Here is a 72089-nt window from a genome sequence, read left to right on the forward strand (position 1 = left end):
GGGCTCGTGGAAATATTCACTTTATTCGGAGGACAAAACTGAAGTCCAAAGACTCAGCTTCAGTTCCAGCCAAAAAAGCCCCGGCCTTCCACAGACCCTTGTTTTTATACCCCAGAGTCAGGTACCACCCAATGGTGGGATCAGATACCAACCAATGGTGGAAGCAGAATCAGGTCCTACCCTAGGGTGGGGGCAGAATGCCAGGTCACACCCTAGGGTAGGGCACAATCACCAATCAGTTTAGGGTGAGTAACATAGTAATCCCCCAAAATATTTACATACACAACACCTCTGAGTTCTACAAACATCTTCCATATTGCTATTTTAAATTTCTTATCCGAGAGGTTAATCAGATGGTTGGAATTTTTTAGGTCATCCGAGTTATCATCTTCATTCTCTGTGCATGGTGTTTGCCTGTGAGGTTTCCCCATTGTCATGCTTGTAGTGTGATTTTTTTCTGCGTGCTGTGATGGGGTTCATTGGTTAGAAAGAGTGCGTGGCTGCAAAGCAGAGAAGCCTCCCTGTTCTGCGCCTCTAGATGACAGTTTTTTGGGGTTACACTTCCTAGGCCTCTGAGTAAAGCTTCAAGTATTCAGGGAAGACAGACAAGCAAAGTGAAGAGTTCTCTTCAAGCCCTCAGGGTCATCCAAGGCACAGCAGAAGGGCAGAGCCAGCCAAGAACTCTCTGTAGTAGGCAGGATCGCTGGCAGGAATGCTAATAAAATTCTGCGCCCTTCTGACTCCTGGCAGATACCAATAGGAATTAGTGTGTGTACCTCCCGACCCACCTCTGAAGCAGGCAGGATCACCGGCAGGAATGCTGATGAAATCCAGTCTCAGGCGGCTGGAAACACCATGGCCCAAGATGGCTTCTGCACCCTTCTGACTCCCGGCAGAAACCTGCAGGAATCAGTGTGTGTAAGTCCCGACCCACCTCTGAAGCAGGCACTGTAATAAACATTTCAAGAAATATGAGGTAAAACGAAGTAATCTGTGTACCAATGTTCTATGGAAAAAGGCAGGAGCCCCTATTTAAAAGATAAAAATAAAAAAAGAAGAAAGAAAAATAAATAAAAAGGGGTGGAAGTTTTTTACATAGGCACAATAAAAGTTGAGGAAAATAAGAAAGGAAAAATCTTTGGCCTACAAACAAGGAGACCCGACCCATAAAGTATCCTACCAAGACCAACTACAGGCCCCAGGCATACTAAGTTGTATAACTCCAAGTCTTTCTTCATGGTCCCAGTAAAAGTTCTCCTCAATTACAGTTGTCGAAGTTCGGTTTCTGTAATTAGAGATCTTGGTTTTTGCACAGCTGCTATGTTGAAGTCAGGGTGCTAGAGTGTCTTCTTATTTCATCTTACCATTAGATGGCAATGGGGGTAACCTACCCTGTGATCAAGTTGTTGCTGTTTCCAAGTTGTGAGGGTGTCATATAAATGTACTCTGGAGCAAGTCAATGCCAGGGCAGCATTAGGGCCTCTCTGGGTAGAAGTTCGATTCCTGGTGCTAGTTCCAAAGATGGGATTCAAGGCTCAGAAGCAAATGACCAATGTCTGATTAACTGAAGCCTAAGTCAAGTCACTGTGACAATGTTCAGAGTGAAAGGCCCCCCTGCAGTATAAAATTTATGATTTCCTACCCTTATTAGATAAGCACTTCTTTCTATATGTAAGATTTTCTCATTTTAATGTGCCTATGCAAAAAGGAACAATGCCACATCATACTAGTGGTGCATATGAAGGTAAAAATAACAAGCTAAACACTCTCTATAACCTGGCTCTAACATGAACTCAGAAGAGTAATTTATCTAATAGAATTGCCTACTAAACAAATCTAAAAATGGTTGGGGAGACCTACATCTACATAAGGAAATACACAGTAAGAATTTCCTATTAAGGAAATACATCTAAAGAAATACACTAAAGAAATATACATAACTCTTTTACTTCTTTTTTAATAGTCACGGGAGGGATAAAATCTGGAGCACAGCTTCAGCCTGTGACATGTTCTTGCAAAGTCTAAAAAATGGCTCCCAGCAGTCATGGATCAGGAAATGTGTTCAAGGTTGGGGTCTCTCAAAAACCAAATCCGGTAGTGAGCAACTGTCCACAGCAAAAGAAACTGGAAGAAAAGGGCCCGTTGAGAGCAAATCAGCAGCAGCAGCAGCAGTTGCAACTTCTTTCCAGGCTGAGGCAAGATGTGGTGGGAAGCTGTCTTTTCACTTTGAGAGCTGTTTGGCAAGCTAGTTGGGTGGGGGAAATGTTCCAGTTCCTCAGGAGTTAAGAACTGCGGGTAAAAATGGTTAAACAGGGAGAAATAACAGATCAGGGCTCAGACAGTGAAAGAATAGAAAAGTATTTGTAAAGTGGTAAGCAGTGGGGAGAGTTATATGTAACAGAAGGAAGGACTATATACAAGATATACAGACATTATGTACAGTACAGATGGACATTAGACAGAAAAAGTTATTTTTTGAGTTGATTTAAATTGTTCAGCTTTAGGTTTCTCAATTTTGTAGGCTAGTGACTCCCTGATTTCTATTCTCAAACATTAACTGTTGATTTTAGGTCCTCATCTATAAGGATCAGGCATTTTGGTGGACTTGGAAATTTACCAGGATTTCTCTTTCTAGCTGTAGATGTCTTTCTTAGCTTCCCCATTGTTTTAGCTTTTAGTGATTTGGAATGCTGGAGTATCAGAATGTCAAGAAAGTGATCTATTAAACTACAGAGGCTTGGCTGGGCTCAGAACACTCCGAATGCCAGGATTTCTTGGTGTGTTTGCCTGGTATGTTGGGGGCTCTGGGCAGGACAGCTAGCCATAGGACCCCTGGGCTGACCACTTAGTCCAAGGGAACAAGATTTCCCCCACACCAGGCGGGTCTTCAGGGCCACGCCTGGTTAATCGGGCCCTGGGGGGAGGGGGTGAGAAATTCCTCCCTAGGCATCCAAGAACTACAGAGGCTTGGCTGGGCTCAGAACACTTTACATGCCAGGATTTCGTGGGCTTTTGACTGGTATGTTGGGGGCTCTGGGCAGGACAGCTAGCCATAGGACCCCTGGGCTGACCACTTTGTCCAGGCGAGCATGATTTCCCCCACACCAGGCGGGTCTTCAGGGCCACGCCTGGTTAATCGGGCCCTGGGAGGAGGGGGTGAGAGATTCCTTCCTAGGCATCCAAAAACTACAGAGGCTTGGCTGGGCTCAGAACACTCCGAATGCCAGGATTTCTTGGTGTGTTTGCCTGGTATGTTGGGGGCTCTGGGCAGGACAGCTAGCCATAGGACCCCTGGGCTGACCACTTAGTCCAAGGGAACAAGATTTCCCCCACACCAGGCGGGTCTTCAGGGCCACGCCTGGTTAATCGGGCCCTGGGGGGAGGGGGTGAGAAATTCCTCCCTAGGCATCCAAGAACTACAGAACCGCGCGGGGGCTCATGCCCCCACGCGTACTTCATGTACTTCATGTAATCAGAATATTCCCTATTCTTATGTTATGTTTTCCGTATACAGAATGTTTATTTTGTATTCTCCCCTTTCCCACACCCCTACAAAGCTCTTTTTTACTCCTTAACTCTCTAACCCCCTCTCAAACATCACTAACCTAGTTTACTCTTTTTAACTTCAGTAGTGTACAATCCTAATCACAGTCCAAAGCTGTGCATTGTGTGTGACAACCCCAAACTGTTTCAAGATACATAAAATGGACACGTATTTCTTTAGAATATTTTGTGTTTTTTCTCTGACATCTATAATTCTTACTAAATGTTGTCTTATACAGTGATGATTCTAACCACTTTTTAATATTCTCTTTTTGAGCTGTTTAACAAGGAATTTTGGTGGAAGAGTCCCCCAGTTTAATGCTTATGATTGAACCATGTCTTGGGAATCATTGTAATTGTTCTTATGGCCTCATATGCGCCAATAACACCATGTGGCATTGCTTCTTATTTGCATAGGCACATTAAAATGGGAAAATAGTATAAATACAAATAAGATCCTATCTAATAGAGATTGGAACACACAAATCTTGTAGTGCAAAGGGACCTTACACCCTGAACATTGACATAACGACCTGGCACAGACCTCAGAAGAAAGGGCATATTCCATTCTCCCCTGAACCAGGAAAGCCATCCACGAAACATCCAGGCTGGTCTATAACATCACCTGGAAGCAATCCTCTACCACGGAAGACCTACACTGCTCAGACTTCGACCTGCTCAAAAGAGACTTCCCTTAACACTGAGAAGACTTAACAACAACAACGACCTGCTTACAGGACAGGGCTCCCTGCATTGCCCTTTGATTGTGAGGTGAAAGTAGAGGATGCTCCACATCCTGACTTCAATGTAAGATATGCAGATTCCAGGATCTTTAATACAGAAACATGATACCAACAACAGAGACTGTGTGAAAAATAAAAGTGTGTTGGCACTACAGACAATGTATTGGATTGGACGATCTAGCTTGCCTGAGGCCTAGACTTGGTCTTATGCCAGGAAACTTCAGGGGTCGGGTCTCTTTGTACTTAGGCCAGGGTTATTTCTTTCCATGTCCCTCATATTTTGGTGGGCCTATGCAAACAACAATTGCCACTCTAGCGCCATTTTTACTGTGCTCCTTTGACTCTAATCTTTAAAAAGAACTCACTTAAAATTTGAGGTTAACGTAAGCTAATATGCATGTATATGGAAATGTAAGAAAATACTATGCCTGTAATGTTTAAGGAGTTACGTAAGTTTTATGGCTTTAGATTGCCTTGTGTACTGTTAAGAAATATTATAATGGGTTACAATCTGGGGACTTGAGGAACAAAGTAATTGTACATGGATTCTGTCTTATTTATCTTAATGTTCTTTGGCTGAAATTTCAAAGTTAAGGTATCAGCAAGGGGACTTCTGAGAATTATGTTATGGGTGATTGTCCTTCCACTGTAACTTTACCTTGTCCTCTTTCTTTGCACCCTTGTTCTCATAATTAAAAATAAAAATTAAAAAAAATAAAAAATAAAAAAAAGAAAGTGATCTATTGAACTATTTGTATAAAAGGTGACTAGAGGTATATCTGCTTTAAATTATTTTTCTAAACAAGCAACTGTCCCTCAGTTTAATGCTTATGAATGAACCATGTCATGGGGATTGTTGGACTTGTTCTTATGGCCCCCATATGCGCCGATAATGCCACGTGGCATTGTTCCTGGTTTGCATAGGCACATTAAAATGGGAAAATACTATACATACAAATAAGTTCTTATCTAATAGAGATTGAAACACACAAATCTCATAGTGCAAAAGGACCTTACACCCTGAACATTGATATAATGACCTGGCACAAGCCTCAGATAAATGGGCATCCTCCATTTACCCCTGAACCAGGGAAGGTATCTATGAAACATCCAAAGTTTTTTTTTATAACAACACCTGGAAGCAATCCTCTATCAGGGAAGACCCTACCAAGGCTCTGACATTGACCTGCTCAATAGAGACTTCCTTAACCACTAAGAAGACTTAACAACAACAATGACCTGCTTACAGGACAGGGTTCTCTGCATTGCCCTTTAATTGTGAGGTGAAACTAGAGGACGCTCTGCACCATCCTGGCTGCAATATAGGATATGCAGATTCTAGGATCTTTAATATAAAAGCATGATGCCAACGACAGAGACTATGTGAAAAATAAAAGTGTATTAGCACTACAGACAATGACCTGGATTGGATAAACTAGTTTACCTGGAGCCTAGAGTTGGTCTTATGCCAGGAAACTTCAGGGGTAGGGTCTCCTTGCATTTAGGCCAAGGCTTTTCCTTTCCATGTCCCTCATAATTTGGTGGGCCTACGCAAACAATAATTGACACTCTAACACTGTTTTTACTGTGTTCCTTTGACTCTAATCCTTAAGAAAAGCAACCCATTTAAACTTCTGAGGTTAACTTAAACTAATATGCAGGTGCATGGAAATGTAAAAAAGTACTTTGCCTTCAATGTTTAAGGAGTTACATAAGTTTTATGTCTTTAGATTGCCTTGTGTGCTGTTAAGAAATATTATAATGTGTTACAATCTGGGGACTTGAGGGACAAAGTAATTGTACATGGATTCTGTTTTATTTATCTTAATGTTCTTTGGCTGAAAGTTCAAAGTTGAGATATCAGCAAGGGGACTTCTTCTGAGAATTATGTTATGGGTGATTGTCCTTCCACTGTAACTTTACCTTGTCCTCTTACTTTGCATCTTTGTTCTCATAATTAAAAATAAAAAATTAATAAAAAAAGAAAATATAAAACTATAAACAAAAGTGTGCATATTTATACTTTATATACATATATAAGCCACCTGGGAGGAGTCTTAGGTGATTACTGCTCATCCTCTGATCCTTGGCATTGCTGGAACATCTCCCACAATTGCTGGCATGGCACCATGATCTCTGAACTAGGAGTGACTCTTAAATCCTGAGCTATGCTGGCTTTGTCCTAACAAAAACACATTAAATTACTCAGAGTTGATCTGTCAGCTCCTTTAACCAATCACATTTGGTTGTTTTATTCGATGATCATACCAGATATCTTATTGGTGTTCATAAAAGCAAATATATAAACTGCCCAAGCTGTTAAAAATCAGACAGCACTTAACAAACACACAAACACATAAATTAACACAAGTAAAACTAAGGAAATTGGAATCAGATCTGTGAGGGAAGCTGGGAGAGGTATTCCCGGGGTCTCTCTATATTATTTTTGACAAATTCATGTGATTCCATGATTATATCAATGAAACTTTCAATAAACAAAAATAAAATTTAGTTTACATATCATAATTAAAAATATATACATTGATCATGATTTTGCTTCACTTACATCATCAATCTTCTTTGGGATCTTCCAGCACATTGCCATGCGTAAACTGTAATAATGGGTTCCTACTGCCCCCCCCCACTTACACTATCCTCCCTGGATGCTTCTGGGTGTGGATTCCTTGAGAATTCAGGTGCTTGTATGTCCTGTTGGAATAAACATGTTACATCATGTCCCTTTCATGCATAGCAATGTTTGTAGCATGTGGTATAATTGTAAGGTAAGTAAAATAATGTCATTAAAATGGCATTACCAAAAAACATGAAAGTGAATCAAATCCCATTAATTTTATGTTTTGCTCTGCTTTGGCCTCTGTGTTTTCCATTGTCAAATGAGGTGGATTCTGATTGGTGACAGTTTGGTTTACTGGAGTTAGCAATAATAATTCACCTCTGATACTGCTGATATATGGAGTTTGTTTTCACCATTCGTGGGATTTATCACAAAGTTTTCAGCTCTTCCAGAGTAACCTACACTCCTCCAAAACCCCATCTCACAGTATATGTTGCTGCCACATTTCCTCTGATGGTGTCTAGTTGCAAGGTCTTGCCCTCTGAGCAGTACTGCAAATCCAGCAGTGTGAGCATCACTCTTCATTCCCACAGCTGCCTCTAGCATCCTCTCTTCTTGGAATACCAGGCAAAGTGGACAGAAATGGCACCAATGGGGTACAGGTGACATTTAAATTTAGCATTTTTTGATAAAACTTAATTTACCTTTTTGTCATATACATCTATTTGATATTGCCCAAGACCAAGCTCTTGGCTATAAAAATGGCCAGTTTTATATATTCAGTCAAAAAATACTCCATGAACTGCAGAAGCTGGATACATACAAAGTCCTAGGTTCTACAATTGGAAAATACTCTCAGTATTTTTTGATGGTATGTTGGTGTCTGTAATTCCCATACATGGCTGTGCCTGGGGCTGATTTTCAGCTCAATGCTCAGGAATCACAAGGGGGAGCTCTTCTGGAATCAAATATACTGCTGGGGATTGAACTCTGGCTGGCTGGCTGGCTGACTTTGAGCCTCACTTCATAAATAGTGCTTGTAGGATATAGGCAAGCAAATGTTTAGTTTCAAAAACTTTGGAGCTCAGAATAATAATAATAATAATAACAACAACAACAACAATAAAAAGTAAGTGGCAGTAAGTGACATAATTTTCTTTAGTTCTTGAATATGAGTAAAGACATCTTGTGGGGTTCACACCCAGCTGCCTTCAGGGGTTATTCCTAGCTCTGCACTCAGAAATTACTCCTGGCAGGCACAGGTTATCATATGGAATGCCAAAGATCAAATCCAGTCAACCTCGTGAAGTCAAACACCCTACTCACTGTGCTATAGCTCCAACCCCCAAATAAAGACACTTTTCTTGGAAATCAAACGTTTTTGTAGGGATTAAGTTATATAATAGTTTAAAATAGTTTTTCAATGAAGGTTTAAAGATGGAAGAAAAGAACTTTATATAAAAAGATTTAAATTGCAAAAGATACTGGAGAGCAGCTTGGAAACTAATTATATTGGGAATAAAAAGTAAAAATTACTCCTGAGAACTTGTTTAGTAGAACAGCAAGAAGAAGCGTTTTGGGGGTTTTTTTAATTTTTTTTTTGTCTTTTAATTGCCACGAGGTATTTAAACTGGGCCTCTGATGAGCATGCCAGATTGAAAAAAAAAAAAAACCACCACCATCTTGTTTTTATTAGAAAATTAAAATCAGGGGCCAGAGTAATAACACAGTGGTAGGGTGTTTACCTTGCACACGGCCAACTCAGGACAGACCCATGTTCCATCCCTGGCATATCATATGGTCCCACAACCCTGTCAAGAACAATTTCTGAGCGCAGTCAGGAATAGCTCCTGGTCACCAGGCATGACCCAAAAACTGAATGAATGAATGAATGAATGAATGAATGAATGAATGAATGAATAAAAACAAAAAAATTAAAATAAGCTATCAATCACTTTTAAAATCATAAATGCTTAACTAAATTTAAAATTTTAGGGGGGCAGAAGTATAGCAAAGTAGGGTGCTTGCCTTGCACACAGCCAACCTGGGTTTGATCCTCAACATCCCATGTGCTCCCCAAGCACCACCAGGAATAATTTCTCAGCACAAAATCAGGAGTATCCCTTGAACACCACTGGGTTTTGCCAAAAAAATCAAAGAAAAGAAAATTAAAATCTGGTTCAGAGTGATAGTACAATTCATAGAGCACCTGTCTTGTGTATGACCAAACCCCAGCATCCTATATGGTCCCTCGAGCCTACCAGGAGTGATTTCTTAGAGCCGAGATGAGAGAAACCCCTAAGCACTTTAGGTTTTGACCCCTAAACAACAACAAAATTAAGCTCAAATGTTAAACTGTCCCTACAAAAAGTATGTTGTTCGAGCCAATGGATTCAATTAAATAATAAATAAAGAAGTCAGTCATATAAGACCTTTCCATATTATTTTTTCAGAGCAAACACTGACCCACTTTTTAACTTGAGCAGCGCTCTCTTCACTTCTTTGTTTCTCAGGGTATAGACCACAGGGTTGAGCAGGGGTGTCAGCACAGTGTAGAACACGGCCACCACACTATCCACAGCATCCCGTGACCCTGGCCGCAGGTAAATGAAAACACCAGGCCCAAAGAAACAAAGCACTACAATGCAGTGGGATGTGCATGTCTGGAAGGCCTTGTGGCGGCCTGCTGAAGTGCGGATTTTCAGGATGGACCGGACAATGGACACGTAGGAGAGGAAGACGAGGAAGAAGCATCCCGAGGCCACCATGCCGATGTTGACAAAGATGACCATCTCATTGGCAGAGGTGTCCACACAGGCCAGCTTGAGAATCGGGGGAGCATCGCAGAAGTAGTGCTGGATGTGGTGGGGCCCACAGTAGGGCAGGTGGAAGGTCAGGGTCGTCTGAACAGTGGAGTGCAGGGATCCACTGAGCCAGGTTCCGGTGACCAGCAGCACACATGTTCTCTTGCTCATCAGGGTGGGGTATCTGAGAGGGTAGCTGATTGCCAAGTAGCGGTCATAGGACATGACAGTGTAGAGGAAACACTCGGTGCTACCCAGAAAGTGGAAGACATAGAGCTGGGCCACACAGCCTGGGAAGGAGATAGCCCCACCACCCGGGGACACCAAGGTCAGGAGCATCTTGGGCACTGTGGCAGTGGAAAACCACATGTCGATGAAGGACAGGTTGGTGAGGAAGAAGTACATGGGTGTGTGGAGACGGGAGTCCCCCATGATCACCAACAGGATGAGGAGGTTCCCCAGCACAGTGAACACATACACCACTAGGAAGACTGCAAAGAGGGGTGCATCCAGCACGGGTGCATGGGGCAAGCCAACCAGGATGAAGGTGGTAACAGTGCTCAGGTTTGGCATTCCTGGACACCCTCAGTGCTTCTTCTTATGGAGACAGAAAGAGCAGCCAGCAGTGACCTGGGAAGAATGCAAAAGCAACATCCATCAATTTTAGCACCGGTGTTAGACTCACCACTGATATTATAGAGCATGTCAGGTTATTGGTAGAATGATTGTCTCTCTCTCTCTCTTTCTCTCTCTCTCTCTCTCTCTCTCTCACACACACACACACACACACACACACAAGTGCAGAATAATGAATAAAGTTAGCAAAACTCATTCATTTCTGTGATGTATCACAAATCACCCCCGTTGGGAAAATAAAACAGATTGAAATTACTGTCTTACAGTTACTGTGGGTCAGGTTCACTCAATCTCTGCTCCAGCTCCCACCAAGTGGAAATATAGGCTTCTTCTGGGCTTGTTCTGTCATCAGAGGCTCAGGATTCAGTTTCCTGAGGGTGTAAAGAAACTCTGCTCCTTGCAACTGTAAGGATAGAGGCCTCTCATTCTTGCTGGATGCTGGCCAGGGATATAATTCTCAGACTCCTCCAAAGGTCACCCCAATGGTCTACCAGACCACAAGGCAGCTTATTCTTTTTAAATCAGCGTCATGAAGTCTCTCTCAATTTGCAGTGACAAAGTATAAATGAAGCGAAGTGTCATTGAGTCTGATTTCCCATCCAAGGCCCGATCAAGGGAAAGCTATTCAAAAGGAGATGCCCACTGGAGAAGCCAAGAATTTGGGGGATTATTTCTATTTTATTTCTTTTCAGAGTTCGGTGGAGACACAGATTTAAGAATTTATGTGTTGGCAGCAATCAGCATTCTAAGCATCTACAAGATTCCTAAATCATTCTCTTGAACATCAAATTATTCTCTTAAAAAATAGTGACAGACCCTAACTCAGTGATAAATGACTGACCCATTACAGAATCCACATCCTTATACCAGATTAATCCTGTACAAGGCTCAAAGACTGCAAAGTCCACTGTAAGTAGAGGGACATACATACCAAACAGGGACAGACTTCGTAACATATATCCTTCTGTCCTAAATAACATCATGCCCAAATATTGGCTAGTTAAAGTATCCAAAACCATTCACCAACTTCTATTCATTTACTTATAAATCTATGTCTTCATAGACAACTGTTTGGTTTTTATTTAAAATACACTACCCAAGGCATGTAACACAGAAGTGATGCAAGAGGAAAGGGCCTCTGTCAACTTGTCATCCATGAGGCAGAAAATGCAACTATTGAGTTCATCTAAAATACAGTCAACATCAAGATTTCTACTGGCTGATCATTGAGAGACAGCTAAGAAAATAGCATACCAAAAAAGAGAGAAATTAGGATCTGCTTTAAGGAAAGCACAGACAACATCTATCTTATCTCCAGTAGATTAAGCTAAAGTCTTATTTCTCAAGCAAGAGTGAAAATGGCAGAGACTTAATCCCCACAAGTTACTCATATGGCTATGAGAATTAACAACATGAAACAGGGCCTATTTCTGATATTTCTGCTGTACCAGCAGGCTTCCACCAGGAACCTCACATACATGACAAACTTCGCAACTGAATTGCAAAATAGTCTGACTTATGGCCAGAGTATCCAAAATGACCCTCTTTTACCTATGTGTCCATGTAGTGGTCACTGAGTTTCTGTTTGCTATTTATTTCTAGTCAAGGATACAAAGAGCTGAAGTGTTAGGAATAACATTAGCATGACTATATAGGCAGGAGTGTGACTAGATTTAGCATCTCAGGGGAGGACCATTACTCTTGAGTCTTTAATTGCCTTGAAGAGCAGAAATACAACAGGAAAAAATTAATGGAAGTTTTTTTAATAAGCACACAGATATTTCCCTCTGTGTTTATATGAACTCTCCAGAGAAGATTTCATGTTTTTCCAGACCTAATATTATTGTTGCCTCAGAGGAAAGGAGAACTTAGTTACTGCATTCCCTCACCAACGGTCCAGAGATACTCACATCTGCTTCCTCTCAACCTAAACTCCCCATAATCCAAAGGGATTCCTCATCTTTGCAACACTCTGGTTTCCACCATCTTTTAAAGCAGGACTTATGTTGGTCCAAAATATGTGTATCTATGTTTATCATAGCAGTATTTATAATAGCCAAATTCTAAGAACAATCTAAGTAGCCCAATAGCAGGTATGCAATTAAATAAATTGTGATAGAGAACCTAGAGGGATAGTATAGCAGATAAGGTGTTTGCCTTGCAAGAGGCTGATCCAGATTCAATCTTTAGCACCCTATGTGGTTCCCTGAGTCTTTCAGTGTCATATCCTCTGATCCCTGAGTGCAGAGATAGGAAGCCCTGAGCACAACTGGATGTGGTTGTAAAACACAACAAAATTTGTGGTAGATTAAAAAAAAATTTGTAATCAGGTTGACAAATCTTGATCCCATGCCTATGTTCTATATTTGCAACAGCAAATGGAAAAGTATCTGTTGTTTGTGAGTTGCAATGGCAAAGAGCAATCCCACCTATGGAAAGAGTTATAAAGATACACACCAAATTGCATGAGGAAGCCGCCAAAGATCCAGGAGTCCTCCACACAATATTTATAAAATAGTATCAACACCTCATCTAACACAAATGCAGCTTTGTTCCTTTAGTCAGTTCCCCCCACCCACAAAGCCATTCCAAAATAATACCAGTTAGAGAATCAACATCCTAGTCTGCAATCTCTGCGTGATGACTCTGTTGTCTGTTCCTGAGCTAATTCTACCCTTAACATCTGAGAATCTAAGGCCAAAGAGGGAAAAATCGCCATAAGTACATGGTTTTGAACAATGAGTACAAGATAATGCAGATTTGCCAAAAACAATATAAGAAATACACAACCAAGATGAAATGCTCATTTGAAAGAAACAGTAAGACAGAAGCTACTACTAATTACTTCCTACTGCCTGCATCTAAAATTGCTGTGTGTTTGAGGGCTTCCTTTTTCCCTCCTCTCCTATTTTCCTCTTCCCTTTTATTTCCTCTACTCCTCTATCTCCTCTACATATACATACACATACATACACACACGTGCACACAGCAAGTGAACACATGCACTCCAAATGAATCTCAGGAGTGTTTGGTCTACTTTTTGTAGTAGTATTTTAGGTACATATTAACATTGAATCAGGGAATACCCATCAACAAATTTGTTCTCCCCTCATCCCAGTTCCCTTTCTGCAACCCATATCCCCCACCATCACCTCCCAGGCTGCTAGAGTAGGTGGTCCCCTCTTTGTCTAGCTTACTATTAGTGATCATATATCTGTTTGGTCCTGATACCCTACCTTGTTTCCCTCTCTATTTGAGAGGTGGAGCTTGATAATTCGAGTTATCTGGTTTTGTTTGAAGAAAAGAAAAGCAATAGAATGGAGTAAAAATAAGAAAAAATAAATAAAAATAAAATACAATAAATCAAATAAGCTGGAAATGGCGGAGTCCTTCTAGAGGCTTTCAACCTCAGTTTGAGTGAGGACATGAAAAAGGTAATTAAACACCACATCAATACAGAAAGAAATATCAAATTAAATATCCAGTGAGCACTACAGCAAAAAAGACAAGCACCACATAATAGTCTTGGTTCTGAAATCAAACCATGCCAAAATACAAAAAGAAAGAAAAAGATAAAATAAAATAAAATAAAATAAATAAAATAAAATAAAATAAAATTGGAGACATCAACAATATCTACACCAAAATAGACATCAATAAAAATCAATCAATCAATAATTTTATATGTGGAAAATGATTATTTTGTGCTTTTTTTTCTCCCTGCATAGGCACAGTATCTATTGGGGATATTATAGAGGGAATTCCCTTGGCCTAGGATATACAGGGTTTCTCCACCCCTGAAGTATAATGTCATGGGATTAACTATAGACTCCTTGCATGATCATTTACTCTCCCTTCGGTGCTTTTTTTTTGGTGTATAGAAGACTTCTGCTTCATCATGGCAGTTAAAATTGGACCTCTGTATCTAGAGATCTTGGTGTCTGTACAGCTCAAGGAATGGATCTTATGATGAAGTCTTTCTTTGTGGTTCTAGAAGTTCTGCTTCTTTGGTGTCGTTTTAACACATCTTCTGTAGTTGGTGGTCTTGGTCATTACATTGCTCCTATGATGGAGCCTGAGATAGAGTCTTTTGTCATGCTTCCGGAAGACCCGTTCAGTTGTGATTGTCTCAGTCAGACCTCTGGAACTGGAGATCTTGTTTGTTGAACAGATCGTAGACCAAAAGCTAGGCTAGTGCTTTTTGTTGTTGTTGGTCCAGGGATGTATACTATCCAGTCCTGGTTGTAACAACCAGTCATCTGTATATAGCGATCTTGGCTTTTGCACAGATCAAAGAGTGACATGTCTTCTGATTGCAAAACATCATTTTTAATGAGAGTATTTATTCCAGCAATGAAATACACCTGTACTTCTGAGTCATCTTGGCTTTTCTGAATGGATCATTTTTTCTCATTTTTTTTATTTCCTCACATAAACAACTACTGATAAAAAAGAATGCAGCATCATGAACCTCTTCATTCTATTGTTACTCACATTTGAGAATTTATAAAGGAAAACCTCACTTAAAATACTAAGGGAATTGTTTGACTTAATTATTTTTAGGATTTTAAAAATTATTCAGATTTATTATATATACTCTGCAAAAATCCCACTAAATTTTTATATGACATGATACAGTTTTGAGAATATTTTGAAAAATTTATAGTGGACTTTTGTTATTTTTTAATAATATTTTTATTAAAAAACCATGATTACAAACATGACTGTAGTTGGGTTTCAGTCTTATAAAGAACACTTCCCTTCACCAATGCAACTGGTATTATATATCTTAGTCGCTCTTCAGACAATAAAATCAGACACCATAGAGAGATATGACAATTTTCACAAATTTTTTAATGCAGTTTTTGCTCTGTAATTCCATTTCCATCTAGTTTTACGAAGCAGAATTAAGGAAATTATTCATGTCAGCCAGGGGGTGCAGGCTTCAGAGAGGTTGTTAAACAGATGACCAGGAAAGAAATAATGTTATATTGGTGAGAAAACTGATGTTGGAATATTGAGTGCTAGAAATAACTATTATCAGCAACTCTATAAGCCAAAATGTCTAAAATAAAGAAAATTAATTTTTTAAATGTAAATAATTTGTTAACGAGGATTTCAATATATTTTATTTATAAATTAGAAAAATGAGTCCTGGGCCGGGAAGGTGGCGCTAGAGGTAAGGTGTCTGCCTTGCAAGCGTACGGACTGCGGTTCAATCCCCCAGTGTCCCATATGGTCCCCCCAAGCCAGGGGCGATTTCTGAGCGCATAGCCAAGAGTAATCCCTGAGCATCAAACGGGTGTGGCCCAAAAACCAAAAAAAAAAAAAAAAAAGAAAAGAAAAATGAGTCCTAACACTACTTACAAAATCCCCAATGCATGACTGCATACTTCACATGTGGCTGTCCATGTGTAAAGGGAAAAATGCTGGAAACTTATGCAAGCCAAAACAAATATTGGCCCAGATATATTTAGAAATTTTTATTTTATCAAAACCATTGTGATCTACAAAGTCCTTCATAGTTAAATTTTCGATATACAGTAAACCAGGGCCATTCCCACCACCAGTATTAACCTCTCTCCACCAAAGATCCCAGAATGCATCTGATATTACAATTCCCTGACCCCTGGCCTGCCAGTATAACTTTAAATGGTTGTCATTTAAAGTTAGATTGTTAAAGTTTAGGTCTCTTGATGTTTATTGTTATTAACTTTGACTTGGATATTCAGTTCTTTTCTTTTTTTTAAGTTCTTTTTTTTTTCTTCACCAATAAGCCAGAAACCACTTGGCCCCAGACCCCTATCCTTTCTTTTTTTCCTCTCCTCTTAATTTTATCTTTTTAAAACTTGCAGAAATATGAGGTAAAACAAAGTAATTTGTGTACCAAGGTTCTATGGAAAAAGACAGGAGCACCTATTTAAAAGATAAAAAATAATAAAGAAGAAAAAATTAATAAATAAAAGGAAGTGGCAGAATTTTACATAGGCACAACAAAAATTGGAGAAAATAAAAAGGAAAAACATTTGACCTAAAAATACCAAGACCAACTACAGGCTCCAGTCATTCTAAGTTATGTAACCCCAAATCTTTCTTCATTGGCCCAAAAAAAGTTTTCCTCAATCACAGTTGTCGCAGTCAGGTTTCTATAATTAGAGATCTTGGTTTTTATTGTTTTGTTTTGTTTTTAATTTTTTATTTTTAATTATGAGAACAAAGATGCAAAGAGAGAGGACAAGGTAAAGTTACAGTGGAAGGACAATCACCCATAAACAGAATTATCAGTAGTCCCATTGCTAATATCTTAACTTTGAACTTTAAGCCAAAGAACATTAAGAAAAATAAAACAGAACCCATGTACAATTGCTTTGTCTCTCAAGTCCCCAGATTGTAATACATAATATTTCTTACCAGCACACAAAGCAATCTAAAGACATAACACTTCTGTAACTTCTTAAACATTGAAGGCAAAGTACTTTCTTACATTTCCATGCACATGCATATTAGTTTATGTTAACCTCAAAAGTTTAAGTGGGTTGTTTCTCTTAAGGATTAGCGTCAAAGGAGCACAGTAAAAACGGTGTTAGAGTGGCAATTATTGTTTGCATAGGCCCACCAAAATATGAGGGACATGGAATGGAAAAGCCTTGGCCTAAATACAAGGAGACCCTACCCCTGACGTTTCCTGGCATAAGACCAATTCTAGGCTCCAGGCAAACTAGTTTGTCCAATCCAGGTCATAGTCTGTAGTGCCAATACACTTTTATTTTGCATGCAGTCTCTGTTGTTGGTATTATGTTTCTGTATTAAAGATCCTGGAATCTGCATATCCTATATTGCTGTCAGGATGGTGCAGAGCGTCCTCTCGTTTCACCTCACAATTAAAGGGCAATGCAGAGAACCTTGTCCTGGAAGCAGGTTGTTGTTGTTGTCAAGTCTTCTTAGTGTTAAGAGAAGTCTCTTTTGAGCAGGTCGATATCAGAGCCGTGGTAGGGTCTTCCCTGGTAGAGTATTGCTTCCAGATGATGTTATAAAAAAAACCCTTGGATGTTTTGTAGATACCTTCCCTGGTTCAGGAGTGAATGGAGGATGCCCATTCTTCTGAGGCCTGTGCCAGGTGATTATATCAATGTTCAGGGTGTAAGGCCCCATTGCACTACAAGATTTGTGTGTTCCAAGAGATCTTGTTTTTTGCACAGGTCCTATGTCAAAGTCAGGGTGCCACAGAGTGTCTTCTTGTTTCATCTTATCATTTGGTAGAGATGGAGGGAAACCTACCCTATGAGCAAGTTGTTACTGTTTCCAAGTAGTCAGGGTGTTTTATGAATGCACTCTGGAACAAGTCAATGCCCGGGCAGCATTAGGGCCTTCCCTGGTAGAAATTCAATTCCTGGTGCTGGTGTAAAAAACTATGCTGTTTCCAAAGATGGGATTCAAGGCTCAGGAACAAATGGCCTATGTCCATATGAAGCCAAAGTCAAGTCACTATGACAAATAATTAGAGTGCAAGGTCCCCTGCAGAATAAAATTTATGAGTTCCTATCCATATTAGATAATAACTTCTTTTTATATGTAAGATTTTTCCATTTTAATGTGCCTATGCAAAAAGTAACAATGCCACATCATAGTAGTGATGCATATAGAAGTAAAAGTAATTGTTCCTCATATAGTTCTTCTTTGTGCCATTTAAAAAGATCTGGAAGAGGGGCCAGAGGGATAGCACAGTGGTAGGGTATTTGCCTTGCATGCAGCTGACCCAGTAGACCATTGCATATGTTCCCCTGAGCCAGCAGCAATCCCTGAGCGCTGCCAGATGTGGCACAAAAACCAAAACCAAACAAACAAAAAAGGCTGGAAAAAGTGTAAAGAGGAGAGAGAATAATATGAAAGATTAGTAAAGCTTTGGAAAATAATGGCTAATTTTTAATACTTCAATCATGAATTGTTGGATTACGGGTCCCACCCTAAGGTGTGATCTGGTAATGGGACTATTAGATTATTCCCTACTTGGTATTCCTCTCCCACCATAGGGTGTGGTTCTTGTCACACACACACACACACACACACACACACACACACACACACACACACAAGCAGGGAGGGGTCTGAGGAAGGCAGGCCCTCAATCTTTGGTCTTTCTCCATTAAGACGCTTTCCTTCATAGGAGCAAAAGGCTTGTGTGGTGGGATTCCTACCTTGAGTGCTGAATTTCCTGAACCCGTTCTTGTACCTTTTTACTGTGTGGATTATTTCCTGGGTCAACATTTACCTCCAGACCCGTGTCTCACCCAGATCCTCGTTTTGGAGCCTGGTGCTCCACTTGAAATGAATCCTTTACCCAGTCAAGCGGCAATTGTAAAGCCTTAATTTATAAATACTTCACCGTGTTATTGCTAACGATGAGTTTTAAGTACTGTATACAAAATTGAAAAACACAAAGAAATAAAGCTATTTGGAGTCAATGCTTGCAGTCCACATAGGGCATGATGAAATCTGAGCAAATCTTATATCCTATTAGGCTGTGTTTTGATCTATTTTTTTGAACTAACAGCTCTTCAATGCTGTCCTTGTCTGTTGAGGCTCATTACTAGTGACATCATTGTCCTGTAATTTTAGAATATTGAAATGTCTGACTGGGACCCGAAGTCATATTTTTTCTGAGTTAACTAGTTCAATAGACTCTTAAATGATTCAAAGTCAAACATATCATTTTGAAGAAGCCTAGTGTTTAGAGACACCCATACTTCTATTATATGGAACTGCTATATTAATTATATTATATTATATTATATTATATTATATTATATTATATTAATTATATTATATTATATTATATTATATTATATTATATATTATATTATATTATATTATATTATATTATATTATATTATATTATATATTATATTATATTATTATATTTATTATATGTCTGCTAAAATGAGGCTCTGTGCTGAATCTTTGAATTTGGTAGATGCCATACAGACTTCCTGGGAGAAGGAATCCACTAGAGAAAAAGAAAATGTAAAACTATAAACAAAAGTATATGTATACTTATATATGTATATATATATACATATATAAGACCCTGGAGTTTGCTTAGGCAATTAGTGCCCATCCTATCTGATCCTTGGCATTTTGGGGACATCTCCCACAATTGCTGGCATGACACCATGACCCCTGAACTAGAAGTGGCTCATAAATCCTGAGCTATGCTGGTCTTGTCCTCACAAAAACACATTAACTAGCTCAGAGTTAATCTGTCAGATCCTTTAACCAATCACATTTGGTTGTTTTATTCAATGGACATACCAGATATCTATTGGTATTCATGAAAGCAAATACATAAACTGGCCAAGCCGTTAAAATCAAGCAACGCTTTAAAAACATACAAACACATAAATGAACGCAAGTAAAATTAGGAAAATTGGAATCAGATCTGTGATGGAAGCTGGAGAGGTATTCATGGGGTCTTTTTATATTATTTCTGACAAATTCATGTGTTTCCATGAGTATATCAATGAAACCTTCAATAAACAAAATTAAAATTTAGCTTACATATTATGGTTAAAAATATATACATTGATCATGATTTTGCTTCACTTATATCATCAATCATCTTTGGAATCTTCCAGCACATCGCCATGCCTAAACTGTAATAATGGGTTCCTATGGCCCCCCTCCACTTACACTATTCTCCCTGGATGCTTCTGGGTGTGGATTCCTTGAGAATTCAGATGCTTGTATGTCCTGTTGGAGTAAACATGTTACATCATGTCCCTTTCATGCATAGCAATGTTTGTAGCATGTGGTATAATTGTAAGGTAAATAAAATAATGTCATTAAAATGGCATTACCAAAAAACATGAAAGTGAATCAAATCCCATTGATTCTATGTTTTGCTCTGCTTTGGCCTCTGTGTTTTCCATTGTCAAATGAGGTGGATTCTGATTGGTGACAGTTTGGTTTACTGGAGTGAGCAATAATAATTCACCTCTTGGGGCCAGAGAGATAGCATGGAGGGAAGGTATTTGCCTTGCAAGCAGAAGTATGGTGGTTCGAATCCCTGCATCCCATATGGTCCCCCGAGCCTGCCAGGAGCGATTTCTGAGCATAGAACTAGGAGTAATTCCTGAGCATTGCCAATTGTGACCCAAAAAAATAAAATAAAATAATTCACCTCTTATACAACTGATATATAGAGCCTGTTTTCCCATTCATGGGATTTAACACAGTGTTGTCTAGCTCTTCCAGAGTAACCTACGTTATCCCCAAACCCTATTTCACAGGATACATGGCTGCCACATTTTCCCTGATGAGGACTAGTTGCAAGGTCTTGTCCTGTGTGCAGTAGCTGCAAGTCCAGCAGTCTGAGCGTCACTCTACATTTCTACAGGTGTCTCTAGCATCCCTTCTTCTTGGAAGATCAGGCAGAGTGGACAGAAATGGCATCAGTGGGTGCAGATGACATTTAAATTTAGCACTTGTTTGAGAAAACATAATTTACCTTTTTATCATATTTATCTATTTGACTCATTGCCCAGGCTCTTGCCTACACAAATGGCCAGTTTTATATATTTGGTCAAAAAATACTTCAGAAACTGTAGAGGCTGGTTATATAAAAAGTCCCAGGTTCTAAAATTGGAAAATATTTGGAGTATTTTTTGATGGTATATCTGTGTTTATATTTCAGATGGGCTATACCTGGCTGTGTCTGGGGCTGATTTCCAGCTCAGTGCTCAGGAATCACAACAGGGAGATCTTCTGGAGTCAAATGTGCTGCTGGGGATTAAATACTGGCTGGCTTGTTGTGAACCTCATGCCGTAAATAGTACTTGCAGGACATAGGCAAACCAATGTTTATTTTCAAAAATTTTGGAGCTCAGAATTAAAAAAAAAAGTAAGTGGCAGTAAGTGGCATTTTTCATAAGTTCTTGAATATGAGTAAAGATACTTTTTTGGGAGGAGGGTCATGCCTGGCTATGCGCAGGGGTTATTTCTGGCTCTGCATTCAGAAATTACTCTTGGCAGGCTCAGGGAACCATATGGCATGCCAGGAATCAAACCCGGGTTAGCATGTGAGGTCAAAAACCCTATCCACTGTGCTATATTTCCAGCCCCCAAATGTTCTTGGAAATCAACCATTTTTGGTCAGGAATTGTCTAATATAAAAATTACATCACATGGAATAACTTATGTAATGGATTTAAAATAGTTTTTCAATGGAGACCTAAAAATGAAAGAAAAATTGTATATATAAGATTTGGATTTAAATTGCAAAAGATACTGAAGAGCAGCTTAGAAACTATTTATATTGGGAATGTAAAATATACTCCTAGAACTCATTTAGTAAAGCACTAAGAAGGGTTCTTGTTTTTTTTTTGTTTTGTTTTCTGTTTTTGTCTTTTCATTGCCACGAGGTATTTAAAGTGGGCCTCTGATGAGCATGCCAGATTGAAAAAAATAAAAATCCCTCCATTTTATTTTCATTAGAAAATTAAAATCAGAGGCTTGAATGATAGCACAGTAGTTGGGTTTTTGCTTGCATGCGACTAACCCAGGATGGACTGTGTTTAATCCCTGGCATATGGTCCCCCAAGAAAGCCAGGAGTGGTTTCTGGGCACAGAGCCAGGAGTAACCCCTGAGCACCACAAATGTGACTCAAAAAACAAATAAATGAATAAATAAATGCAAAAAATTATTATCAGTTATCAATAACTTTGTATATCATAGGTGTTTAATGAAATTTAAATTTTTAGGGAGACAGAAGAATAGCAAAGTGGGTAGGGTGCTTGCCTTGCACACAGCCAAACTAGGTTTGATGCTCAGCATCCCATATGGTCCCCAAGCACCACAGGAGTAATTCTTCAGCACAGAGCCAGGAGTAACCCCTAAACACCACTGGTTTTTTGCCAAAAAAATTAAATAAAAAAAAGAAGAAAATTAAAAACAGGGCCAGAGTGGTAGTACAATTTGTAGTGCACTTGCCTTGTATGTGTCCAAACCCAATTTGATTCCCCCATCTTCCTATATGGTTCCTTGAGTCTACCAGGAGTGATTCCTTAGAACAGAGACAAGAGAAACCCCTGAGCAATCTAGGTTTTGACCCAAAACAACAACAAAATTAAGCTCTGTCCCTAAAAACGTCTACTGTTCAAGCCAATTGGGTACAATTAAATAATAAATAAAGAAGTCAGTCATATGAGACCTTTCCATATTATTTTTTCGGAGCAAACACGAACCCACTTTTTAACTTGAGCAGAGCTCTCTTCACTTCCTTGTTCCTCAGGGTGTAGACCACAGGGTTGAGCAGGGGTGTCAGCACAGTGTAGAACACGGCCACCACACTATCCACAGCATCCCTTGAGCCTGGCCGCAGGTAAATGAAAACACAAGGCCCAAAGAAGCAAAGCACCACAATGCAGTGGGACATGCATGTCTGGAAGGCCTTATGGCGGCCTGCTGAAGTGCGGATTTTCAGGATAGACCGGACAATGGACACATAGGAGAGCACAATGAGGAGGAAACAGCCCGAGGCCACCATGCCGATGTTAACAAAGATGACCATCTCATTGGCAGAGGTGTCCACGCAGGCCAATTTGAGAATGGGAGGAGCATCGCAGAAATAGTGCTGGATGTGGCGGGGCCCACAGTAGGGCAGGTGGAAGGTCAGGGCCGTCTGGATGGTGGAATGCAGAGAGCCACTGAGCCAGGTGCCGGTGGCCAGCAGAACACATGTTCTCCCACCCATCAGACTGGAGTACCTGAGAGGGTAGCTGATGGCCAAGTAGCGGTCATAGGACATGACAGTGTAGAGGAAACACTCGGTGCTACCCAGAAAGTGGAAGGCATAGAGCTGGGCCACACAGCCTGGGAAAGAGATGGCCCCACCACCCGGGGACACCAAGGTCAGGAGCATCTTGGGCACTGTGGCAGTGGAAAACCACATGTCAATGAAGGACAGGTTGGTGAGGAAGAAGTACATGGGTGTGTGGAGACGGGAGTCCCCCATGATCACTAACAGGATGAGGAAATTCCCCAGCACAGTGAGCACATATACCACCAGAAAGACTCCAAAGAGGGGTGCGTCTAGTAAGGGTGCATGGGGCAGGCCAACCAAGATGAAGGTGGTAACAGTGCTCAGGTTTGGCATTCCTGGACTTCAATCCCTCTTCTTATGGAGACAGAAAAAGCAGCCAGCAGTGACCTGGGGAAAATGTAAGAGCATCATCCACCAAGTTTAGCACCAGTGTTAGAAACATCACAGATATTATATAGAGTATGTCGGATTATTGGTAGAATGATTCTCTCTTTTTCTCTCATTCTCTCTCTCTCTCTCTCACACACACACACACACACACACACACACACACACACAAAACACACATATATGTGCAGAATAATGGATAAAAGTAAGCAAAACTCGTTCATTTTTGTGATGTACAACAAATTACCCCCTTTGGTTATTCAAAGCAAATTGAAATTATTGTCTTACAGTTTCTGTGGGTAATGTTCATTTAGTCTCTGCTCCAGGTCCCACCAAGTGGAAATCTAGGTTTCTTCTGAGTCCATTCTCTCATTTGAGGCTCAGGGGCCAGTTTGCTGAGGGCATAAGCAAACTCTGCTCCTTGCAACTGTAAGGACAGAGGCCCCTCATTCCTGGTGGCTGCTAACTGGGGGTGTTACTCTCAGCCTCCTCCAAAGGTCACCCCAGGGGTCACCCCACAAGGTAGCTTATTCTTTTTAAGCGAGTGTCATGAAGTCTCTCTTCAATTTGTGGTGACAGTGTATAAAAGAAGCAAAGTGTCATTGAGTCTGATTTTCTATCCAAATCCCACAGAAGGGGGTGCCAACTGGAGTGGGCAATAATTTGGGGAGTTATTCCTATTTTGTTTTCTCTCTGGAGTTCAGTGCAGACGCAGATTCAAGAATGTATGTGTTGGCAGCAATCAGCATTTCAACCATCTACAAGATGCCTAAATAATTCTCTTGAATAATAGTGACAGACCCCCACTTCAGTGAGAAATGACTGACTCACTAAAGAATCAATATCCTGATAGCAGATTAATCCTGCACAAGGCTCAAAGACTGCAAAGTCCAATGTAAGTAGAGGGACATACCAAACAGGAACAGACTTCGTAACACACATCCTTCTGTCCTAAATAACATCATGTTCAAATATTGGCTTGTTAAAGTATCCAAAACCATTCACCAACTTCTATTCATTTACTTATAAATCTAGGTTATGTCTTCATAGACAACTATTTGGTTTTTATTTAAAATACACTACCCGAGGCATGTAACACAGAAGTGATGCAAGAGGAAAGGGCCTCTGTCAACTTGTCATCCATGAGGCAGAAAATGCAACTATTGAGTTCATCTAAAATGCAGTCAACATCAAGATTTCTACTGGCTGATCATTGAGAGACAGCTAAGAAAATAGCATACCAGAAAAAAGAGAAATTAGGATCTGCTTTAAGGAAAGCACAGACAACATCTATCTTATCTCCAGTAGATTAAGCTAAAGTCTTATTTCTGAAGCAAGAGTAAAACTGGCAGAGACTAAATTCCCACAAGTTACCCACATGGCTATGATAATTAACAACATAAAGCAGACCTATTTCTGACATTTCTGCTGTGCCAGCAGGCTCCCACCAGCAGCCTCACATACAGAGCTGATGCAACATGACAAACTTCACAACTGAATTTCAAAATAATCTGACTTATGGCCAGAGTATCCAAAATGACCCTCTTTTACCTATGTGTCCATGTAGTGGCCACTGAGTTCCTGTTTGCTATTTATTTCTAGTCAAGGATACAAAGAGCTGAAGTGTTAGGAATAACATTAACATGACTCTATAGGCAGGAGTGTGACTAGATTTAGCATCTCAGGGGAGGACCATTACTCTTGAGTCTTTAGTTGCCTTGAAGAGCAGAAATACAACAGGAAAAAATTAATGGAAGTTTTTTAATAAGCATGTAAATATTTCCCTCTGTGTTTATATGAACTCTCCAGAGAAGAGTTCATGTTTTTCCGGACCTAATATTATTGTTGCCTCAGAGGAAAGGAGAACTTACTTACTGCATTCCCTCACCAACAGTCCAGAGGTGATAACATCTGCTTCCTCTCAACCTAAACTCCCATAATCCAAAGGGATTCCTCATCTCTGCAACACTCTGGTTTCCACCATCTTTGTAAAGCAGGGCTTATGTCGGCCCAAAAAGACATATCATATGTGTATCTATGTTCATTATAGCAGTATTTACAATAGTCAAGATCTAGGAACTATCTAAGTATCCCAATAGCAGATTCACAATTAAATAAATTGTGGTAGAGGGCCTAGAGGGATAGTATAATAGGTAGGGTGCTTGCCTAGCAAGAGGCTGACCCAGATTCAATCTTCAGCACCCCATGTGATCCCCTGATTCTGACAGGGTTAAGTCCTCTAATCCCTGAGTGCAGAAATAGAAGGAAGCTCTGAGCACCATTGGATGTGACTCTAAAGGCAACAAAAATTGTGGTACATTTAAAAGTTTTTACTAAGGTTTACCAGTCTTGATACCATGCCCATGTTCTATAACAGCAAATAGAAAAGTATCTTTTGTGTGTGAGTTGCAATGGCAAAGAGTAGTCCCACCTATGGAAAGAGTTATAAAGATACACAACCAGAGTACATGAGAAAGCCACTAAAGATCCAGGAGCCCTCCACACAATATCTGTAAAATAGTAACAACACCTCATCTAAAACAAATGTAGCTTTGTTCCCTAAGTCATTCCCCCTGCCCACAAGAAAGCCATTCCAAAATAATACCAGGTAAAGCATCTATATTCTAGTCTGCAATCTCTATGTGATGACTATGTTGTCTGCTCCTGAGCTAATTCTACCCTTAACATCTGAGAATCTAAAGCCAAAGTGGGAAAAGTCGCATCAAAAACTACTATGTGTTTGAGTGCTTCCTTTTTCCCTCCTCTCCTATTTTCCTCTTCCGTTTTATTTCCTCTACTCCTCTATCCCCCTCCATAGACATACATAGACATACACATGTGCACACAGCAAGAGAACACATGCACTCATATACTGGCCAAGTTGGGGGTAAGTTGGAGTAAGAATCTCTAATGTACATGTTGGGCCAATGAGCACTGACACAAAAACAAAAATGAAACAACCAACCAGCCTCCCTAAACTTGATAAAGGATTTTTCCAAGACCCCAGGTTTCTAAGTGGAATGTAGGACCACATTTCCAGTGTGGTCAAGTATGCCTTTGCCTCCTATAATTTTATAAAATTTTACTTTCCATCAGGGATGTCATAGAGCAGGGAAGCTTTTTAGGGCATACCAGGTATTTGGGGTTTACACTTCCTTCTGGCTAACTGTGCAGTAGAATTAACTCACAGAAGGTCCTGAGTATGACATAAATAAACTCAATACCATGAAGAAAGATAAGAAAAATGGGTTCTTGCAAGTGGGAAAAGTTCTGATCAACGGGAACTAAAATACTGGACCTAACTAATCTTTATGTTTCCTTCAGAACAGAATGCCTCAGTTCAAAAAGAGCTCAAGGTGTGACATATCAGACAATATATCAGGCACCAACAATACCACAAAGGAAATCAGAGCACTTTAAAATGACAACTGTCTTGACAGATATGTATTGTTCTTTGGTTGGCCACATACTTTCATACTGAAATTTCCACTACTCTCAGGGTCCCGACCATCCTGAGCATCCATGTCATTTTCTCCACAGACTGTGTATGACTGTATCCTCCAATAAAGCAGAGAAAATTATAAGACCTTTGGCAACATTATTTTCTCCAGAACAAAGTTCCATCAAGGATTAGGCAAGGATTCTCTTGAGGTCATTTCTTGAATAATCCTTCCCAGTGTCTCTGGGAAAGACAAGTCAGTCTTTCCTACTGCTTCTAACTTCACCATCTATCTGCTCATTGGAGACTCTGGATAGCTCTACTCTGTCCAGCTTTGTCTACTGTGTGTTTTAGAATCTGTTCCAGGAATTTCCTCTTCCAGTCTGTGCTCAATACAAAGACATGACTAAAGTCATTAGCACTTTTTATTTCATCTTTAGCTTTATGGTTATTTCCAATTCTATTCCATTACCTTCATGGGATTAAATAATAATAAGTATTATTCATGAGATTAAATTGTTATTTAATCTCATGAATAATTCATGAATTCATTAATGAATAAATAATAATAGTTGTTATTATTATTATTATTATTATTATAGTGCACCACTATCTCCAATATATAAGTAAGGACACCAGAGCTCACCAAGGTGTGTGACTTCCAAATCCCAAACAAATCTATCCTCTAAACAACACCCTGTGCTGTGGGACCCTAGAGCAATTAAGCCAACTTCCTGCAGTAGCTGGAGTTCCTGTTTGTAACTAACAAAGCCCACTGTAACTTATTTCCAACTGAGCTAATTGTCCCAAAGGGCAAAGTAGAAGTTACTGATGTCAGCTCCCATCTATACCCAAGAGAAACCTTCTAAAGAAATGGCTTATCCCCAGGAAGCAAAGCTTCAGAGGTCTAAGTCAAGGGGCATCCCCAGACAGTTTGACAGGTCTAAATGGCAGAGGTATAAAGGCAAGAAAGACAAAGCACAGCCACCAGCCCAGAGGGGCTTGTCAGAAGACATGACAGTACCTTAATCCTTTAGAGAGGAGGCCTCCAAGAGAATCTTCAAGCCAAGACAAACTGAAGCAGCAGCAGGTTCACCTCCAGGTAACAACCACTGACAGAGATTTCAGAAGGGCAGCGAGAGAGTAGCAATAGGGCATCTTCTGAGCTGTAAAATTATTTAATGCATGTTAAAGAAGGCATCTGTGTCCTCCCAATGACATGACACTTTAAAAATGGGAAGGAGGGCAGGAAAGACCTTGTCTTCTGCTCCTCACAGGTCAAAAACCACCCCATTTCCTGACATAGGTAGGGGCACATCTGTTGTTGGCATTTTGACAAGTTCTATTATTCAGGGTTTGAAATGGTCATAAAATCATCTTGAATAGATTGGATTAAGTCCTTTTCCCCAATACTGCTAGTATAAACTACTGTTCTTCCCATACCTCAGTGAATCTGACCTGTGTTGAGACCATAGCGTGAACCTGATTAAATTGTGTACTGTAAACATTGAAGCAGTTCTTAATAGGCAAATCTATAGTGTTACCTCTCTTTAAGGGAAAAGATGATATTTCTAATAGAGAGATGAGGAAAAATAAATGAAATCTTATAGAGAAAATATATACATTTCATATAATATATATTCAGTTCAGAAGAGAAATTAAAGCAAAGGGAAATTTTATTTTCTGGGTAAGAATAAACAAAGTACAAAACTGATATCAATGCAGAAGTATTGATACTTCTACACAAACTAGTAGCACCTATTTTTTCTATGGTGAACAATTTTATCAACTCTTCCTTCACCTCTTTTCATCTTTTTTACAAATGAGAAACCAATATAGAGATATCTTTCCAAAAGGATGCAGTTAGTAATGCCGGTCTCAGTAGAGCAATAGGTTTTGCTACAGAGTTCAGTATTTTTCTTGGGCAATGCCATACACAAAAGTTGGCAATGAAGGAATCACTGAGGAAATTGCTGACATAGTGCCTAAAATATTTTTAACTAAGCTTGGGAAAAACTGAGAAAAAAAATAATAAAAAACAAAGAATATCCTCTGAAACTGTCTGATAGAGTCTGTAATTGCCGGGTCTGTTGAGTTACCATGTTATCTGCACTCTGACATCAAGACTCAGAACTGAGGGAATCGCTCAATCCATAGAAAATCTGTTTTTATGATAACAGAGAAGAGGAGAAAGGGGTAAGGTCCTGACTGTATGTGACTTGCAAAGTTGAAGGAGAAAAAAAAAACATACTAGTTGGATGGTCTCTCAGAGCCTTTGCCCACCTGAAGTCTGGATGGAAACCCAATTTCATTTCATATCCATCCAAGTAATTCATGTGATCCTGAGTCCTTGAAAAAGTCACACACAATTTGGGCTGTTTGTTTCCAGTCTTCAACATCATGCTTGATGTTTGGGGGTCTGGGAGAGTTTTGGCACCCTTGTTAGCCTATGCCAAAATTCTTCTTTTTATCTGGGCTAATGTCAGTCACTGACAGTACTCAGAGAAAAGGCTCTTTTGCGATGCTGTTTCAAACAGAAGCATCTACTGCTGGACAGTTCATCATAGTGTCACTGCACCACTGAGACACAAAGACACTGACTGATTTTATCTATTAACAACTACATATATAGCTGAAGGAAACTATAGCTAATGTTGGCCACTCGTTACTTGTGAACTGCATGAATTTATTTATTTAATGATTACAACAGTACCATGAAATAGTAATTATACTTGCCCTTATTGAGAGAAAGTGGAATTGTTTGTTCATGAGGATACACAGAATAGTTAGCATTTTACCCTCCAATCTCACTTTAGAGTCCACACTCTTTGGGTACAAAATCTCTGCAAAGGGATGGGTGAGTAGGGGAAGAGGTGAGTGGAAGAGTAGATATGTGGCTATGGAGATGAATTTACAAATTAATGCACTTATCCAGAAGCAGAGAAAATAAAAGTACTTACTCTGGGGCTGAGATTTTTTAAAAAGATTTTAAAAGTTATGTATAATTTAAATTCAAATTTACAAAATTGGGTATTCAAGTTGTTTAAAATATTTAAAGACATTTATTTTAAAATTCTGAATACTTTATATGCATTGTATAACCCTGGTAGCACTAGATTTTAAAACTTTATAAAATATTTCTTGAACACACTTAGGTTAGGAACTATAATTTGGTTTCTAGTCTTCTTTTAAGGACATAATATAATCTGTAACTTGCCTCTCTGTACAAAGACCAGAAATATCAAAATAAAGGAAAACTGAGTTTGTATGTTCAGAAATTAATTGGGCCTTATGTAAATGATTCTCTTTTTCCTGACATAAAAAGGCCCTATGTGCAATCCTTCCTCCATACTCCTGAGTTACATACATATAATATGCTACATAAATTTTAGCCTTAGCTATTGTTCCCTAAAGTCTACCCGAATCTCAAAACAGGACCTGAAGAGGAGTGTGGGGAGAAAGAATGATTAAAAGTAATATCTAAAGCAAGAGCTTTATCTCTTTATCTCTCCTTTTGAGGTCTCCTCCTAGGATCCTTATCTATCTGCGTTTCGGGATAACACAGACTGTATTGTGAGCATTTGAGAATTTGAGGATCACTGAGTCCTCCCTACTTTGTTGGCAGATGTGAACAGCAAGGAAATGCAAAGTGGAAACCTGACATCAGTGTCTTACTTCTTTCTTGTTGGCCTACACCATCCACCAGAGCTGGGGGTACCACTCTTTCTCTTTTTCCTGGTTATCTTTGTCCTTACTGTCTCTGGCAATGGCATCATCATCCTCACTGTCCTGGTGGATGTCCGGCTCCACCGCCCCATGTACTGGTTCCTCTGCCATCTCTCTTTCTTGGACATGACAATTTCCTGTGCTATTGTTCCCAAGATGCTCTCTGGATTTCTCTTGGATAGCAGAATTATTTCCTTCGGGGGCTGTGTGATCCAGCTTTTTTCTTTCCACTTCCTGGGCTGCACCGAGTGCTTCCTTTACACGCTCATGGCTTATGACCGTTTCTTGGCCATTTGTAAGCCTTTACACTATGCCACAATCATGACCCGCAGTGTCTGTAACTACCTGGCTATTGGTACCTGGATGGGAGGCACCATCCACTCACTTTTTCAGACAAGCTTCATATTCCGGCTGCCCTTCTGTGGACCCAATCGGGTTGACTACTTCTTCTGTGACATTCCAGCCATGCTGCGTCTAGTCTGTGCTGACACGAGCATCAATGAGCTAGTCACTTTTGTGGACATTGGTTTCCTGGCCCTCACCTGCTTTTGCCTCATTCTCACTTCCTACGGCTACATAGTGGCTGCCATTCTACGAATCCGGTCAGCCGATGGGCGCCGCAATGCCTTCTCCACCTGTGCAGCCCACCTCACAGTTGTCATTGTTTACTACGTGCCCTGCACCTTCATCTACCTCCGTCCTGGGTCCCAGGAACCCCTGGATGGGGTGGTGGCTGTCTTCTACACTGTCATCACTCCCTTGCTGAACCCCATCATCTATACACTCCGCAACAAAGAAATGAAGGCAGCACTGTTGAGACTGGGAGGGCACAAAGACACACAACCGCAGTGACCCCATGTGTGGGGGATATGAAGCAGACGTGAGATTTGAGTCCCCAAATAGAAAAGACACCAGGTTGCTGGGGATATTGAAGAAAGAAGGACTCAGACTGAGAAAAGATAACTCTGAGGTCCAGAGGGGGGAACCTTGGAAAGTTCAATACCGTAACATGATTACTCTCTCCATTTTCTCCATTTCTTCTTTAAGGCCAAATGGAAACCAAACAAACAAATCAGCAAGGAAAACAAGATTCAAGATAAGAAAAGTATCCAAGCTAAAATACCCAAAGTGATTACCATTGCTTCTAATCCCAAACCACTTCTTACAGTTTACAAATAACCTTCAAGTAAATCATGATTTAACTTGACCATTAATGAGGTGAGAAATGTAATGTTATTCCATACAAACAGGGAGACTGAGGTTCAAGGGAATCAGAAGTTTCTATTCCCTACTCTGTGCCTTTTACTTTGACAACAATGGCTGTAGAACTTGAATGAAAAAGAGTCAGTTGTACCACAATATGAGATAGATAGCACATAAACAGGGCATCATGACGTCTTCAGATCTTCAGTGCTTGCTTGGAACTTCTTGATTGCACTGAGGGAGTATGACAGAGTAGACAATATTTGCCTGGTGCTTTCTTGGATATGCTGAAATAGATACCACAAGATGGTAGAAGAGTACATGCCACCACACACCTTTGTGCCCAGGACTATTGAGTCTGAATATAGAGCAGGGGCCATGGGCCCCGTACCTAGTATAAGATCCTAATATAACAGGATTCTTTGGGAGAAACACTGCCAGCATCTCAGCAGCACACTTCACTCCCAGGTTAGAGGCCTCAGGTTAGAGGACAGTGTTGCTATTGCTAATGTTTCAAATCAACATGGGCAGGGAAACCCTGAGAAGGACCTCTATGTACTCTGCAAATTCTATATTAATTGCCTGGGAGATTGGGTTAATGAGACACAACTGATTTCAACATATCCCAACCTTTCTAGAATAAAATGCATGGTGAGTGTATTTCACTGTTGTTCATTTTAAAGCAAAGATCGAAGGTTAAGCACCAAAATACATATCAATGGGCAAGTCAACTAAAAAATATTCATTATAACTCCCAAACTAAGGCACTTTTGTCTATGCACATGAGGTTAGAAAATTATGAAATGTGTATGTTTATGATAGATGGTAGAAAGATAAAGTATATGACAAAAAAAGCGATTGAGATATTCAATATACAAATATTGAAGTTCATGAAGGAAGAGAAAAATCGTGTGCCCGGAAATTTGTAAATATAACTACCTGGAATGTATAAGATAATCTGTTGATACTTTGACAAAATCAAGAATGAAGTAAATGTAATTTTTCATGTGACAAAAACAATGTAAACCCTAGGTATAAATCAGGTGGGATGTTCCAGATGTTCTAATTATCTATTTTCAATATTAAGTATCCTTCTCAAGCCTATAATAAAGCCATGTTCAATGCATAAAATTTTAAATAATTTTTCTGATATCAGTTCTGACTAAGGAATCTAGAAATAAACAGACCAATCAATGATGACTAGCAAAAAGACTAATGTTAATTTTAAATTATATAATGTATACATAAAATTAAGGTGGAATAAATGCTTAGGTACATAAATTCATAGATGTTATATATTGTACAAAATCAATATAATGCAAGGTTTCTGAAAAGTGAAAAAGATTTTTTCAAATCTCACTCTTGTATGAGCAACAGATACCAATGAAAATATACTAAAAATAACTAATATGCCTAATCATAAGTAATAAAGCAATAAGTTTAAGCAGACTTATTTCCAAATGACATATGCCAAGTAACAAATTATAAAAATGATAATCTTTCTAGACTCAATAAAATGATCCTACACCAAAATTCAAAACAAGGAAAATATAAGAAATATAAGAAAATAAAATAAAAATATAAGAAAAATCAGTAACACCTTGTTCTAGAAAATAAAAAATGGGTGACAAAGATGAACTATCTCAATCAGGTACAAAAGACAAGTTGAAAGTGCACCAAGTGGCTCAAGCTAGTACAATCTGAGCAACATTATACCTTGAAAAATAAAGTATACATCTATGAGAACCTACTAATATAAATAACTTAATGACAGATAACTGGATAAGTTTCTCTTATATATATAGCAATTTTCAATTAAGAACATTGAAGAACTGAGGGAGATTTTTTAAATCATCTTCAGATACAAAGCAAAGTAATGATGCTTAAAATTTAAGCACCCAATATATTCTAAAAATCATGATGCAGTATGGGACTGAGAGATAGTAACATGGGTAGGGGATTTACATTGCATTGTACACACCAACCTAAATCCAATCCCTGGCATGCCATGTTGTCCCAAGTCCCACCAAGAGTGAGTCCTGAGTGCCAGAAGTAAGCCCTAAGCTTTGCTGGGCATGGCCCCAAAATCAATCAATAAATAAAATTATATATATGTAATATATCTGTATATATATCACTTCACTCCCTTTATAAATCTCTCCTGTTAACAGATTAGCGTATGCATTGCATACCATACAATTCACCTACTCATGTAAACAATTGAACAATCCTTAGTACATTTCCAACAATTGAGCAAATAACATTATATTCCAATTGTATACTGAAAGATGGCCTGGAACCCCTTCCTGTCAACCCCTATTCTCACAACATGCCCAGGGATCCACTGATCTACTTATTTTTTTTATAGATTTGTCTTTATAGGACATGTTCTTAAAGCTAGAAAATACATGATTTATTTTTGTATTTAACTCATTTGATTTCACCTAATACAGTGAGGTCTATTTTATACTTTATTAATATTTTTATTTTATCACCATCATACAATATTACTGTTTTATAATATAATACCACTATGCCATGACCACCACCAGGGCCAGTATCCCTCCACCTTTATCCCAAGTTTCCCATGAGATTAAGCCAATAGAACCGTGACCACAAATGGAACTTAAATCACAGCTCTATTGATTTAGCCTACAGATTTTTGGGTAAATTCGTATTTATTTTTCTAAGAAATTGTCAAATTGTTTCCCAAAAATGTGCTTGCCATCTTATATTCCCAGAAGTTTTCAGTTTTTAACATGCAATAATGCTATTGTATTTATTTTTTAAAATCCTATCCAGGGACGAGTGATGTGGCACAGTGATAGAGTTCCTGCCTCACATGTTGAGTAAATCATACCCATTCTATTGAGTGTAAAGAAGCAAATCTCAACCTAATGTAGAAATATTGAAATACATCTATACAAGCCTTTCAAAAGGTACTAATTTATATTGATCTGATAAACTGTAGAATAGATATTTTTGTGAAGCAGAATGGCACTATTATTATACTTGTTCAAATGGAAGTTAATCACTACCAGAAACATAGGGTTTATCACATAGTTGCATAAAATATAAAAAAAATTAGACTAATTTCTTTGTTGCTGAATCATCACAGGTAAACCAAATCTCTGGGGTGAAGTCTCTAACCACACACATTCCCACCACATCTGACATCATTCAGCTTGTAAAAGGCCACACGTTATAGCTTCACTACCAATCTTGAATATATGCCAAACTGCTGAACTGTCCCCACTCCTGGAACAGGTGGCTACATACATAGTAATACAACACTTCCTAATTTCATCATTCTGACAATCCAGTAGGAGTATAGCAAATTTCATAGGAAAGTTGCATAGAAACCCATTAATTTCAAGGACTGAAAATAACACAAAGGCTCAACAAATAGCCAGTAAATCCTCAATGACTTCAGTAACAAGATTTTAAGATATATGTTGGAAACATAATACAAAGTAAATTATTATGTGCCTTCTAAGGGGTCATGTTTGGGATATGAGGTGGGAAACTGGGGACACTGGTAGAGAAAAAGGCATACTGGTAGTGGGATTGATGTTGGAACACTGAATAATGGAAACAACTGTATTACGAACAACTTTGTAAGTCATGATGTCTACATAAACTTTCAAACATTATAAAAGAGCAATTTAAAGTGATCAGCTATGTGCTCTAGTCTACCCTAAGTAAAACAATATCTACCACAAATAATAAATTCTTATTTTAAATATAATGAATGAAAAGCAGTGAAATTTAGTAGCCTGATTCTTCTCTTCCAAGTCATAAGAAGCCAGATAGGGATATAAACTCAAGTTTACGCAGAGCAAATAAACTTGGATCCCAGCTATTTTTGTTTTAACCCCAAAATGTTTAGGGGAACAAGGGAACACATGAGATCTTCTCCCTGAACTCCTCTTAGGGATACAAGATATGCCTATGTTTTCAGGACTAATTCCTATTACAAGTCCCACAGGTTTTGGAAATGAATTAGTGTGAGATAAATCATTTTTAGGGGCATGTCAAGGAATTAATAATCAAACTTAATCACAGAGAGTAGATTGTGGTGGCAGTTTTCTGTCCATCTTCAAAACTCTAACACTGTGATGAATTCAAGGAGAGCGAATTGCCGACTGAGGGAAAGAAGTGGCGAAGAGCATACTGGATAAGGAAATTTCTCCTGGAAACCGAAGGAGATAAATAATCTCTGACAGCAACAGAAATGGTTTACAAAGAATCTGTATATTTGACCCAGATATAATCTCAGCTTTAGCAGTGAGAAAAATATAGAGAATAAATCACATCAATGTGTAGCTTCAGGAAGACTGATGAAGAAACTTCTTACACTATGATTTAACATAGAAGATGAGTGAGAGCTGCACGATTAAAAAAAAATTGTGGAAATCTAGTTTCAACATATGCATATATGCAGAGGTCAGATTAGGTTTTATCCATGGGAACTGAAAGTGGAAGGCAGTAATCAAGGAACAAAATTTTTTTTTAATTCACCAAATTCTACAACTTCAAATTAGACTTAGCAGGGAGAGGATTGCAAAGACGAATTTCCAGCTTGCCTTAAAGCCTCATTGATAATGGGGATAAAGGAAAGGCATCCCTGTGGGATGGCCCAAAGGGATAAAGTAAAGCTTTCCAGAGTAAGAGTAAAAAGCTCTGAGCAATTTGTCTAGATAATTACTGATACAAACCCCTCAAGGCTTTACTATCAAGAGGATTGCCTGTGGGAGGTAAACTTCCAAAGAACTCCCTAGGAGTGAATAAGGGATGAGATTGCTGGTTCCTGGCTGACGCAACAGCTCATAACTCCAGGCAAGGCTCCCCAAAAGGTAGAAGATAAACCCAGGATGCAGCAATAAAACCGGTTTGGCCCCACCTGCAGCATGGCAGCTCAGAGAAAGGAGAGGCATTGCAATTGGGTGATTCGTGTATGTATAAGTAACTATTCCAAGAGAGTAAGATTTATAACCCATATTTGGATTGCATTACTTATGGAGTTAGAGTCCTCCAATCAACCCTTATGATCCTTTCTGTGCCTCGCAAATATTTTAAGATCCCATACCATTTTGAACAGAACAGACCAATGCCAGAAATCAGGTGTATTTTTCTTCCATTTTCAGGGCAAGACCAAAATTAAATGCTCCAAGAACGCAGGCCCCTTTCAGCTTCCTACATCGCTGAGCCACTTTTATTCAACAGCACTAACTAACCACCACACATGAGAGGATGGCCATGGAGACAGAGGACCCCAATAGGACGATGGTGAGCTCCTTCTTGCTGGAGAGTCTGCTGTACACCTCAGAGCATCCAATTCTCTTCTTCCTTCTCTTCCTCCTCACCTACACCATCACTGTGATAGGGAATCTCCTCATTCTCCTAACCGTGGGCTCCAACCCTCGCCTCTACTCGCCCATGTACCACTTTCTGGGGCACCTCTCCTTCCTAGATGCGTGTCTGTCCACAGTGACAGTGCCCAAGGTTATGGCTGGCCTAGTGACGCAGGACGAGAAGCACATCTCCTTTGAGGGCTGTGCGGTCCAAATGTACTGCTTCCACTTGCTAGCCAGCACCGAGTGCTTCCTGTACACAGTCATGGCCTATGACCGCTACCTAGCCATCTGCCAACCCCTCCACTACTCGGTGGCCATGAGCAGGACCAAGTGCACTGGGCTGGCAGGAGCCACATGGGCCACAGGTGCTGTGCACTCAGCCATCCACACCTCCCTCACTTTCCGCCTGCCCTACTGTGGCCCTCACCACATCACTTACTTCTTTTGTGATATCCCACCTGTGCTCAAGCTGGCCTGTGCCGACACATCTGTGAATGAGCTGGTGGTTCTGGCCAACATTGGTGTGGTGGCCGCAGGCTGCCTGGTCCTCATCATCACATCCTATGTCTTCATCGTGGGGGCTGTGCTGCGCATCCGAACGGCTGCGGGGCGCCAGCGGGCCTTCTCCACCTGCTCTTCCCACCTTACTGTGGTATTCCTATATTACTTGCCCCCTGCCTGCATCTACCTGCAGCCCAGTGCCAGTGGGCCAGGGGCGGGCATTCCAGCTGTCTTTTACACCATTGTCACCCCCATGCTCAACCCTTTCATCTATACTCTGCGCAACAAGGAGGTGAAGCGGGCTCTGCGAAGACTTGTGTGCCGGTGCTCCCCAGGATCTCCAGCAGCTAGCCCGACCCCCTGATGGACTAGGGTAGCCTCTCCCCTTTCTTCCAGGGGGGGGGGCCTGATCAGAAAGACAGGGAAACTCCATCACTGAGAGTCAAATCTGATACACTCAAGTTCAGCTCTACCAAGGATTTTTATTCCACTCCCTTCATCCAAATGACCTACCTTGATGTCTCAGTCAAGTCATAAGCTCTTGTATGTTGTTCCATACATTGAAAATACTGGGTAATGTCTAGCAAAACACCAACACCAAGTGGGTAATGTAGAGCGAAACACCAACATCTATGGCAAGGAGGTATGTGAACTGCTCTTCACTGTCTTGTGCATTTGAGTAAATAATTATTGTTTTGATTTTTGGGTCACACCTGGCAGTGCTCAGGGGTTACTCCTGGATTTACATCAGAAGCCACTCCTGGCAGGCTCGGACGACCATATGGGACTCCGGGATTCGAACCACCTTCCTTCTGCATGTAAGGCAAATGCCCCACCTCCATGCTATCTCTCCGGCCCCCTAAATAATTAATTTTAACAAAATAACTTGTATCACCTATGTAGTCATGTTAAAGAAGACTGATTAAAAAAATGAGATTAAAAATGATTAATTGTTTCATCATCCAGCCGAAGAGAAGAAATCAGTTTATAGAAGGCTTCAAGAATAGACAATAGTTGGGGCCAGAGCAATAATACAGTACATAGGATGTTTGTCTTGCATGTGGCCAGCCCAGGTTTGATTCCTAGCATCCAGTTGGTCCCTGAAGCCTGCGAGAAGTGATTTTTGAGCGGAAAGCTAGGAGTAACCTTGAGCACCACTGGATGTGGCAACAACAATAACAAAAAGACTAAAAATGACTCTCTTGAGGTCTCTTAGTAAGTGCCATTATCTTTGGGGTGTGGGGGTTGTTGTTGTTGTTGTTTTCTTTTTGTGACCACACCCAACAGCTCTCAGGACTAACTCATGGTCCCGCACTCAGGGATCACTCCAGGTGGGGTTTCGGAACCATAAGTGGTAACAGGGATTGATCTCAGATCAACTGTGTGCAAGGCAAGCTCCTTACCTGTTGCATTATCTCTCTGGCCCCAAAATTGCCCTTATGCACTAGGTTTGCTACTTCATTATTTCTTCTCTTCCTCAATTTTAAAACATTATTATCCTGAGACAACACATATTAAATTTATATCATGGGGTGATCAAGAAGAAAGAGAAAGAGATAAGTGGTAGAAGTGCCCATTAATAGGCTACTATGCCATCCTACCCATCATTTAACTCAGGTGGTGACACAAAATGGAAAAATATCTGACCAGATTAGATTTACTTTAACTTGAAGGGGGAGTTGCTGAAGCTGGAATAACACCCACAATTATCTCTGTCAGGCAAGTATGTGTATCAGGTCTTTTATCTCTATTATTTCACCCTTATCAATAATTCCAAGCTGCTGGAGCAACAACTCAGCAGGGAGGGTGTTTGTCTTGCACAAAGCCAACCTGAGTTTGATCCCTGGTATTTTATATGGTACCCTGAGCATTTCCAGGAATAATTCCTGAGAACAGAGCAGGTATTAATCCCTAAACAGTGCCAGGTTTGCTTCCAGAAAAACAATTAAATGTCAAGACAAATATTTCTTCTTTTCTTTATAAGACAACAGGAACTGCAACTGAGAACGATAAAGTAACTTTTTTCCAAAGCACACAATCAAAAATGTTGCATCTAGAATTTCATCTCAAACGTGTGTTGCTTCAAAGACCACCTGTTTCAATGAGAGAAGAATCCCTCAAAGAGACTCAGATATATCCCGCCCTCACTTATGACATGACAAGTCCCAAAACCATTCTCAGCTCACACCTGCCTGCAGTCTTCTTTGAGATGAAGATGTGCTAACCTGAAGGCAGTGATTCATTTTCCACAGATTCTTGGTCTGAAGCTGGCATTCCAGAAAAATAAAAATACATGCGAAAGGGAGAAAGAAATGCAGTTGAAGAGACAGCATTCTTCCAAATTTTAGTAACCCAGTGTAGCATTAAATAATTAACGATGGAGCTGGATGGAGGTGGATGCCATCCCAGGCCACGTGGCTCCGCAACCCCCATCCAGCCGGCGGGTCCCAGGCCCAAGTGAACGGCAAAATCAGACTCATTCAGAGACAGGCATCAGGAAGCATCAGCTTTATTCATGCCCTATCCACCACATGTGTGTGGCCTATCTTATAACCTTTCAAGCATTGCTATACTTAGCCCTGCATCTTAATTCCTTTTAGCCATCTTCCTTTGACCTCCATCCTGGTCAAAGACCAAAAGAGGCAATGACCCAAAAGCCAGAGAACCCAGCAGGGCAAAAGGGGCCTAATCACCTGGCTCCAAGGCTTATCTACCTATTCCAAGACCCCTCCCAGGAATGGGCGGGGTTTTGCAGGTAAGGTCACACCTAATATTCAGTTCCCAAGACCCCTCCCAGAAATGGGCGGGTCTCAGATAGGTACACCTACAACCCAGGTAAACTCATTCTCCCTATCCAAATAGTTTGTAAGCACAGGACTATATGAAGAAGCCAAATTTAGAAAAGGAGATGGTGAAGTGAGCAATGTTTTAGCCCCAATAAATTCCTCCAGCTTGCCAAATGACTGCTTCCTAGAAGTGGTAAGATAAATAAATGGAGAAGAGAGAGTAGCTTATGCAATTCCAGCTTTATGTTAGCCCTTCTCAACTTTTGCCTTCATACCCCACTATTTCCCTGCCCAGTAAGAATCCTTCAGAGATTCTCTCTCCATCACACTGGTATGTTGAAGGGAATCAGTGTGGTACTAACAGATGCTCTGCCTTAACGTTATTAAAAGTTATTGAATGTTTTAAAGTTATTAAAGTTATTGAATATTTCGTGTCCATAAGAACTTTAATAGCAAGGAACCCTGACACCTCTTAATGTGTTCCAAACAAAGGATAACTCAGTAAAATACTTGTTCATGATCCAGAAATAAAACAAAACACATGTACATTATTCACAGTGCAATGCAAATGGTAACCAAGTTCCAAATTCTTGATTTTTATCTAGTATGAGCAAGAGAAAACTTGTTATACAAATTCTTTTCATCTTTCAGATACTTCTGTCATTGTGATTTGAAATTTTAATTTACTAATCGTCAAAGGAACTGTGTGAGGTCTTTTATCCAGGAAGATTGTAGAAATGAACGAGACTTGGAGTCACATTCTCAAGAACCATCTTTACTATGCAATAACAAAAGAATGACAGGGAATTTTTTTGGGGGGGCCACACCCGGCGGCGCTCAGGGGTTACTCCTGGCTGTCTGCTCAGAAATAGCTCCTGGCAGGCACGGGGGACCATATGGGACACCGGGATTCAAACCAACCACCTTTGGTCCTGAATTGGCTGCTTGCAAGGCAAACGCCACTGTGCTATCTCTCCAGGCCTGACAGGGAATTTTTTAAAAGTTACAATATTTCTCATATTTCTAACTATAAAATTTTTGAAGAAAATGTTACAAGGAGCTAAGAACTCACTAAGGCCTAAAAATCATTATGATTTTTAAAAGTAATTTTGAGGGGTCACAAAGCTACACTTGGCAATGCTTAGAGGGAGCATGGTGTGTAGTTCTCAGATTATACATGGAGCCCTATCCATGCCTGGTACATGCTTTTCTCCATTAAAGCATGTTTCTGACCTCAACCAAATCTTAATACTAGTTTATTTAATTTTTTTTCTTTCTTGGATTGTGCTTTTGATTTGGGGATTGGACACATGGGGACTTGGAGCATATACCCAGGCACTATTCTTGTTAATGTTCAATGAACTATATGAGTGATTAAGCCATGGCCAACCACATATATGTCTTATCTCCTGTTTTATCACTCATGCCACCTGTTGTAAATGAAATATTTGCCTAAAATACATTCTTTTAGATAATATATTTTACTGCCTAGCATGCAGCTGATCCAAATTTAATTCCCAGCATTCTATATGGTCTTCTGAGCCTTCTAGGAGTGACCCCAGAGTGCAGAGTTGGGAAGGAATAAACCCTGAGCTCCCTCAAATGTGGCAAAAAAATTACAGAAGATTTTTTCTCATATTTACAGAACTTTTATAATCTTGGATTTTAAAGCTCAACATATTATAATTCCACCCTGGGGAAAGTGAGTATGGAGCAGGGGTCGCCACAGGAAATAATCCAAACCAGGAGTCTTCAGCCTCATGGCACAAGCACAAAAGAAGCTGGCTGAAATATTCGTTTTTATTAGGAACCAAAACCACCCCCATTAGTGGGGAGAGCAAGACAAAGGACCTATCTAGAAACTCTTCCCACTTAGGTGAGTCTTTGACATGTATATAGGAAGTCATCTTTGTTTAGGGTGAAAACCAGTATGAAGCCAACAATTCCCCCTTATCTGTTTACTAAAATGCAGAAATATGAGATAAACCAGAATAAATCATGTTTTAATGTTCTTGACAAGAGACAAAACCCCCAGATAGTTGCTATAAATGTGGCTGTTATTTTGCATAGGCACAGTAAAATCTGGGGAAAAAAAAAAACTTTTAGTCTAAAAGCAAAGTAGACTTTCCCAGGAAGCCTTTGGTTATACTTCCAACTGCAGGCTTTAGTAGTCTAAGTTTGCCTAACCCCAGAGAATCTTTCTTTCATGTCTCAAGAAAAGTTCTCGTGGTGACTGTCATATGCAGGCATAGCACTTGGTTTCTCACAAGTCCTATATTGTTTCCAGGGCATCACAAAGCAAAACCCATATAGCAAGTCATTGCCAAGACATCAGGAAGTATGGCCTAGTTTGCAAGTTGTTGCTAGGGTGGTGCAATCCCTCATTGCCAGGGTACCTTGAAACCTGTCCCTAGTTCTAAAAATGGGACTCAAAGTTTGAAGGTGTATGACCATTATCAGAGCAACTGAAGCTTAAGTCAAGTCGGTATGACAAATATTTAGGGTTAAAGGCCCACTTGCAACATATAAACTTTGGAGTTTTTATCTCTAATAAACAGGAATTCTCTCTTTCATAAGATGTTCCCATTTTACTGGGTCTATGCAAAAAAAGGGAAAAGAAAGACTATAGCCACAAGGTAATATTGGGGCACCAGGTAAATATGGGTAGGTTTTAGTATCTATACTGTTAAATCAGTCCTCAAGCTCCAAAGACAGGACACTGGAGAGATGCAAATATGGAAGCAAACATTGATGCAGGAAATAATCCACATACAAAAGTGGGTGAGATGAGTTCAAGAATTCCAACATGCAAGCTTCTGTTCTTAAGAAGCAGACAGCTCTGTAGAGAAGTCCAGAAATGCAATAGAATGTTTTCCTGAAACCCAGGGTATTTATAAGAAAGAATTAGACCACACCTGGACGTGATTAAGTGGTCTAAACACCAATCCAAGGAACTATATTGAAAGATGTATCCAACCACTGAGTAAACAAGGCATATGCTGAGTGGGAATGGATTTCAGTTAATTTCACATATCCCTCAGAAGAGGTAATACTCTATAATTCCTGATATATATGGTATAATAACAACATTGTTCCCCCTGGAAATACATATAAAGAAATACATATATCCCTTATTTTTCTGCTGAATAAGTCCAAAGAAACAAATAAAGAAATACAGTAAATAAATACACATTAAAATACACATATCCCTGCTATTCTGCTGAAGAAGTCCAAGGTGGGTAGAATATGAATTATTGCTTCATATAATGAGGTGATTTGTCAATTGGTAGCAATAAGAGAGCCAGTGGAAATGTCCTGAAGCTGTTGGATGGATTCACAGGCCAAGATCAGTCCCTGAGCTAGGCCACACCCAAAAAGCCAATTCTGGTCAAGACTGGCAGTCCATGGTGATGAAAGATTGAAAGAGTGCAGGGGGTGGACATGTGGGAGTAGAGTGGTGCTCCAGGACACAAAGAGTGTTGATCTGTAGGGGTAAAGGGGCTTAATATGGAAAACAATAAATCCAGAAGAAATGAGCATAGGGAAACAATAGAAAAGATTTTGTTGAGTGGCAGACATGGGAGGGGGAAAGTAGAAGGGCTATGCACAATATAAACAGACATTATACACAACACAGATGGACATTAGCCTAATATAAAGGTGAGCACCACACATACACACATGAACACACATATAATTGATTGATCACTATATTACAGCTTAAAAACTGACCCATGTAGGGTGGTTAATGTAAATGGGTCAGAATACCTCAAATATAAAGCCAGCAAGTAAGGTAGTGAGGAAATTTTAAGCCAGTTACTGTAATTGTTAATTCCTAGAAATCACTGCTAATGAGGGTTGACTTGGCTACAACAGTGTACTAGGTTAGATTGTGCATACAGCATTCTCAGACCAATTGGTTTTTCCATATTCTGTCCTAAGCATATCACATAATTTATTTCATAAATTGTTAAACATTCTTTTAGAGAAAATTGTAATGATTAAGAGCACTGGGCACTGTAAAGTGAGTGCAGAGCATTCCATTTCTTTCTCTCAGACTCTGTCAACAAAAACATTAGAACATTCAACTAAATCTGGTTCTCTAGGTCCCAGTGAAGTATAAAAGGATATAAGCTACTGAAGACTTCAGAGAAGAGAGGGTATATTTGATCATATCAGAGGGTATATTCATGATCATCTAACACAAACCAGTGTTGTCTTGCTGCAGTTTTACAATAGGCAGTGGAGTGGCCTCCATCCAGTCCACCTCAGTAATTCGAAATAGAAAATAAGTTATGTTTGTTCAAGTTGTTCTTTAAATCAATAACATATTGTGACAAGTCAAGATTTCTAAGGAAAAGCCCACATAGATCTATAATCTTTACTTCTACCTACCCTTGTAAAAAAATTTTTTAGATGTATTAAAAGCATAGATGATAACTTTGACATTATATCTCTTTTAGAGAATCCCACTGAGTCCTGCATGAACTTCAAATAAAACGTGTTGTTATCTATCATTCTTTCTTTTGTGGAAAATAACCTGAGACAATCCTGTAATGTACATTTACTTGTGGATGCTAGTGGCAGAAATAGGAGTATAAAGGACTCAAATGTCCTAGACTTTCTGTAATAAGGTAAGGCACTTGACTGTGGATATGAACTGACCCTGAAAAAGTGTAACAATCATAGTCTCATTGAACTGCTTCTGTCTCTCTGCCAAACATGCTCTGCAGCTTTCAGGATATCAAGATGATCATTATTTTTCCTCTGTTTTTGCCAATTATCTGCTTTATTCAGGTCTTCATGGAGACCATTTATCGTAAGTAGAAACAGTTCATGTGAATCTTGTTGGCTGTATCAGGCAAATTGGTCATTGATCTTCCCAAAGGTTATTTTAAAGTTGTTGAGGATAATATGTCTGTACTGTCCTGCCTACAGGCTTTCATAGTTAGGCCAAATACTTCTGTCACTTTATATTTATGCATCAATGGAATGAACTGGTAATATCATCCTGGTAATAGTTTCAGTTGAAATAATCAGCTAAACATTGAGTACTATACAGGTACTGTAATATTGAGTTCATGTAACAAGTATTTCCTAAGTTATGAAGTTATTGAGAGCTGGACCATACCTCAACCCCCCCCAAAGGTACTAAAATTGTGAATCTGATTACTCCTAAGCCTTGTTATCTCTGCTTTATGGTGACATGTTGGTTTGCTATCCTGATTACCTATTGGAGTTGCTGCAGATTTCTTTTTCTCTTCCTCTTAAATAGCCTGTGTTATATCTGGGAGGTGTAGGAACACTTTGGCTTTGAGAGTAACTTATCCCACTCAACAGAAACTTGTGGATTGGTTATTTGTATAAATTCTGCTTCTGACAAGGCATAACAGAACCCAGAATTTCTTGATGGGGCTGCCATCTATAGAACTATAAGCATGTCTTTTTTCTCAAATGAACTGGTTACCTGCTACCCTTCCTTGTCAATTTTTACCCAAATAGATGACTTAACTGTTTTTGAGCCAGTACTTCTTTTTGTTGTTGTTGCTTTTTATGTTTTTGTTTTTTGGGCCACACCAGTGACGCTCAAGGGTTACTCCTGGCTATGCACTCAGAAATCCCTCCTGGCTTGGGGGACCATATGGGACTCCGGGGGAATCAAACCACGGTCCATCCTAGGATAGATGCTGTACCGTTTGAGCCACCACTCTGACCCCATTGAGTGGGTATTTCTTATAAGTGTCTTTCTGCAGCTGCACAGGACTGCCATTGGGGTAAATTCGGGAAGTTTAGTGAAAATAATGTTAAGGATGTGAAATGGTAGCATACCTCTTCTTCTGTATTTAATAATTGAGTATTGAGGGTTCTGTAAGTGCATTCAACAATGCCTTGTTCCTGAGGATTGTAAGGTATGTTGGTGGTATGTTTTATTTTCCATTCTTTAAAGAATAATTGAAACGTTTTACTAGTGTATGCTTGGCCATTATCAGTTTGATGGTATGGAGAACATCATGAAAGAAAAACAATGTAGTGTAAAGAAACAAATAGTTATAGCTCTTTCAGAAGTCAGAGAGATATCCCATATAAAACAAGAATAAGTGTCAACTATTACATGAATATAGGGTTAACATTTGTAACATCCATCTGCCATTATTCATTTGTCTGCAGACCTTGGGAGTTAGATCCAGCTACATGTGAAGCACTGTAACTGGGCACAGACCTGACATGCCCAGTTGATCTATTTGACTTGTCTCCATTGAATACAATAATGCACATGAATGCAAGGGCCCTTTGTGTATAGTGTTTGATGTGCTTCCATGGTGATGTAAAAAACAAGCACACAGTATCATATGAATGCAGAATGACATCAGACACTAAACCACAATGGCCCCAATTTAAAAGGACTTACCTCTGAATTAGTGGCCATAGAGGGAGCTGAGGGTTATCATACTGAGTGTGCCACTGTTCAGGTAGAACTCAACCCTATAGATTCAGGGGCAAGGGAGCTAGACATGGTGGAAGGTGGCCATGTGTCCTTCTGGACCAATGCTATTTAGCCATATTGCACTCTGTTAGACAGAGAAAGGACAATGAACCTACTCCTTGAAGGCCATGAGGTATTTCTTGCATGGTCTAGTTACTGGTCCAAAATTGTGAAGAGATGATAGAAAGACCAGCACCTGTATCAACCATATATTTAAAATTCATTCCATGGATCTCAAAAGTGGGCACTAAGCCTTTGTAATATTATGTGGTTTTGCAAATGACTATTTGGTAAACAGGTATATTTTAAAAAGATTATCCATTTTCTATTGAGGGCATTTGCACATTTGCAAAAATTAACTGTCTGCATATGTCTGGGCATAGTTATGAACAATATTTTTTACTCTATTGAGGGCATTTGCACATTTGCAAAAATTAACTGCATATGTCTGGGCATAATTATGAACAATATATTTTACTTTTTCTAGATCCCAATCTCACAGTCTTGATTCTATTAGTTTGTATAAAAATTCTTAAAGCCAGGGCTAGAGGGAGGGAGGAAGTGATCAATATTTTAGTGCACAGGCCAATTCAATCTCTGGATCCACAGGGTCCACCATGTGACACAAAAGTTCCATGGGAGCAAATAATGGCCTCTGGAATGTGGACTGATGAGGTGTGGCCCCAAACCAAAAAATAGACAGAGAGTAATTTTTTTTCTTCTGGGCCACACCTGGTGATGCTCAGGGGTTACTCCTGGCTATGTGCTCAGAAATCACTCCTGGCACAGGAGACGATATTGGATGCCTGAGATCAAACCAAGGTCTGTCCTGGGTCCATCTTATATAAGGCAAATGCCCTAGCGCTATGCTATTGCTCTGGCCAGAGTTATATCATAAGGTCCAATGTATGTATTCTATCTTTCTCTCTCTTAGATGAATCTTCAATGTAACTTAAGATTTTCAATCTACTATTAATCCTATGCAAATTATAAAATCATCATGTCAATCAATGCAGTAAGTTTTGCTAATTTTTTTTTTACTGAAAGAATATAAAGTTTTAACTCAATAGAAAGAGAAATTATAGCTAAATATATACATAACAAACTATTGGTACAGACCAATATAGATACATATTTAGAAGAATATACTAATGAAAAATAATTTCAAAAGATTACCAACTGGGCACCATTTTTATAATATTCTTACAATCACAAAACTGTATAAATATTATAAATGAAGTGAACAATAGGTGCAAATCAGGAGAAAAAGAAAGTGGGAGGTAGGGGTGACTATAAAAAATACGTTAACATCCTTGACATGGTGTTACATTATTATTTTTTAAGATGTTGTCAGGGAACTGAGTTGAGGACACAAAGGATCTCTATAACTTCTTAAAATTACATTTAAATATTTTTGTTTTTTGGTTTTTGGGTCACACCCGGCAGCGCTCAGGGGTTATTCCTGGTTCTACACTCAGAAATCACTCCTGGCAGGCTCAGGGGACCATATGGGATGCTGGGATTTTAACCACCATCCTTCTGCATGCAAGGCAAATGCTTTTACCTCCATGCTATCTCTTCAGCCCCTGCATTTAAATCTTTAATGATATCAAAATGAAGACTTTTATTAAAAATAAATAAAAACAAGGCTATACAAAAGATAATAACTATACAAGAAAAAGTAGCTCCAGCAATATTTTCAGCATTAATTAATTAAATTAAATTAATTAAACGGTCAATTAAAGATTAAGTTAATAAACCTTAACAACTGTCACTAACGTTAACTCGATACAACTTCTCAAACTTCATAGCCACTCAAAAGTGGATTTAAATAAATCTTAAACTGTGAACTTCAAAGAGAAAAGGAAATGAGACAGACCCCCAGGAGAAACAGCAAAGAATCTAGTGTTACACAGAATTGTTCCAGGACCTCCCTGAGCACAGACTGTGTGAGAGATCCCAACTTTTTATAAGACAATTTCCGTTTTCTAAAAAAACTCAGAATAGACTAGATCAAAGTCAATAGAGCCTCAGAAATCTTTACAACAATAACTACCATGTACTATTGACGTTGATGATCACAGGAGGCAAAGAGGGATCTAAGGCTAAAAATAAGATTTAACAACTAAATAAAAATGTCTGAATATCAATGTTGTATGTAAACTATGGGCCCACAAATTTTGCAAACCTCAAAAGAGAGGAAAAAACAAAAGGAAATCCATTCCATTTTTCATGACAGCCAACTGCTGAAATTCTGAAAACTAAAAAAAAAAAAAAATATAACAAGGACTTTTTTGAATGTGTAGGGAGCTGACCACAGTACTACAATGGCAGGAATTCTTTTCCCATAGAAGGAAAGAAGCAGTGGCAAAAAGCACACAACATCTCAGTAAAGAAATACTAATGTTCAAAGCTGTCTCTACTGGCAATGATCTTGTGGAGTAAACGACTGAGAAGTACATTTCCCAAGAAGACTGTCTAGGATGATTTTTTCATCATCAAATGGACCTCAGTCATGATATATATGCATAAATGTTCTTGAACATGTGTGTGCATATATATGTGTGTATATAATGTATATATAAGTATCCAAACAGAGAGGACATGAACCCAGAAAGAGGTTTGTGCCCCCAGGAAGAAAAGAGTGTAGAATGAAGAGATATAGCAATAAATATACCACACTATTCTCATGAGTATTTGATTTTTGTTTTTCAGTAGTTTTTAAAGTAACACCAGTTCATGTGATACTATGTACAGGGAAAACTTGAGGCAAAATGTTTCATGAAAAATGGTAAAGGAAAACTATCAAAGACAAGTTCTCTACCCTCTCTAAGTTCTAAAATGTCAATGTGAGCAAGACTATATAAATTATATGTTATGTTTACTACCCAAACTAGTCACTAAAATGTTAGATCAATTAAGCCAAAACTGATTAAGAAAACTACTGAGTGACATAATCAAGGAGATATAGAGGAAAAATACAGGCTGTTTACTCTAATCTGGCATATAAAATAACAAGTCCAGTGAGTGGAAAGTTTCAAAGGTGGGAGAAAGCATTGATTACCAAGTGCTGCCAAAAGTTCTGATCCTTAGGCAATCAAAGTGGCCAGGCATGACAAATCAGAGGGACCATTACTACATTTGTCAGTTCTCCCTCATAATTGTGGTCTTATCTCTACTTTCACCTCTTTGGACAATGGTATTTCCTCCTTGACAATTCCTCTAATATGACTCCTTTTTCTATCACCCATAATATGGTCTAACATGCAAAGGTTGGGGATACTTTAATCTTTACAGTATACTATGTTATTGTGAAAAGAGAGGATGGATGTATTTTAACTAGATGGATTTTTAACTTGCAGGATTATGTGGCACTGAAATGTTGGCTAGTGTATTTCTAATCTAAATATGAATAGGTTATGTGTTATAGAGCTCCCACATATAATATAAAATAAATTATCAGATACTAATTTTGCAGAAATGAGGGCCATAATTTTTCGTGTTTGGAGACCTTATTTAGATCTTAGGGATCACTCCTGGTTCTGCAATTAGGGGTCATACCTGATGGAACTCAGAGGACCATATAGGTTCCAGGGTAAGGCAAGAATTCTACCCACTGTACTATATATCTGGCCCCACAAGTGAACTACAAAGAGACACAAAGGAACAACTTGAACAACTTGAAATTAAACAGCTCAATACTTAACAAGCAGTGGATCAAAGATGAAATCAATGAGGAAATCAAGACTCCTGGAAACAAATGCGAATGAAGACACAATTGGGGGAGGAGAATAGCACAATGGTAGGGCATTTGCCTTGCACAGGGCTGACCCAGAATAAACCCAAGTTTTATTCCCAGCATCCTATATATTCCTCTGAGCCTGCCAGGAGTAATTTCTGAGTGCAAATCCAAGAGTAACCCCTGTCCACTTCTGGGTATGGCCCAACACCCCCCAAAAAGACACAAATTATCAGAATCTGTGGGACACACCAAAAGCAGTACTAAGAGGAAAATGTATAGCTTTACAAGCACACATCAGGATGAAAGAAGGGGCCTACATAAATCACTAAATAACACAGATTATAAAATTATAAAGTGGTCAACAAAATAAACCAAAAATAAGTAGGCAGAAGGAAATAACGAAGCTTAGAGCAGAAATTAATAATGTAGAAATAAAAAATAATCCAGGGCCCGAGAGTTAGCACAATGGCGTTTGCCTTGCAAGCAGCCGATCCAGGACCAAAGGTGGTTGGTTTGAATCCCAGTGTCCCATATGGTCCCCCTTGCCTGCCAGGAGCCATATCTGAGCAGACAGCCAGGAGTAACCCCTGAGCAACGCTGGGTGTGGCCCAAAAACAAACAAAAAAAAGTAATCTAAAAGATCAAAGAAAGTAAAAGTTGGTTCTTTGAAAAAATAAACAAGACCAATCAACCACTAGCAGAACTCACAAAGAGAGGAAAGGAGAGAGAAACTTAATAATCAGGATTATAAAAGAAAGGAGGAAATTGTTACAGATACTACAGAGATTCAAAGGGTAATCAGTGACTACTTTGAGAAATTCGATGTCACAAAACAAAAGAACCTGGAAGAAATGAATTAATTCTTGGACTGTTATAATCTTCCACAGTTGAACCAGGATGATCTAGCATATCCAAACTGACACATCACTATTGAGGAAATTAAAATGGTAAACAAAAACCTTCCCAAAAAACAAAGCCCAAGTCCAGATAAATTCACTAATGTATTCTTTCAAACCTTTCAAGAGGAGATACTACAAAGAACAAAAATGCTTCCAGATAGTTTTTATAAAGCTAATATCACTCTGATACCAAAAGCAGACAAAGATGCTTCAAAAAAAGAAAGAAAACTACAGATCAATATCCCTGGCAAACACAGATGCAAAGATCCTCAACAAAATCCTAGCAAATAGGATAGATCCAATGCCTCATCAAGAATGTTATGCACAATGACCAAGTTGGTTTTATTCCAGAGATGCAAGGATGGATTAACATACATAAATCAATAAATGTAATATACCATATCAACAAAAGAAAATAAAAACCATATGATTCTATCAATAGATGCAGAGAAAGCATTTGATAAGATCCAACAGCCATACATGATTTTAAAAAAAGCTTTCAACAAGATGAGAATGGAGGGAACTTTTCTCAATACAGTCAAGGCCATTAACCCAAGGCCATGGCAAACATACTCAATGGAGACAAATTAAAAGCCTTTGCTCTAAAATTTATTACAAGACTAGGCTGCCCCCTTCTTGGCACTCCTATTTAACCTTAATATAGTACTTGAAGTACTTGTCCTGTGATTAGGCAAGAAAAAGATATCAAGGGCATTCAGATAAAAATGAAAGAAGCCAAGCTCTCACTGTTTGCATATGACATAATACTATATTTAGAAAAACCTAAAGACTACCAAAAAGCTTCTAGAAACAATATATTTGTATAGTAAAGTAGCAGGGTACAATTTTAAAACACAAAAATCAATGGACTTCTTTTTTATATATAAATCTTTATTTAGGCATCATGATTACAAGCATGTTTGTAGTTGGGTTTCAGTCATAAACAGAATACCTCTTGTACGCAATAATAAACAAGAAGAAATGGGCATTAAAAAATAACCTCACTCACAATAGTGCAGCAGATCTCAAATACCTTGGGAGTCAACTTAAATAAAGAGGTGAATGACCTATACAAAGAAAACTACAAAACACTGCTTCAAGAAATAAAGGGCAGGGGTAACCCCAGAACCCCTCTACTGCCTTGCTCCAGATCTCCAGGGCTTCCCCGGGCCACGTGTCTGGGCAAGCCGGTGAGTTGGGCCCCTTGGTGGAGCTTGAAGGTACCCTAGGCTTTCCCCCATTATCCATTCAGCTCCTTAGGGAGGGTCTGGGTGGGGCTCTGAACTTCTGGCCTCCCAGCTTCTTGAAGTCACTGGTAATCTCTTTCCAGTCTATATTTTCAAAATTGCACAAGAAACATTAATAGTTCTTACTATCATTGAATTATGTTTTTATGTATGCAGAATGTCCATTTTGTACTCTGCCCTTTTGCATACCCTTCAAAAGATCATATTTCTCTTTAACTTCCTTAACTCCTATCATCATTACTGCTCATTTACCCTTTCTAACTTAAGTACTGTAGAGTCCTAAGTCACAGACCAAAGTGGTGCCCTGGAGTTAACACCCACCCAACTATTTTAAAAGGCATAAAAAGAACACTTATGTCTTTTCAACATTTAATGGGTGTTTTCTTTGATGGCTATAACTTTTGCTGAATATTTTCTCATACAGTGACAATCCCCCCCCATTTTTTTTTATCTTCTCTATGTGAACTGCTCAATATGGAATTTGGTGTGAAAGAATCCCTCAGTTTAATGCTTATGTTTGAACCAAGTCTTGAGTATTGTTGGAAATGTTCTTACGCCCCCATATACTCTGATGGCGCCACATGGCTTTATTTCTTGTTTGCTTAGGCACACTAAAATGGGAAAATACTATACATACCAATAAGTTCTTATCTAATTGAGATGGGAATACACAAATCTTGTAGTGCAATGGAACCTTACACCCTGAACATTGACATAAAGACCTGGCACAGGCCTCAGAAGAATGGGCATTCTCCATTCACCCCTGATCTAGAGAAGACACCTACAAAACATCCAAGATTGTATATAACATCGCCTGAAGGCATTCCTCTACCAGGGAAGACCCTACAGCTGCTCTGACATCAATCTACTCAAAAGAGACTTCCCTTAACACTGAGAAGACTTAACAAGAACAATGACCTGCTTACTGGACAGGGCTTGCTGTATTGCCCCTTAATTGTGAGGTTTGTCTATAACATCACCTGGAAGCAATCCTCTACCACGGAAGACCCTACCACTGCTCAGACATCGACCTGCTCAAAAGAGACTTCCCTTAACACTGAGAAGACTTAACAATAACGACCTGCTTACAGGACAGGGCTTCCTGCTTTGCCCTTTGATTGTGAGGTGAAACGAGAAGATGCTCCACATCATGACTTCAATGTAGGATATGCAGATTTCAGGATCTTTAGTACAGAAACATGATACCAACAACAGAGACTGTGTGAAAAGTGTGTTGGCACTATGGACAATGTCTTGGATTGGACGATAACTTGCCTGAAGCCTAGGAAACTTCAGGGGTAGGATCTCTTTGTATTTAGGCCAAGGTTGTTCCTTTCCATGCCTCTCATATTTTGGTGGGCCTATGCAAACAACAATTGCCACTCTAACACTGTTTTTACTGCGCTCCTTTGACTCTATTCCTTAAAAAAAAAAAAAACCACTTAAAATTTGAGGTTAACTTAAGCTAATATGCATGTAAATGGAAATGTAAAAAATACTATGCCTCTAATGTTTAAGGAGTTATGTAAGTTTTATGGCTTTAGATTGCCTTGTGTGCTGTTAAGAAATATTAGAATGTGTTACAATCTGGGGACTTGAGGGACAAAGTAATTGTACATGGATTCTGTTTTATTTATCTTAATGTTCTTTGGCTGAAAGTTCAAAGTTAAGATATCAGCAAGGGGACTTCTTCTGAGAATTATGTTATGGGTGATTGTCCTTCCACTGTAACTTTACCTTGTCCTCTTTCTTTGCATCTTTTGTTCTCATAATTCAAAATAAAAAAATTTAAAAAAAAAGAAATAAAGGGCACAAGAAGTGGAGACACATTGTCTGTTCATGGATTGGGAGGATTAACATCATTAAACTGGCAATACTCCCCTAATAATTGTACAGATTTCATTCAATTCCTCTAGGGATACCCATTACATTCTTCAAAGAAGCAGATCAAACACTCCTGGGAATTCATTTTGAACATTAAAACATCCACGAATAGCTAAAGCAACCCTTAGGTAAAAGAATGTGGGAGGCATCACTTTCCCCAACTAAAAATTGTATTACAAAGCAATGTCATTAAAACACTATGGTATTGAAATAAATAGACCTCAGATTAATGAAATAGACTTAAGTATTCAGAGAATGTTCCCCAGGCATACAATCAAATAATCTTTGATAAAGAGGCAAGAAATGAGGAATGGAGCAAGGAAAGCCTCTTCAACAAGTAGTGTTGGAAAAACTGGTCAGTCACATGCAAAAATAAAAGTGAACCTACACACAATGAATGCTTCATACAAAGGTCAAATCTAAATGAAATAAAGAGCTTGATATAAGACCCAAAATCATAAGGTATATAGAAGAACACCTAAGTAAAATATTTTATGACATTGCAACTAACGTTACGGAGGAAACATCATTGTCCAAGCAAATGAAAGCAGAGATAAACAAATGGTACTATATAAAACTGAGAAGCTTCTGAACCTTTGTTCAATAAGTACCTAGCTTTTTCTTCCAATGTTTTGTCTCTTGCTTTCTTATTGACTCCTTTATCATTGTTGGTTTGAAGTTTTTCTTCAAGTTCTTTTATGATATTCTCCAACTATAATTCTGCTATTATAGATTGCTAATATGTTTTTTATTTTCCTTAATTTCATTTGTATAGATTCTCTCATCTTCTGTAAAAATTCTTCTTTGAGTTGGTTGAATTGTTCATCTATGGATTTCTTAATCCCCTGGATAATGATTCCTTGATTTCTACTGCAATGACATTCATTGCACTTTTAGGTCCTCATCTATTAGGCTCTGTGATTTGGTGAAATTGGAAACTTTCTAGGACTTCTCTATATTCTCAGCTGCTAGTATCTACATTAATTTTCCCATAATTTTTTTTGCATTGCATGGGCTTGATACATGAGAAAGGGAATAAAATCAACTTAGCGAGTTCCACTATAATTTGTAGATCCTATTGTAGTTGGTGATGAGCCAGTGATATCACAGTTCCCTGAAGAAGAGGCACCTATATAATATACTAGACTATTAAAGATGGATAACAAAATATTGAAGAAATTTTAAAAGTGTCCTTCGTAATAATTTCCAGGCTTTTCCAACAAGGTAATAGAAGGAAATTTCTCATGAGAAATCAGCTAATGCTCTATCAAAAAGCCTCACTGAGGGCAGAAAGGATTTGATTTCCTTTTTTTTTTTTTTTTTTTGAAATAGCCAAGACAATGACAAGGGTATCATAACTCAGTAATGCATGCACCTAGAATATTCCTTAACTATCAGAGCAGCTATTAATTCCATATGTTACAACAGTGTGAGGCTTTTTGCTATGAAAATAGAGTCATTCTAATGGACCATATAATGGAGCTATAGCATCAGTTGGCCATTGGAGCCTAGCAAAGAGCAGTAACCATACTTTTTCTCCAGGGGTAAACCTAGAAAGGTAGGATTTTTGGAGCTGGTCCATTAAAAAGTTAATTCTTTTTGAGCTTCAGGGGTTAACTGCCTTGGGCTATCCAGGATAGAGTTCCCCTTCAAGAGTTGGAACTTCCAAGGAGGGGCAAATATAATTAATGACACCCAGCAGTTCTTTTAAGGCATTAAGATTTCTGAGATCTTTCAGATGAATGAAGATTTTGGGGGGACACGCTGTAGTGTGTTCCAAGAATATAGCTCAAATATTCATATGAGGACAGTGTCTGAATTTTCTCTTGGCAACCTGTAAACCAGTCAGTGGCAAGCATGTCATTATATTCCTCATATAGCCTCTGAAGCTAACATGCAAGCAATATATCATCCATATAGTAAATAATATAGGCAAGAGCAAGATATAAAACCGTATCAACAAAATATTGACATATATAGGTGAGTTGGTCATTCCCTGAGGTAAAGCAGTCCACTGAAATCTATGCAAGGACATTCTGTTATTAAGAGAAGGAATGAAAAATGCAGAGCAATTAGAGTTCTGTGGATGTATAAGGATGTATAGGTATATTGTAGAAGCAGTCTTTTTAAGTTAATCACAACCAGGGTGCTGGAGCTACAGCACAGTGATAAGGTGTTTGCTTGGATGTGGCCAATACAGGACAAACCCCAGTTTGAATCCCAGCATCCCATATAATCTCCCAAGCCTGCTAGGAATGACTTTTAAGTGCAGAGCCAAAAGTAACCTCTGAGTGCCACCGGATGTGACCCAAAAAACAAACCAAAAAAAAAAAAAGTTAATCACAACCAGTGGTCAGTTTTTAGGAATCACAGTGGGGCAGGAAAGCTGAGTTGCAGGGTTTCCCTGGGAACCACTGTAGAATCAATATTCCTATGTCAATTAACAACTGTCATTTGCCTGATTATTTAATATAACAAAAACAGAATTCCATTCTGAAAATGAGGTTTTAATTTTTTTTCTTGGTTTTTGGGCCACACCCGGCAGTGCTCAGGGGTTACTCCCGGCTGTCTGTTCAGAAATGGCTCCTGGCAGGCACAGGGGACCACATGGGACACCAGGATTCGAACAAACCACCTTTGGTCCTGGATCGGCTGCTTGCAAGGCAAACGCCACTGTGCTATCTCTCCAGGCCCAGTTTTAATATTTTAAGCTAATATTTAAACACTGTAAGCTGTTTTTCTACAAAATCTACTAGTGTCTTTAATTTTATATTATTAAGGGCTACCATGGCATCCACACAGTAACATATGAATGCAGAATGGACTCAAACACTGAACCACAATGGCCCCAATTTAAAAAGAGGGGCCTCTGAATTAGTGGCCATGGAGGGAGCTGGGAAATATTGTACTAAGTGTGCCACTGTTCATGTAGATCTTGACCCCATAGATTCAAGGGCAAGGGAACTACATATGGTAGAAGGTGGCCATATAGCACTCTGTTGGACAGAGAAAAGGACAATGAACCTACTCCTTGAAGGCTATGAGGTATCTCTTGCATGGCCCAGTTACTGGTCCAGAATTGTGAGGAGATGATAGAAACATCAGCACCTGTGCAAACATATATTTAAGTTTCTTACTTAGACCTCACTCAGCCTTTGTAATATTATGTGGTTTTGCAAATGACTATTCAGTAAACTAATATATTTTCAAAGACTATTCATTCTCTATTGAATTCATTTGCACATGTGCAAAAATTAACTGGCTACATATGCCTGGGTTTAGTTAGTTAGTTTGCTGTTTTAGATCCCAATCTCACAGTGTTGATTCTATTAGAGTTGTATAAAAATTCTTAAAGTCAGGGCTAGAGAGAGAGAGAGAGAGAGAGAGAGAGAGAGAGAGAGAGAGAAGACAAGGGGGAGAGAGAAGGAGAGAGGGAGAGAGAGGGAGAGAGAGGGAGAGAGAGGGAGAGAGAGGGAGAGAGAGGGAGAGAGAGGGAGAGGAAGAAGGAGGGAGAGAGAGAAGGAGAGAGAGGGAGAGGGAGAGAGAGAGGGAGGAAGAGAAATTAGTATGTTAATGCACAGGCCAATTCAATCTCTGGATCCACAGAGTCTACCATGTGACACAAGTAATGGCCTTTGGAGTGTGGACTGGTAAAATTGAAAGTAATATCTTTTATATTCTTTTTGGGCCATACCCTGTTTCATTCAGGAATTACTCCTGGCAATGAGCTCAGAAATCGCTACTGGCTTGGGGGCAATCCTGGATCCGCTGTGTGCAAGGCAAATGACTTACCACTGTGCTATCGCTCAGGTGCAGAGAGCAATATCGTAAGGTCGAGTGTATATATTCTATCGTTCTCCTAGCTAAATTTGCAATGTTACTTAAGATTTTCAGTCTGCTATTAATCCTATGCAAATTCTAAAAACATCGTGTCAATCAATGCGGTAAGTTTTGTTAAGTTTTTTTGACTGAAAAAATAAAAAGTTATAACTCAATAGAAAAAGAAATAGTAACTAAACATATAAGCACAAATTATTGGTACAGCACCAATCTCAATAAATATTTAGAAGAATATACTAATGAAAAATAATTTCAAAAGATTACCTACTGGATACCATTTTATAATATTCTTACAATCACAAAACTATAGAAATAATATAAATGGAGTGAACAGTAGGTGCGAAGCAGGAGAAAAAGAAAGTGGGAGGTAGGGGTGAGTAGAAAAGAAAAATGTTAGCATTCTTGACATGGTGTTACATTATTATTTTTTAAGATGCTGTCAGGGAACTGAGTTGAGGACACAAAGGATCACTATAGCTTCTTAAAATTACATTTAAATCTTTAATGGCATCAAAATGAAGACTTGTTATTAAAAATAAATAAAACAAAGCTATACAAAAGATAATAGCTATACAAGCGAAAGTAGCTCCAGCAATATTATCCACATCACATTTAAATGGTCAATTAAAGATTAAGTTAATAAACCTTAACAACTGTCACTAACATTTTAACTCTATACAACTCAGCAAACAGCATAGGCACTCAAAAGTGGATTAATATAAATCATAAACTGTGCACCTCAAAGAGAAAAGGAAATGAGAAAGACCCCCCCTCCCAGGAGAAACAGCAAAGGATCAAGTGTCTGCTTTGCTTGTCTGAAGCCTCGAGACTGAGTAACACAGAATTGCCCCCAGGATCTCAATGAGCACTGTGTGAGAGCTCCCAACCTTTTATAAGACAATTTCTGTTTTCTAAAAAAAATTCAAAATAGACCAGATGAAAGTCAAATGAGCCTCAGACATCTTTTGTACAATAACTAGCATGTACTATTGATGTTGCTAGTCACAGGAGGCAAAGAGTCTAAGACTGAAAGTAAGATTTAACAACTAAATGAAAATGTCTAAACTCTAATGAAATATATAAACTATGGGCCCAAGAATTTTGCAAACCTCAAAACAGGGGTAAAAAAAGGAAGCAAATCCATTCCATTGTTCATAACAACCAACTTTGAATCTGAAAACTAAAATATTTCTAAGAGATGTTTCTGACTGTGGAGGGAGCTGACACAGAGCCTACAGAGAAAGCAGTACTACAATGGCAGGGATTCTCTTCCCATAGCAGGAAGGAAGGACAGGAGAAAAGCACACAGCATCTCTCAATAAAGAAATACTAATGTTCAAAGCTGCCTCCACTGGCAATGATCTTATGGAGTAAAAGACTGAGAAGTACTTTTCCCAAGAAGACTGTCTAAGATGACTTTTTATTATCAAATGGACTTCAGTCATGATATATATGTACAAATGTTCTTGAACATGTGTGTGCATATACATGTGTGTACATCATATATATATATAGGTATCAAAACAGAGAGAAATTAACCCAGAAAGAGGTTTTGGTCCCCAGGAAGAAAAGAGTGTCAAATGAGGAGACAAGAATGAGACACTATCCTCATGAAGATTTGATTTTTGTTTTTCAGTAATTTTTCAAGTAACACCAGTTCATGTGATACAGGGAAAACTTGAGGCAAAACGTTTCATGAAAAATGGTAAAGAAAAGCTAACAAAGACAAGGTTTCTACTTTCTTCAAGTTCTAAAATGTCAATGTGAGCAAGACTATATAAATTATATATGTATATTTACTCCCCAGCTAGTCACTAAATTATGAGATCAATTAAGCTAAAACTGATTATGAAAATTGAGTGACATAATCAAGGAGGTATAGAGGAAAAATACAGGTTTTTATTCTCTCACCAGCGGCATATAAAATAACAAGTCCCGTGAGTGGAAAGTTTCAAAGATGGGAGAAAGTAGTGATTACAGAGTTTAAAATCTTAGAAAAGGAGAGAAATGGTAGTGGGGAAAGAAGGGAATGACCTGAAAGTATTATGGGAACAAAGGGGCAAGTTATTTACATATATCTAAAACTACACACACACACACACACACACACACACACACACACACACTATAAAGAATCTGGTAATGAACAAACAGTCCTGGAGTAAGCCCTGAAACACTTAATCAAAAAGTCTAGATAAATAAAAGACAGATTGCTAGGAAATGTGGTTCATTTGTAAAGCACCTCCTGGCAACTCTGAACCCCAGGGTGAAAAACCCAACGCTAGGGGGCAAAAAGAGCAGGGATGATGAAGGAACATTTAAAAATCACTCAGCTGAGGATGGAGAGAAAGTACAGTGGATAAGGCACTTGCCTTGATTATAGCCAATCTGGGATCAATATCTGGCGATTCATATGGTGCTTTAGGTCCCTTTAGGAGTGATCATTAGGAGAGAGCCAAGAATAATCCCTGAACATTAAGGGGTGTAATCCTCAAACCAAAAATTAACAAAATAAATAAACGATAAAAATGACTCAATTACATGATGCCACAATAGGAAATACGTTTCAAATATAACAAGATCTGGTATAAAAACATTGTGAAAGAATAAAAAAACAATAGACCATACAAATTTAGGAAGTTTAAGTGCTGCTTATTATTTCTTAAAATAGTCCTTACAATATATGAATATATATTTTTGAAAATATATTTTCTCGGTTTGTGATGTGACTTTTTTCATCACTAGACAATTTGATATTAAATAAAAATCAAATAATAAATTAGAAGATTCAAACTTTTGTATTATTTTAAAATATGTAAGTGAATAATAAGGGGCCAGAGCAACAGTAGAGTAGCAATGGGTAGGGCATTTGCCTTGCATGTGATCCACCCGGGTTCAAAATAGGCATCCCATATGGTCTCCCAAGCCTACCAGGAGTGATTTCTGAGCGCCGAGCCAGGAGTAACCCCTGAGCATCACCAGGTGTGGCCCTCACAGGAAATGAATAATAAGCAGATGAGAAGGTGCTAAGTATCATTTTCACTAAGGACATAAAAAAAATGAAACTTCCTGCAACAGAGCTTGGCAGTTTCATAAAACGTTTGATATAAACTTTACATGTGACACAACAACTTCATTCCGCCTTGTTTTACTCCCACTACTCAGAAGCACATAGGTGATTACCATGTTAATCAATAATGCCCAGTGGGTGCTAATTTTATTAGATGTTTGTATATACACATAAAAAATTTAATTGAAGACAAATCCAAACACTTTTAGAAGAAAATATGTAAAAAAAAATTGCTTGGGACTTTGGGATTCACAAAAAATTCTTAAATATAACATCAAAGATTAATCCAGAATAGAAATTGAGACATTAGAATTGATTAAAATTTAGAATATATTATTTGAAATTGTTATATGTCTGGTAATAATTTGTATTCAGAATGTATATACAAATTCCAAATCTCGAGGGCGGGTCTCCAGAACGTGAAAACCGGCGGGCTTTCGCAGAAGCCAGCTGCCCTGTTTGGGACATCAGGCAGGGAAAAGCCACGAATCTGCGCCCGCCCAGTGGAGCCTAACTGTGAGTGCTCCTTGTAAATGTTTCTCTACTGTCCTCTTGCGTGAAACTCTTGGGAGTGGGGCCAAAGAGGCTCCAGAAATCTGCTCTCCCAGACGCCATTTCCAGGGCGGGTCTCCAGAACGTGAAAACCGGCGGGCTTTCGCAGAAGCCAGCTGCCCTGTTTGGGACATCAGGCAGGGAAAAGCCACGAATCTGCGCGCGCCCAGTGGAGCCTAACTATGAGTGCTCCTTGTAAGTGTTTCTCTACTGTCCTCTTGCGTGAAACTCTTGGGAGTGGGGCCAAAGAGGCTCCAGAAATCTGCTCTCCCAGACGCCATTTCCAGGGCGGGTCTCCAGAACGTGAAAACCGGCGGGCTTTCGCAGAAGCCAGCTGCCCTGTTTGGGACATCAGGCAGGGAAAAGCCACGAATCTGCGCGCGCCCAGTGGAGCCTAACTGTGAGTGTTCCTTGTAAGTGTTTCTCTACTGTCCTCTTGCGTGAAACTCTTGGGAGTGGGGCCAAAGAGGCTCCAGAAATCTGCTCTCCCAGACACCATTTCCAGGGCGGGTCTCCAGAAAGTGAAAACCGGCGGGGTTTCGCAGAAGCCAGCTGCCCTGTTTGGGACATCAGGCAGGGAAAAGCCACGAATCTGCGAGCGCCCAGTGGAGCCTAACTGTGAGTGCTCCTTGTAAGTGTTTCTCTACTGTCCTCTTGCGTGAAACTCTTGGGAGTGGGGCAAAAGAGGCTCCAGCAGAGGCCGCTTCGCTACGCGGCCGTGCGCTCTTTCTAAGAAAAGAACACCATCGTAACAAGAAGAAAAAATCACACTAAGAACTGAGCTATAACACAGAAGCAAGCATTCCTCTTCGAACTGTCTTCTCCGTTGAATGCTTGGGCCTAAGATTTGATCCAGTGTGAGGCTTCACCCACGGAGGACTCCCTTCCCTTAGAGACAAGTCAGCCCATCCAGAAAAGGCGGAGCCAGAGAAGTGTGCTGCCTACATCATATAGCCAATGAATACCACCAGAACACGTAGAAAAAACCACAATACAAGTGTGACAATGGGAAAACAACGCAGGCCAGCATCAGACATAGAGAATGAAGAGGACAATTCTGATGACCATATAATGGCCAACCAACTAATCAACCTCTCAGATAAGGACTTTAGACTAGCAATATGGAATATGTTCAAAGAACTCAAAGAAACCATGAATCGAGTTGAACAGAACACTAATAAGAACCAAGAAAATATGAAGACAGAAATCACAAAACTCCAAACTGAAATAACATATCAATTAACAAGCCTGAAAAAGTCAGTAAACGAAGTGAATGACAAAATGGATAAGCTCTGGGACAGGGTATCAGAAGCTGAGAATAGACTTGGTGCTGTGGAAGATGAGATACATAACAATTCCATACAGCAGGAGAGATTGGACAAAAAACTTAAAGCAAATGAGCAGACAACGGAAAAATTAGTCAAAGAATGGGAACAGAATAAAATAGAAGTCTATGATAAGATCAACAGAAACAACTTAAGAATCATTGGAGTCCCAGAGACCCAGGAAGAAAATTCCCAGGAAGAATCAATGGTCAAGAACATCATTAAAGAGAAACTTCCAGAGCTAAAGAATATAGGTGATCAAATCCTACATGCTCGAAGAGTACCAACCAAAAGAGACCCCAGAAAAAACACCCCAAGACACATCCTAGTCACAATGACAAATCCCACAGATAGAGACAGAATTCTGAAAACAGCAAGATCAAAAGGGGAAATTACGTTCAAGCAAGCTTCCCTGAGATTTACAGCAGACCTGTCACCAGAAACACTCAATGCCAGAAAGCAGTGGTGGGATATTGTGACAAGACTGAATGAAATGAATGCTTCACCCAGAATACTATACCCAGCAAAACTCACTTTCCGGTTTGACGGAAGAATACATGGTTTCACAGACAAAAAACAGCTCAGAAACTTCACAGACACAAAACCAGTCTTAAGAGAAAAACTGAAAGACCTAATCTAAGACAAGACTACCCAAAAGACACACCAAATTTTGAAATAAAAATGGCGTTAAATCCCAAGACAATTCTTTCTCTCAACATCAATGGACTAAATGCACCAGTTAAGAGACACAGAGTGGCTAAGTGGATCAAAAAACTCAATCCAACCTTCTGCTGCCTACAAGAAACGCACCTGAATAGTCAGAACAAACATAGACTCAAAATAAAAGGCTGGAGAAAAATTATCCAAGCAAACAACACCCATAAAAAAGCTGGAGTGGCCATACTAATATCAGATAATGCAAACTTTATACTCAGGAATGTTGTAAGGGACAAAGATGGACATTTTATATTAATCAAGGGGTATGTAGAGCAGGAAGAAATAACTCTCCTAAACATATATGCACCGAATGAGGGGCCAGCAAAATATTTAATACAACTGTTGACAAGTCTGAAAAATAATATCAATAACAACACAATAATTGTGGGGGACCTTAACACGGCTTTGTCAACACTGGATAGGTCAACCAGACTGAAACCCAACAAGAATATACTAGACCTGAGGAGAGAAATGGAAGAAAGAGGCTTAGTGGATATATATAGGACACTCCACCCCCAGAAATCTGGATACACATTCTTCTCCAATGTACATGGGACATTCTCCAGGATAGACTACATGCTGGCACATAAAACATACCTCCATAAGATCAAAAAGATAGAAATTTTGCAGACTGCCTTTGCTGACCACAAGGCTCTGAAATTATTTGTGAACTCCAAAGGGACTCAGAAGAAAAACCTTAACACCTGGAAGTTAAACAGCCTCATACTCAATAACCAGTAGGTCCGAGATGAAATCAAAGAGGAAATCAAAAGGTTCCTGGAAACAAATGACAATCAAGACACAAACTATCAGAACTTATGGGACACAGCAAAAGCAGTACTGAGAGGAAAATTTATAGCTTTGCAAGCACACATCAGGAAGGAAGAAGGAGCTTACCTGAGTAGCCTAATGACACAGCTAATAGAACTAGAAAATGCTCAACAAAAGGACCCAAAAATAGGAAGACAGAAGGAAATAACAAAGCTGAGAGCAGAAATCAATGAAGTGGAAACCCAAAAAACAATCCGAAAGATCAACGAAAGCAGAAGTTGGTTCTTTAAAAAAATAAACAAGATTGATAGACCACTGGCAAACCTAACAAAGAAAGAGAGAGAGAGAAACTTGATAACTCGTATTAGGAATGAAAAAGGAGAGATCACTACTGATATGAGAGAGATTCAAAGGGTAATCAGAAACTACTTTGAGAAACTCTACGCCACTAAAAATGAGAACCTGGAAGAAATGGATAAATTCTTGGACTCTTATAATCTTCCACGGTTGAAGGAAGAGGATGTAGCATATCTAAACACCCCCATCACCATAGATGAAATTAGAATGGTAATCAAAGGTCTGCCGAAAAACAAAAGCCCAGGCCCAGATGGATTCACTAATGAATTCTTTCAAACTTTCCAAGAGGAACTACTACCAATCCTGGCAAGAATCTTTCATGAAATTGAACAAACGGAAACACTTCCAAATAGCTTTTATGAAGCCAACATCACCTTGATACCTAAACCAGACAGAGATGCTACAAAAAAAGAAAATTACAGACCAATATCGCTGATGAATGCAGATGCAAATATCCTCAACAAAATCCTGGCAAATAGGATTCAATGCCTCATTAAGAAGATCATCCACTATGATCAAGTAGGTTTCATCCCAGGAATGCAAGGCTGGTTTAACATCCGTAAATCTATCAACATCATACACAACATGAATAACAAGAAAAATAAAAACCACATGATCATATCAATAGATGCAGAGAAAGCATTTGATAAGGTCCAACACCCATTCTTGATCAAAACTCTCAGCAAGATGGGAATGGAAGGAACCTTTCTCAATCTAGTTGAAGCCATCTACCACAAGCCAACGGCAAATATTATCCTCAATGGAGAAAAACTAAAAGCCTTCCCTCTAAATTCTGGTACAAGACAAGGCTGTCCTCTCTCACCACTCCTATTCAACATAGCACTGGAAGTACTTGCTATAGTGATTAGGCAAGAAAAGGATATCAAGGGAATCCAGATAGGAGAGGAAGAAGTCAAGCTCTCACTGTTTGCAGATGACATGATACTCTACTTAGAAAACCCTAAAGACTCTACCAAAAAGCTTCTAGAAACAATAGACTCATATAGCAAGGTGGCAGGCTACAAAATTAACACACAAAAATCAATGGCCTTTCTATACACCAACAGTAATAAGGAAGAAATGGACATTAAGAAAACAACCCCATTCACAATAGTGCCACACAAACTCAAATATCTTGGAATCAACTTGACTAAAAATGTGAAGGACCTATACAGAGAGAACTATAAAACTCTGCTCCAAGAAATAAGAGAGGACACGCGGAAATGCAAATGCATACCCTGCTCGTGGATTGGCAGGATTAACATCATCAAAATGGCAATGCTCCCCAAGGCATTATACAGATTTAATGCTATCCCTCTAAAGATACCCATGACATTCTTCAAAGAAGTGGATCAGACACTTTTGAAATTCATTTGGAACAATAAACACCCTTGAATAGCCAAAGCAATCATTGGGAAAAAGAATATGGGAGGAATTACTTTCCCCAACTTTAAACTGTACTACAAAGCAATAGTTATCAAAACAGCATGGTATTGGAATAAGGACAGGCCCTCAAATCAGTGGAATAGGCTTGAAGACTCAGAAAATTTTCCCCAGACATACAATCAACTAATTTTTGATAAAGGAGCAGGAAACCCTAAATGGAGCAGGGAAAGCCTCTTCAACAAGTGGTGTTGGCACAATTGGATAGCTGCTTGCAAAAAATTGAACTTAGACCCCCAGCTATCATCATGTACGAAGGTAAAATCCAAATGGATTAAAGACCTCGATATCAGCCCCAAAACCATAAGATATATAGAACAGCACATAGGCAAGACACTCCAGGACATTACAGGCATCTTCAAGGAGGAAACTGCACTCTCCAAGCAAGTGAAAGCAGAGATTAACAGATGGGAATATATTAAGCTGAGAAGCTTCTGCACCTCAAAGGAAATAGTGCCCAGGATACAAGAGCCACCCACTGAGTGGGAGAAACTGTTCACCCAATACCCATCAGATAAGGGGCTAATCTCCAAAATATACAAGGCACTGACAGAACTTTACAAGAAAAAAACATCTAATCCCATCAAAAAATGGGGAGAAGAAATGAACAGACACTTTGACAAAAAAGAAATACAAATGGCCAAAAGACACATGAAAAAGTGCTCCACATCACTAATCATCAGGGAGATGCAAATCAAAACAACGATGAGATACCACCTCACACCACAGAGAATGGCACACATCACAAAGAATGAGAATAAACAGTGTTGGCGGGGATGTGGAGAGAAAGGAACTCTTATCCACTGCTGGTGGGAATGCCGTCTAGTTCAACCTTTATGGAAAGCGATATGGAGATTCCTCCAAAAACTTGAAATCGAGCTCCCATATGATCCAGCTATACCACTCCTAGGAATATACCCTAAGAACACAAAAATACAGTACAAAAACCCCTTCCTTACACCCATATTCATTGCAGCACTATTTACCATAGCAAGACTCTGGAAACAACCAAGATGCCCTTCAACAGATGAATGGCTAAAGAAACTGTGGTACATATACACAATGGAATATTATGCAGCTGTTAGGAGAGATGAAGTCATGAAATTTTCCTATACATGGATGTACACGGAATCTATTATGCTGAGTGAAATAAGCCAGAGAGAGAGAGAAAAACACAGAATGGTCTCACTCATCTATGGGTTTTAAGAGAAATGAAAGACATTCTTGCAATAATAATTTTTAGACACAAAAGAGAAAAGAGCTGGAAGTTCCAGCTCACCACAGGAAGCTCACCACAAAGAGTGATGAGTTTAACTAGAGAAATAACTACATTCTGAACTTTCCTAATAATGAGAATGTATGAGGGAAATGGAGAGCCTGTTTAGAGTACAGGCAGGGGTTAGGTGGGGAGGAGGGAGACTTGGGACATTGGTGGTGGGAATGTTGCACTGGTGATGGGTGGCGTTCTTTACATGACTGAAACCCAAACACAATCATGTATGTAATCAAGGTGTTTAAATAAAAAAAATTTAAAAAAATTTTTAAAAAAATTCCAAATCTCTAGAATAAGAAATAATCCCAAGTTATTAAATTTAACTTATTAAAGTTATTATTAAATAATCCCTGATAACCAAGGGAATGTTCAACAAAGCATCCTCAATGCTTAACAGACCCCCCAGAATGATCTCTCGTATGTGAAATGTAAAGGCACAGAGTATGGAAATAACCAATGGTCAAAAACAACAAAAGCAGTAAACTGGTCTACAGAACTAAACTTAACAAGGTGGGGGGGCCCCATTGGGACAAAGGTAAAAGGAAGTGGCCACAGAGGTGAAAAATATGATGTTGGAACATAGTGTGCACAAAACCTTAACATGAATAGTATTGTAAATCACACTGCTTCAAATGAAATAACTTTTAAACACCTCCTATAAGGTATTTGTTCAGTTGCTACTTACTCATTAAATAATTACATCATCTGTACCTAGTAAACCTCTCAGATAAAGAGGCAGTTTCTTTTTACTGTGGAAGTGAAAATACTGCTGATGAAACTCAAGACTATAAGGTCTATTTCAGAGAACTCTGATACAACCCCCACTTTATACCGGCCTATTCAAAAGTGTCACCTCAGTTTCCTATCCTTAGAAAGTAAAGTAAGAGCAGGTCATAAAACAGAAGAAAAATAGCATTTCTTTGGGGCAACAAAAAATATCACAGTTATATGCAAAACATACCTTTCAAAAGGGTTTTCACAGGAGGGTCCTCCTCCCACCTAATAATTGAACGAAGGACTAAATCTAAAAACTAAGGCTGACATGGCCATGAAAAAACTTTGTAGAAATTTTGATATGCCTAAGTCAAAAATATCACAGTCTTACCATTGAGGGATTAATCACTACTCCATTCCTCCTACTTAAAAACTTATAATCATCTATGTAAATCATCAGAAAACATCAATTCAACATTTTCTCTTACGTTATGGAAAAGGATGGGAGACTAATGCTGCTGTTTAGTCATGACTTTATTTGAAAAAATATTTACACAATTACCTCTAGTCCCCTATTGTTGGAATCATTTGCGTCTCCACCTACATATCTTTCTAATCTTTCCATAGCTTTATATCCTGTAGGCCCTCACTAGAATTTGGAATCAACACTGACAAAAGTTCTATTTAGGAGAACACCTTTCTTTTCAAAATCTTACCCAGAGCAATCTGGACATCTTCCGAAAACTATAGATGAAAGGATTCATCATTGGACCCATAAAGTTATAAAACACAGTGGATATTTTCTCTTGGTCAGGAGACCCAGCGACAGAAGGCTTAAGATACATGAAAGCAGCTGATCCAATGAAAAGACAGACTGTGATTATGTGGGAGCTGCAGGTACTGAAGGCTTTGGACCTACCCTCTGTGGAATTGATGCGCAGGATGCTGGAGATTATCAAAGTATACGACAGTGAGATGGTGAAGGTGGGTACAACAACATTGATACCCACGATGATGAAAACTGCCAGCTCATTGAGGTGTATGCTGCTACAGGAGAGACGGAGGAGAGGGTAGATGTCACACATGTAGTGGTTGACAATATTGCTATCACAGAAGTTGACTTTCATCGTACAGACTGTGTGGGTTGTGGCACCTAAAACCCCCATCATATACGCGGCCAGCAGCAGTGCAAGACAGACTGCAGGAGACATAGTGACCCTGTAAAGCAGTGGCTTGCAGATGGCCACATAGCGGTCATAAGCCATGGCTGTCAAAAGATAGCACTCGCCAATGATGATGAAGCAGAAGAAAAAGAGCTGGGCCATGCACTGAGCATAAGGAATGATGTTCTCTGTTACAAAACTAACCAGCATTCTGGGGGGGGTGGTGACAGATGCATAGCAGAGGTCAATCAAGGAGAAGTTGAAAAGGAAGAAGTACATGGGGGTGCGCAGGTGAGAGCTGAGCCCAATAAGAACCAGCAAGCCCATGTTCCCTAGCATGGTCATCATATAGATTCCTGAGAAAACAAAGAAGAGAGGAAGCTGTAGTTCAGGTTGCTGTGTTAAACCCAGGAGGATAAAGTAGGTCACTGAGGAACCATTTTCTGGAGCCATTCTCCCCTAGGATATATCTGCAGGAAGAAGACAAGAGGTTAATGGCCAAATGAGACTGAATCACAAAACGAGAATGAATTGCAGCCCACATTAATGTCTTTTCTTTCTCTGATAAAGTTTGAGAAAATCTTTTAAGATATTGGTTAGAAAACTATAAAAATCAAGTTTTGTGGAAATAGAGTTCAGGACTATCATGAACACCCCCAATTCTACTGGCATCTTTTTTACCCTTCTTGGGTGGTCAAAATAAAATACAGTAATGGTCAGTGGCCAATCGTCATGACCTGAAAGAGAAGACCCATATTTGAAGGAAGTGAATTTTAGAATCAGGGGAATGAGGGGGCATGGGGACACAGCTCTTTATGCTCACCCTTCTGCCACAGGCCACTTCTGAGTCCAGGAAGTCCTCCCCTTGATCTGATCTCACCGAGGATCAATTTGAGGAGGAAGCAATCCAGAATCAAGATGACTCTTCCTGTCCGTGTCTGGGAAAGATGGGCTGAAGACTGGGAGTACAGATCTGAGAGATCCAGGCTTGGAGAAGTCTTGAGTGGCAAAAGATGGTTTCTGGGGCTGGCTTAGCCTGAAGTGTCCTCACCAGTAAACAGTCTCAGCCAGGACTAAAAGATTCATCTGCTAGGCTGGCCCAAGGGAGTTTATGAACTGGGAAATCCTCAAGACCTGATTAGGACTCTTCAATTAAACATGTTTACCCACTGTCTTCCCCCAAGGACTGACATTACACACACACAAAAAGAAATCAGTTACTCTAGGACCTTCATGGTTCCAAATAGAACAATACTGACTCATAGGAAGTGGACCAATTTGTATCAATTTTGTTTGGTAGCCAAATTGCACAAATTCCAAATAGAGAAAATCAAGTGACTATACTTTCCTATGTCACAGACCTTATCCATGTGTGAAATACACTACATTAGTTTGCATCCCATATCATGACACATATCATCGTGCGCTCATACACAAGGATATCTACAAATTAAAATGGCAGGGACTTTTGTCTCTTTCCTTAAGTTGTCTCTTCTCCATTCTCTCTCTCCCTTCTTTCTCTTGTTCTTTGCCTTTCTCTGACTTTCTCTCTCTCACCCCCAATATGGAGAACATTATCTGGCAGGTACAGTAAGAACTGAATAAATATTTGTATACCAAAAATAAGAGCATGAGAATTCCTTTTTTCATCCCTCCTGGCACTGCAACAGATTGCCTGCCCCCTAAGCAAAGGCATCTATCATGAGTGGGAAAGAATATCAGTAAGATGTCAAAGGCCACTGTATAATTCATTAGGCCACTCAAGATAACCCCAGACCAAAGGAACTTATCTCAGAACAGAATGGGTTTGTGTCCCTCATGAGTATTCTACAGAGAATGTCTCCCAACTCTCCTCCTGTGGACTAGAGTGAAGACTCAGATCTAGAGGTAGATTTTGGTAAGAGAAGAAAATCAAAGGAATTCAAATAGGGAAAGAGGAATTCAAACTATCTGTATTTTGCAGATGACATGATGATATACTTGGAAAATTCTAAAGAGTCCACAGTAAAACTCCTAGAAACAATAAACCAATACAGCAAGTTGGCTGGTTACAAAGTCAATACACAAAAGACAGTAACATTTCTCTATAC

The 72089-nt window shown here is 39.2% G+C and overlaps 5 protein-coding genes across 5 annotated transcripts; 2 read left to right on the forward strand and 3 right to left on the reverse strand.

Annotated features, from left to right (window-relative positions):
• Nucleotides 1–9302: 9302 nt before the first annotated feature.
• Nucleotides 9303–10238, reverse strand: LOC126015427 (olfactory receptor 10G7-like). The gene has a single exon (XM_049777952.1). It carries the CDS (start codon nt 10236–10238, stop codon nt 9303–9305), a length of 936 nt encoding a protein of 311 aa, XP_049633909.1.
• A 12278-nt stretch (nt 10239–22516) lies between these two features.
• On the reverse strand, nt 22517–23452 carry LOC126015428 (olfactory receptor 10G7-like). Its single transcript, XM_049777953.1, has one exon. It carries the CDS (start codon nt 23450–23452, stop codon nt 22517–22519), a length of 936 nt encoding a protein of 311 aa, XP_049633910.1.
• Nucleotides 23453–30530: 7078 nt separating this feature from the next.
• Nucleotides 30531–31523, forward strand: LOC126015453 (olfactory receptor 10G6). Its single transcript, XM_049777980.1, has one exon. The coding sequence runs from the start codon at nt 30588–30590 to the stop codon at nt 31521–31523; it is 936 nt and encodes a 311-aa protein (XP_049633937.1). The 5' UTR covers nt 30531–30587.
• Nucleotides 31524–37127: 5604 nt separating this feature from the next.
• On the forward strand, nt 37128–38096 carry LOC126015798 (olfactory receptor 10S1). The gene has a single exon (XM_049778379.1). The coding sequence runs from the start codon at nt 37128–37130 to the stop codon at nt 38094–38096; it is 969 nt and encodes a 322-aa protein (XP_049634336.1).
• Nucleotides 38097–69520: 31424 nt separating this feature from the next.
• LOC126015464 (olfactory receptor 145-like) lies at nt 69521–70461 on the reverse strand. Its single transcript, XM_049777991.1, is given in 2 exon segments — nt 69521–69573; nt 69576–70461. Coding segments are annotated over 2 exon segments (930 nt in total). The 5' UTR covers nt 70453–70461.
• Nucleotides 70462–72089: the final 1628 nt, after the last annotated feature.

The sequence above is a fragment of the Suncus etruscus genome, chromosome 8 (genome assembly GCF_024139225.1).
Source record: "Suncus etruscus isolate mSunEtr1 chromosome 8, mSunEtr1.pri.cur, whole genome shotgun sequence".
NCBI lineage: Eukaryota > Metazoa > Chordata > Mammalia > Eulipotyphla > Soricidae > Suncus > Suncus etruscus.

Excerpts from the sequence above, each read along its gene's own strand:
- LOC126015453 (XM_049777980.1), top strand. The coding sequence starts at position 30,588 with ATGCAAAGTGGAAACCTGACATCAGTGTCTTACTTCTTTCTTGTTGGC.
- LOC126015798 (XM_049778379.1), top strand. The coding sequence starts at position 37,128 with ATGGCCATGGAGACAGAGGACCCCAATAGGACGATGGTGAGCTCCTTC.
- LOC126015428 (XM_049777953.1), bottom strand. The coding sequence starts at position 23,452 with ATGCCAAACCTGAGCACTGTTACCACCTTCATCTTGGTTGGCCTGCCC.
- LOC126015427 (XM_049777952.1), bottom strand. The coding sequence starts at position 10,238 with ATGCCAAACCTGAGCACTGTTACCACCTTCATCCTGGTTGGCTTGCCC.